Here is a 63,886-nt window from a genome sequence, read left to right as displayed (position 1 = left end):
CATCCTCTTTGGAACCCCCTTTCAGGCAGTTGAAAGCAGCTGTCAAATCCCCCCTCATTCTTCTCTTCCACAGACTAAACAATCCCAGTTCCCCCAGCCTCTCCTCCTAAGTCATGTGTTCCAGTCCCCTAATCATTTTTGTTGCCCTCTGCTGGACGCTTTCCAATTTTTCCACATCCTTCTTGTAGCGTCGGGCCCAAAACTAGACACAGTACTCCAGATGAGGCCCCACTAATGCCGAATAGAGGGGAACGATCACATCCCTCGATCTGCTGGCAATGCCCCTACTTATACATCCCAAAATGCCATTGGCCTTCGTGGCAACAAGGGCACACTGTTGACTCATATCCAGCTTCTCGTCCACTGTCACCCCTAGGTCCTTTTCTGCAGAACTGCTGCCGAGCCATTCGGTCCCTAGTCTGGAGCGGTGCAAGGGATTCTTCCATCCTAAGTGCAGGACTCTGCACTTGTCCTTGTTGAACCTCATCAGATTTCTTTTGGCCCAATCCTCTAATTTGTCTAGGTCCCTCTGTATCCTATCCCTACCCTCCAGCGTATCTACCTTTCCTCCCAGTTTAGTGTCATCTGCAAACTTGCTGAGGGTGCAAGACACACCATCCTCCAGATCATTAATGACGATATTGAACAAAACCAGCCCCGGACCGACCTTTGGGGCACTCCACTTGATACCGGCTGCCAACTAGACATGGAGCCACTGATCGCTACCCGTTGAGCCCGACAATCTAGCCAGCTTTCTATCCACCTTATAGTCCATTCATCCAGCCCATACTTCTTTAACTTGCTGGCAAGAATACTGTGGGAGACCATGTCAAAAGCTTTGCTAAAGTCAAGGAACAACACGTCCACCGCTTTCCCCTCATCCACAGAGCCAGTTATCTCGTCATAGAAGGCAATTAGATTAGTCAGGCATGACTTGCCCTTGGTGAATCCATGCTGACTGTTCCTGATCACTTTCCTCTCCTCTAAGTGCTTCAGAATTGATTCCTTGAGGACCTGCTCCATGATTTTTCCAGGGACTGAGGTGAGGCTGACTGGCCTGTAGTTCCCAGGATCCTCCTCCTTCCCTTTTTTAAAGATGAGCACTACATTAGCCTTTTTCCAGTCGTCTGGGACCTCCCCCGATCGCCATGAGTTTTCAAAGATAATGGCCAATGGCTCTGCAATCACATCCGCCAACTTCTTTAGCACTCTTGGATGCAGCGCATCCGGCCCCATGGACTTGTGCTTATCCAGCTTTTCTAAATAGTCCCGAACCACTTCTTTCTTCACAGAGGGCTGGTCACCTCCTCCCCATGCTGTGCTGCCCAATGCAGCAGTCTGGAGCTGACTTTGTTCGTGAAGACAGGCAAAAAAAGCATTGAGTACATTATTAGCTTTTTCCACATCCTCTGTCACTAGGCTGCCTCCCTCATTCAGTAAGGGGCTCACACTTTCCTTGGCTTTCTTCTTGTTGCTAACATACCTGAAGAAACCCTTCTTGTTACTCTTAACATCTCTTGCTAGTTGCACCTCCAGGTGTGATTTGGCCTTCCGGATTTCACACCTGCATGCCCGACCAATATTTTTATACTCTTCCCTGGTCATTTGTCCAATCTTCCACTTCTTGTAAGCTTCTTTTTTGTGTTTAAGATCAGCAAGGATTTCACTGTTAAGCCAAGCTGGTTGCCTGCCATATTTACTATTCTTTCAACACATCGGGATGGTTTGTCCCTGTAACCTCAATAAGGATTCTTTAAAATACAGCCAGCTCTCCTGGACTCCTTTCCCCCCTCATGTTATTCTCCCAGGGGATCCTGCCCATCAGTTCCCTGAGAGAGTCAAAAATCTGCTTTTCTGAAGTCCAGGGTCTGTATTCTGCTGCTCTCCTTTCTTCCCTGTGTCAGGATCCTGAACTCGACCTTCTCATCGTCACTGATCAGTCTTCTTGAAACTAATGGTTAAGCTGAAGCTCTTGCATAACACAGAAAATCTACCGAAGAGATTTTTCAGGGAAGATTCACTGTGGGCAACCAAGGCTGCGTCACCTGCAAACAGGAAATCTCTTAGAACCAGCTCTTTCCCCTTGGCTTTCACACAGAAATGGGCTGCAGTGCTGCTCGCCACCACTACGGGCCACTGGACCTGGCAGAGCCCAGCTCACACATAGAAGACACTGCCAGGAGGAGGGGGAGGAGGTGCTGAGAGTACCCGGCGGCCGCAGTTCCCCTCGTGCTCTGAGAGAAGGAGATGGCAGCGCACAGGAAACTCTACACAAGCCTGGGACCAAGCATCAGGCTATTTCTCCCTCTGGATCCCTGGGCTCTGAGGGGTATGGGGGCAGGTGTCTGGGCTTGGGGTGGCCCTGTGGCTGGGCTCTGCGGGGTGGGGGTGTGGGTACCTGGACAAGGGGGGCCCCACATCTGGCCTCTGGGGGGAGGGAGTTTGGGTGTATTGGCCGGGGGGGGGGGGTTGTGGATGTCCCCACAGCTGGGCTCTGGTGGGAGGGGTTGTGGATGTCTGGCCCCCTGGCAGGGTTCTGTGGGGGAGGGGGGCAGAGAAACAGAGGTATTTTGAAATAAATTACCAAAATAATTGAAACTGGTATGATTATGTGGTGTTATTTTGACAAATAAAATCTGCGCAATTTTAAAATATTCTGTGCAGAATTTTTAATTTTTTTGGTGCTGAATTCCCCCAGGAGTAGTCTATTACCAGCAGATGTGAGGACAATAAGACAGGATTCTTTTTTGTTCCTAATATACTTTTAAATTCTAACAAAGGTACTGGTCCATTACTAGATGGAAATGATAGAATTGTCAATAATAAGGCAGGAAAAGCATAAGTCTTCAATAAATATTTCTGTTCTGTATTTAGGGGGGAAAAACCATAACAGTCTCACCATATGAGGACACTCTTTCCATTCCACTAGTATCATATGAGGATGATAAGTAGCAACTAATAAAGTTAGACATTTTTGAATCAGCAGTTTAAGATAACTTGCATCCAAGAGTTTTTAAAGAGCTGGCTGAGAGGCTCACTGGACCATTAATACTGATTTTCAATAAGTTTTTGAACACAGGAGAAGTTTTAGAAGACTGGAAGTAAGCTAACGCTGTGCCATTATTTAAAAAGGGTTAGCGAAGCGAACCTGGGTAATTATAAGCCTGTCCCTCCAAAATCAGGACCAGGCAAGATACTATAAATAATTTAGGACTATTATTCCTGAGCTTGGTTCTACCTTGGCTCATACTAAAGATGGCTATCAGAATCAGTTTGACACAATTCCCTGAATACAAACATTTTTAGTCATGAACTTTTTTGTTTCCCCCCTAATCAAGAAAATTATTGGGTGGAGTTGAAACTTTTTCTGTCCACAGATAATTCATAGATTCCAAGACCAGAAGGGATCAGTGTAATCATCTATTCTGCCCTCCAGTATAACACCGACCATAGAACTTCCTCAAAATAATTCCTAGAGCATCTTTTAGAAAAACATCCCACCTTAATTTTAAAAATGGCCAGTGATGAAGAATGCACCACAACCCTTAGTAAGTGTTTCCAATGGTTAACTATTCTCACTGTTAAAAATGTACACCTTATTTCCATTCGGAATTTCCAGTCTAGCTTCAACCTTCAGCCACAGGATTGTGTCGTATCTTTCTCTGCAGATTGTTTTTCTTCCTTTCCTTCCCTGGAAATTACCTCTGCTCATCACCTTCCTCTTCCAGAATCCATAGGTTGTGGCTAGCATCATGCAGTACAGTAACCATCATCTGTGGATTTAAAAAAAAAAAAAAAAAAAAAAAAAAGCACAATGATCACTGCAGAAAGTGCCGTTAAAACCAGTAATTGTAACATTTAGAACTGAATGTACAGCATCTTGGGCACCAAAATTTAGGCACCTAGAATCACTAGATACTTGTGAAAATCCAGGCCTTATGACTCCATATTCAGGCACCAATATTAACTGCCAGATTTTCAGAGGTACTGAACACCCACAGAGCCCATTGACTTCAATTTGACTACATTAGTGCCTCTGAAAATCAGGCCACTAATTTGTGTGTTTAATTTTCAAAGTGCATAAGTAAGGCTAAGATTTTGTCACGGATATTTTTAGTAAAAGTCATGGACAGGTCAAGGGCAATAATGAAAAATTCACAGAAGCCCATGACCCGTCCCTGACTTTTACTAAAAATATCCGTGGGGGGTCGGAGCTCCAGGATCCCCCTTCGCTGGTGGCTCTGAGCAGCAGGGGTTCCCTCTGCAGCCTGGGTGGCCAGTGGCTGCAGGGGTCCCCGCTGCTGCCCAGGAGCTATAGGGGTCCACCTGCTGCCCGCAGCTCCCTGCCTCCACAGGCGGCAGGGGACCCTGCAGCTCCCAGCCAGCATTGGATTCCGGGACTAATCGCAGCCTTATGCATAAGTGACTTAGAAGCCTAAGCCACTGAGGAACCTAACTAAACCAAACTTTTAACCACATTTGAAAATTTTGTCCAATAGTCTCACTCTGCTATTGAAAATTTACTGAGAAGTAAATATAGCACTTTACAGGCCCAGTCACACACGCACTGAAATCAAAGGGAAGAGTCACACGGCCTTCAGTAGGGAGTCAGAGTAGATCTTTAATAAGGGCTCATCTTAAAAGACTTCTGCTTTTACAAATTACAGCAAAGTACATATTCATTTGTGCTAAAAATTCTTATAAATAATTAAAATCAAAACACTCAATCGCTACCTCTACAGAGGGAACATGGATTGCCTTTAAGAACATCTACCTTTAGAATTGACTGACTACTTTATATTGCAAGGAACAGCACCTTTGAAGATAAATGGCTACAAGTACTATATTTCTTCAAGAACCAAAAAATATATATATATACACAATATAATAGACCATGAGGTACTACAATTTATTTGTAACTAAATTCATGATATACAGACAACTTTTTTTAAAAACCTCAAACCCATACTTGTCAAAACAAATGAAGGAAAAATATAAATTCTGTGAATATAGAATGTTTGATTTTCTTTTTATATAAAATTCACTTATTAGCTAATTCACAAAATTCAATGATCCACAACGAGCCTCACAATTAGTGAGTTTCTACTGTACATTACACACAATTTGCATTACTTTCAGATAATTATCACGTCTTTCAATTAATACTCCTTTTTTGGTTTATTAAATTGTCCCCAGAGATTTGACTTGAAAAACCCTTTCACGGTTTTTCTTATTCCAAATAGTAGCAGTTTGGTTCTGACATGTAAAAATCTCAGCAATTAAACCAAGGTATTGCTTTAAATTCGTCTGATATTTTTGAAAACAAAAACAAAAGAAATTTGTTGCAATACCAGCATAGTAACTTCCTATTTAATCTAATCACAGTCTTTAATTCTTGCAGAGGTTTCTTGATAAAAGGACTTGAATGCTATTGAAATGAAAAGCCAAAGTTTGATAGACAAACAAAACGTTTTCTGAAATTGTATTCTTTACAGTATTCCCTACTGCTATATTGAAAACTACCTAAAAAGCTGAGTCTCTGACATTTACTTTGCTTTAAAAACAGAAAACAAAACATTACCTCTCTGCTGAATCTTAAACAAAAATAAAATACAGTTTTTTTACTGTTTGTGAAAAACTCCAGAACAACAGAAGGACACACTGATGTTTCTCACTCTCCTTTTTTGTAACACACTGAAACCAATGGGGTTTTTACCCATGTTTTCTTCAAGTTAAAGGTTCAGTTATTAAAGCAAAGATCAGCAGAGTTTACCCAGAGTTCCTCTCCATTTGGCAGATATGCATTCTCTCCTCTCTCCCACTTCCACAAGTTTTACAACAGTATTGCTTGTTGTGGAACGAATTAAATTCTTAAACACAAGTCAGATTCAGTGTATTGCTTTGCAAACAAACCTTCACCTTTCTTTTTTTTTTAAAAGGAGAGCAAAATATAGCAGAAATGTTGACTACTGTCACCTTTTCTAAGTCTGATCAGGCTAGAGAATACGGTAGGTAAGACATTCATTGCTTTGTAATTTTTATTTTATTTTATTTTTTGATCTTTAAAGTTTAAAATTTAGTTGAAAAGTGTACTGTACATTGTTGGTGCTCGTAATATATAGCATGCAGTTGATGGGAATATTACCCAGTATGTAACAGGATAGTTGGCTGCAGATCAAAAACAATAGATTAGCCCCAGATTTACATGTAAAATGATGGGGGTTCCTTTTATTTTCTTCAAATTAGAGAATATGCTATTTAAAAGTGCATAAATCCATCTGCACACTTTGTGATAAAATAAAAAGCAATACATATATATTACGTATCAGACAGACTGTAAGACGAATGATCTGTCACAGAGTTAATCATGGATTGAAATTGACTCTCCTTACACACCCAAAGCTCCCACTGACTTCAATGGAATCGGAACTCTAACAGATAAGGAAGTTGACTCAAAGCAGTTGTTTGTTCCTGTGTATACCAGCCACCTACCACACAGAAATACGCACTTGTGGGAAAACTGCCCTGAAAAGGCAGTTCTGTCCAGCAAGCTCTTGAATACAGATGTGTCACAACAAGCCATTTGGATTGCCCAAATGAGAAACCAAACCTGCAGGCTGATTTTAAGAGAGACACAAAAAGGCTGATGTTTTGGGCAGCTGGAGCTCTTGGATTTGAGAGAACCCAGCCAGTTACATGTCCAACTCTGTAAGGGGCTGGAAACATGCCCCCCCGAATCTTGGTTTCTAGGAGAGAGTGTGGTATTTTGCAGCAGAGTAGATGCAGAAGTGAGCTGTTAGAACTGGGTCATGGGTGGTCAGATCTAGTGGTCAGAGCAGGAGTTGGGCTGAGTTGGGTCCCAGAGGGTCAGAGTCTGGGACAGGCCAGAGGGCAAACCATGAGTCAGGCGTCAGGGTCACCCACAAAGGAAAGCATATATAATCTCCTTTCCTGTGGTAAAAGGTGTCCCATAGCTACAACGGATCACTCATTCTTGTCAGGTATTTACCCCATGTCTATGCCTGCCTTCTGCACCTGCTTTCATTCTTACTTAATCCTTTTCTAACTGATTATCTGTATTGTTTCAATGGAAGTCAGTAATAACATGTGCAGGCCTGGTCCTTCATGCAAAGAAAATAAATTCCTAACCTAATTTTCATAGCAAGCTGAAAGACAGATCTGGAAAAGACAGATTTTAATTCTGGCACTGATTTTTATCTGACTGTATTGCCTTTGATTCTTTTGTCTCCGTTTTATTTCTGTCAATCACCCAGAATGGGATTTTCAAAAACTCTTAAGGGCATTGGCATGCGACTCCCATAGAAAGTTAATGTAACTGGGTGCCCAATGGGAATTAGGTGATGGGATGCTGAAATTAAGAACAAATATACAAAAATACATTATACAGAGGAATGACAGACTAGGTCAGACTAGTGAAGGAGTGGCACAAAATGTGAAAGAAAGCATAGTGTCAAATAAAGTAAAAATCTTAAATGAATCAAACCAGACACACTCTATGGACAGAAATGTACACCTGAACGATACAAGTATAGCAGTTGAAATATACTGCTGACCACCTGACCAGGACGGTGACAGTAACTGTGAAAAGCTCAGAGAGATCAAAGAGGCTACAAAGGCAGAAAACGCAATAAAAATGGGTGATTTTAACTATCCCCATATTGACTGGGTACATATCACTTCAGGACGGGATGCAGAGATAAAATTTCTAGACATATTAAATGATGGTTTCTTCGAGCAGCTTGTCCTGGAACCCAGAAGGGGAGCGGCCACTCCTGATTTAATCCTACTGGGAATGCAAGATCTGGTCCAAGAGGTGAATATAGCAACCATAATGTAAATCAATTTAATATCCCTGTAGGGGAAAAAATGCCAAAGAAACCCATCACAGGAGCATTTAACTTCAAAAAGGGGAACTATACAAAAATGTGAAAGCCAGTTAAAAGGAAAGTAAAAGGAACAGTCACCTGGGTGAAATGCCTGCAAACTGCAGGGAGAGTATTTAAAAACATCACAAGAGAGGCTCAAACTAAATGTATACCCCAAATTAAAAAAAAAACAGTAAGAGACCAAAAAATGCCACCACGGCTAATCAGCACAGCAAAAGATGCAGGTAGAAGCAAAGAGGCATTTTAAAAACATTGGAAGTCGAATCCTAGTGAGGAAAACAGAAAGAAGCATAAAACTCTGACAAGTTAAGTGTAAAAAGTATAATAAGGCAGGCCAAGAAAGAATGTGAAGAGAAACTAGATATGGACACAAAAACTAACAGAAAACAAATTAAGTACATCAGAAGCAGGGAGCCTGGCAAACAGTCAATGGGGCCATGGGATGATCAAGGTACAAAAGCAGCACTCAAGGAATACAAAGCGGTTGTGGAGAAGCTAAATGATTTCTTTGCAGTGGTCTTCATAGCAGAGGATGTAGGGGTGATCCCCCAACCCAAACCATTCTTTTTAGGTTACAAATCTGAGAAACTATCCCAGATTGAGGTGTCAACAGAAATGGTTTGCAACACATCGATAAATTTAACACTAATGAGTCACCAGGACCAGATGGTATTCACCTAAGAGTTCTGAAAGAACTCACATATGAAATTGTAGAACTACTAACTGTGGCATATAACCTCTCTCTTAAATCAGCCTCTGTACCCGGAGGATAGCTAATATGGTACCTGTTTTAAATACAGGCTCCAGAGGTGATCCTTACAAACTAGTAAGCCTAACTTCAGTACCAAGCAAATTGATTGAAACTATAGTAAAAAAACAAAATTACCAGACATAAAAGAAACATAGTATGTTGGGAAAGAGTCAATACAGCTTTTGTAAAGGGAAATCATGCCTCACCAATCTACTAGAATTCTTTGAGGAAGTCAACAAGCATGTGAACAAGGGTGATCCATTTGATATAGTGTACTTGGATTTTCAGAAAGCCTTTGACAAGGTCCCTCATCAAAGGTTCTTAAGCAAACTAAGCAGCCATGGGATATGAAGGAAGGTCATTTCATGGATCAGTAACCAGTTAAAAGATAGGAAACAAAGGGTAGGAATAAATGGTCAGTTTTCACAATGGAGAGCAGTAAATAGCTGGGTCCCCCAAGGATCTCTATTGGGACCAGTGCTGTTCAACATATTCATAAATGATCTGGAAAAAGAGGTAAACAGTGAAGTGGTAAAATCTGCTAACAATACTAAATTACTCAGGATAGTGAAGTCCAAAGCTGACTGCGAAGAGTTACAAAGGGACAACGCTAAACTGAGTGACTGGATGACAAAATGGCAGATGAAATTCAGTGTTGATAAGTGCAAAGTAATATACACTGGAAAAATCATCCCAACTGTAAATACAAAATATGGGGTCTAAATTAGCTGTTACCTCTCAAGAGAGAGATATGGAGGTTACAAACCTGTAATCGGGGTTCTTCAAGATGTGTTGTCCCTATATGTATTCCACATGTGAGATACACATGAGCACCATGTGCCTGCATCTGGAATTTCTTGCAAGCAGTGTCCATTGTCTGGGACACATGCCTTAGCCCTCCTCACCCAGGGCACTAAGGGCAGTGTGGGCCAAGGCCTCTCCAGTTTCCCATTCCCAACTGCAGCAGAGGAGACGGAAAGCGGGTAGCGGAATACAGATAGGGACCACACATCTTGAAGAACCTCCAGTTACAGGTAAGTAACCTCCATTTCTTCTTTGAGTGATGGTCCCTACGTTAATTCCACATGTGGGAGATTAACAAACAGTAGTCAGATAGGAGATGGGTGCAGGGACACAGAAGTGACAGCTGACAGCAGTACTGCTGTCCCCATAGCCGTATCCACAGCTGATGACTGTACCAGGGCGTCATGTCTTGTGAAAGTCCGCAAAGAGCTCCAAGTAGCTGCTCTATATATCTCTAGAATAGGGTATGTCCCTCAAAAACACAATGGGTCTATGATGGCCTCGTTGATAGGGAGTGCCACTGGACTGGGATCAGAGGGCTGAAGAACGTCTAGTAAGCTGTGCTAAGGATCCTGAATTTCCTCCAGCTAGATTTGTATTTCTGCCACTATCATGTGCATGAGTTTTTGGTGTTGTTCTGGCAGAGGAGGAGTAGGAGTGACCACCTCATTTGATGACAAGATTGTTCCCAGAGCCATTGGAACCGGCTCTCCTTCCTCCTCCGAATATGCTGATGGAGCTGGTTGTGTATAGCCGGGTGATGGCAAGCAGGAATCATGCACTGATCCTGGTTGTCTGGATTAGGACTCCCACAGTCCCCAATATTGCCAGTAAGATGGATCCACTGGTGGTGGTGGGGGGGGGAACCCATGGCACAGAAGACCATCAAGCCCTTGGCCAGTTGTGTCTGGTTGGAGGTTAGAACCCTGACCTTCTTGGCCTTCTGTCTGGGGCCACCTCTCCTCAGTGCCCCAGAGACTTCTGTGGAGCCTCTGACTCATCAGAAGAACAGGCCAAATCCTGGATTACTGATGGGACTGATGGCTGTGCTTCAAGGGTAGCGGCAAAATGGCATGAACAAAGTGAAAAAGGAAGTGTTATTCACCCCTTCGCATAGCACAAGAACTAGAAGTCACCTGATGAAATTAATAGGCAGCAGATTTAGAATTAACACGAGGAAGTATTTCGTCACACAAAACAGTGTCAACCTGTGGAACTCATTGCCAGCAGATGTTGTGAAGGCCAAAAGTATAACTGGGTTCAAAAAAGAATTAGGTAAATTCACGGAGGATAGGTCCATCAATGGTCACGATGATCAAGGACACAAACCCATGCTCTGGGTGTCCCTAAACTTTCAACTGCCAGAAGCTGGGACTAGACAACAGACGGTGGATCACACAAAACTGCCCAGTTCTGTTTATTCTCTATGAATCATCTGGCACTGGCAATTGTTAGAGAAAGGATACTGGGTTAGATGAACCATTGATCTGACCCAGCATGGCCCTTCTTATGTTCTTCTTATCCCATCACACTCTACTCTTCTCCAACACACTGTTCTATAATTCATCATAAGTACAAATTTATAATAATATATTAAAAAGCCACCCTCATTGTAAGACCCCAAAAAGGCTGAGGAGATTGAGTATGGGGGTTCGGGGAAGTGTTCATTTAAAAAAATACTCTGAGAAAAATTAAGGCATTTAAAACTGAGGATGGAAAATTTGAGATGTTGGTCAAGTTTTGTAAAAATGGGTTCTGCCTCCCATGGTTCTGATCTTACAAAGCAACGATCATGTAATGAAAATGAAAGCATTCAAACCTCACAGAACCCAGAGCAGTGGAGTAACAGTGATGTGGCAATACTCTGTATAGTTAACTGAATTTTCAGATGCTTGGCAAATTTGGAGTCAGTGTTGGCAAATTCTAAAATTTTATCATTATGAATGGAAAGAACACTCGGAAAATAAAGGTTTTTTCTCTGCATCTGTATTGAAAGTTTGTAATTTTTCCTGTTAATTTTCTCCTTTTTCCAACATTAAAGAACAATTCTGTGATTCCTCAAATCAAAGGGAGAAACTACTGGTTTTTAAATATGTAGCTTATGCTTCTGTTCTACAGCACAAAATGATGATCCATCAAGTTTAAGTCCTACAGGTGAAAAAATGATGGCGGGAAGGAATTAGAAACTCAGGTCTCAATCCAGCAGAACATTTATTAATGTGCTTAACTTTAAGCCTAACCCTGTGTTTGTAGTTAAGCACATGCAACAGGATGCCCAGCCAAGTCTTCCAGTGAAGGATCCAAATTAATGAAACATTTTAGGTTAACAGCTAATCATATTTAACTGCCTCCGACTTCTATAAACTCCTCTTTGCAGATTGTCTGTCAGGTCAGAAAAGAGGTTTGATCCAAAGAAAGAATACACTGCTTTTACATTCACCAAAAGCTCGTTCAACCATCCTCTTTTCCCTCAACCAAAAAAGAAAAAAGAAAGGAAAAAACCCCTGTTGATTCACTCTTGCAGAGATTAATGCTAGTGGGAAATATCAAGCTCATCAGACACACAGCAATTTTATAACCTGAACAGGGAGAGAAAAAGAGTCCTCAAAAGTGTTTATATTTGTTTTGGCTTCTTCCTCTTTGTAAGTCTCCAGCCTTGAGCTTCAACACAAGCCAAACCACGGCAAGTGAGCCAAAGGTAATGATAAGCATGCACTGTTGAGGTCATTCTTAACCCAACTAGAGACATTTGCATATGAAAATTACAAACTGAAGACAAAACAAAAATTATAAATCTTCCTGTGTGTAAAAATAAATTAATAAAAATAGAATTGTGCATAATATATTTACATTAATGGATAGTGGTTCCTAAATTGGAGGATATGCTGTAGGAGGCCAAGCATTAAGATTTAAACATCTCATTTCCTTGGAATCACAGGTTCAAATCCTACCAAGGTCAACTTAGTCCATGTTCCTTCTTAGGTAAATACATTGAGATCCATGCAATTAGCTGTCTTTCATATGAAAGTTTGGCTTGGTCTAGACTAGCAACTTACATTGGTATAACGACATCGCTTCGGAGTGTGGATTTTCTACACCCCCGAGCAACGCAATTATATCCGCCTTACTCCCAGTGTAGACAGCAGGAGGGTTTCCTCCACTGACACAGTTACAGCCTCTGGGGGAGATGGAGTACCAACACCAATGGGAGAAGTCTTCCCATCGGGGTAGGTAGCATCTTCACTAAAGTGTTACAGCAGCACCACTGAAGTATTTTAAGTGTAGACAAGCCCTTTAAGAAGAGAAGCTGTCTGTTCCTCATGGACACTAGAAGATGCCATGGCAATTTTCATAAGAGTGGTATTTTGCCTTGATGCCGTGGCCAGAACTGGTCATCCTACCAATGTTGTGCAGCATTCAGAATGCCATTTTCTAAGGTAGCGGCAGTTCAGTGGTGCTGTACTACACACACTGTGTCTACGTACAAAAAAAAGGTATGTTCTTACCTCAGGTTAAAACAGCAGTGAAGACATGGCAACTTAGCTTTTAACTCACATTAGCAAGGTAAATTCAATCCCAGGCTGCCATATAAGGCTTTAACTATCAGAATTAAACCCATATATTTACTGCCCAGATTAATTTACAGTCCAAGTATGACATGGCAAACACATGCAAACAAGACATTGGGCATTATTAGGGATGAGGGAATACTTGATGAGCTGGTCTTAAGGCAACACCTGGAGGAGGAAGTGGGGGGTGGGGGGGGGGAGAGAGAGAGGGAGAGAGAGAGAGAGAGAAGTATAAGGTACTAAGCTCTTGGATCTCTTAGGCAGCTCAAGTGCAATACCTTTCCTGCAATATATCCAGCAAGATAGATTATCTGGCTTTAAACATGTAAGTATGAAAAGAAAGAAATGTCCCCATTTTCACCAAGATATTGTATCAAGCTCTTTATCAGCAGTGATGATGTTAAAGAAGCAGCTTGCAGGCTACATTTAAAATAAGCGTTTCTCAAACAGGTGGTATTTAAAGAAACAATCTAAAAATGGTTATTTGATTTTGCAAGTTGTGTTTATTTGTAAAGGGGCTCCACTTTTTACTTTAAAAGACAAAACAACCACTCACCGTCTCTCTTTCTCCACTCCCTATTCCTTCTCTCCACTCAAGGTCTTGTAAGGTCATGAAAAGTGTCAACACAGACCGGGCAATGCTGACTTCCTGGACTCCTATCATTTATGTAAATTACATTACCATGTAAAATGTTTTGCAACAACTAAGCTGTACTACATAATTTTTCACTTCAATTGAGACAGACCCAGAACAGGTTATGAAACACAACAATTATATGCACTGTTCATAAGTCATGGCAACGTATTAAACCACTAGAAAGGTGAAGTGAAAGCTACTACTTTGTTTAGGAATTCACACTTTTACCTTGCAACCACTTTCTCTAGAAAGAAATAACTTTTAAACTGAAGAGCCAGGTAGCAAGGTTAACATCAAACTAGGAAAACACTTGTGAGTGATTCTATTTTTTCTTTTTTTACCCCCTAAAGTTATTTTATGCTGATGAGAACTACTTAAGATTGAGTACTTTACTCACAAACCAGGTGCAGCCTGGGCAACCCCCATCCTGCTCCACCTCGTACTTTAACCTGGGAACAAATGGCTAATTCAGTCTCCACAATTCATGCAGTCCTTGGCCTGTGCTGAGACTGTCCATTACGTTGGTGTTTTTTGTAACAGGGATACCTACCTAACAACAGATGGAGGACACCAAATAATTTAATACGGGCTGCAAGCATCCACCTGATGGAAAGAGCTTTCAATAACCATCAAGCTGAAATGATGAAACCATCGGGCTGGAGACAGGTTCATCTGGAAGACAACGCGTTAGGAGCCCTATAACAAACTCTAAGGCCTGGTCCATATTTAAATATTGTATTGACCGAGCTACAACACTCAGGGCTGTGAAAAATTTTGCCCCACATGCAGTAGTTCGGGCACTCTAACCACCAGTGTAGATGCAGCTATATTTAGCTATCCCCTCTCAGAGAGGTGGATTAACTACACGGACCAAAAAAACCACCACCACCCTTCTGTTGATGTAGGTAGTGCATCTGCTGTGCTGCAACTGCGCTGCTCTCGCACTTGTAGCATAGAGACAGGCTGAGGTACCCGTCCTCCCCACGGCGCTAACTGTGTGGACTTCTGAAGAATTACGGCGCTGAGAAAGTGAAATATCCAATATGCAATAGATAAAGGGAGTCTTTTGGGGCACCTAGCTAAGAGAGAAAAGACTAACAACATAGAATAGTCTCAAGGATGCTTGGCTAACAGTCCCATTGACTTGGGGGAAGAGATAGCTCAGTAGTTTGATCATTGGCCTGCTAAACCCAAGGTTGTGAGTTCAATCCTTGAGGGGGCCATTTAGGGATCTGGCGTAAAAATTGGGGACTGGCCCTGCTTTGAGCAGGGGGTTGGACTAGATGACCTCCTGAGGTCCCTTCCAACCCTGATATTCTACGATTCTATGACTTAAGGGTGACCTAATTAGTTTTATAGCTTTAAAAACACTGGACATCTCAGTTGAATATTTCAACCAGCTCTCTACCTCCATGGAACCAATGCTTTAGATTCCCAAACTGTGGTACATATACTCCAGGAGGTACGATGGAGAAATTGTGTAATGGTGGGTTTATTAATTATTTTATTTATTGTATTTTTCTAATAGACTACTCAGACAAAGCTTTAAAACTCGGTGGGAATTTGCTATATAAAATATGGTAGTTAATTGACTTTAAGATGTATCAATGAGAACACAGATACATGGAGACGCTGACGTACAGAGCCCTCACTTCCAATCACCGTACAGTGCGGGTTCAGTTGCCCAGCAACTATCCAGTTTAACTGACCTCAGAACTTAGTCAGGGTTGTTTTTTTTCAATTGTATACATCACACTATAACTCTATTCGTACATAACAGTGAAATATGGGCAGATGGCTCAAGACAGGCAGTGTTAAGAAGAACACAAAGTATCAGTAGTCAGACAGGTAAGGGAACACAGGCAACTAGAAGATCTGGAAGGAGGTATGTGGGCAGCTGGTCGATCTGGAAGGGGGTATGCAATAAGAAAAGTTTGGGAACCTCTGCTTTAGATTAATACTAAAAGGAGGGTATTGGGTTTGTGTTTGTTTTCATGTACTAAACATGTCTAGGTATGCAATGCACAGGCTATTTCATGCACTTCAGCTGTAATTCTTCCTCTTCACATCAGGTTAATTAGTACAGTCATTTAGCATGGCCTCCAGCTAAACAAATAGTTTCAAATGCAACAAGTACATATTTTACAAATGACGTGACAATAAACTTTGCTGAATGCCTCTCAGCTAGGGAACTACAGGGATAAAAGCAAACACCAGCACACACACACACATTTGTATTAACTGGGCTTCAGTTAAAAGCTGCTCAGGCAGCACTGAACAGCCCCCATCCATTGCTCAGAGTAAGACAATAAGATTAGCCAAACTAATTTGCCTACCTGCCACCAATGATCTACAATATTAACTACATAATACTAAGAGGCAGTATCTAGTAATGAAAGCAGTTAAATGCGTATCAAAAGACCTGGGTTCTGTTACTAACTCAAAACGGTGATGCATCCAAGGTCATACAAGACATCTTGGTGCCTCAGTTGCCCCCCATCTTTAAATAGGGATAATACTTACTTACCTTAATAAAGTACTTTTTGATTCTTGGACAAGAAAGATGTTAAGTGCAAACTACTGTCATTATAAGGTAATTTCCTGATGCGTTCAAATCCATCCTTGCTACAATATGTCCACCCGATAGGCAACAAAAATGTTCATGGTTCAGTTGGAATGAAGAGGGTCAGAAAACAGACAAAGGATGCAGCAGAAATACTGCAAGCCATAATAACTAGGAGGCTACACACTTTTTTGCTTCAGTCAGTGAAGCTGACTAAAGCTCACTGCACACACCAGGGGGTCCTTGCGTCCATCCCCCCCGACCCATGCCGCCCTCCAATCGCCCTCTATTACAGGGACTTGTTGCAACCCCTCCGCCCCATGCTACAGACTCTGTGTCCCCTATTCTCTACTCCATGCAAGGGACTGTGTGCACTCCCAGTCCTCCCCATGCTCTGTGTGCACCCAGCTTCTCCCCGTACCAGGGTCTCACATTCTCCCTCTGCCAGGGGTTATGTGTGCCCTCCCCACCCATTCTTCTTCTTTTCTTTCTCTGCCAACATTTTTAAACTGAATTGGGAGGACAGGCAGAGCTAAAACGAGGGGTAGACATTGTTATGCTTGAATGTGTTAGTTAATGGCTGCCATCCACCAGTTATCTGATCTGTCGACAATTACAGAGGTGGCTGAAGCTGCTAGCTCTGCTAACCAGATGCTAGGGGTTCCATGTATCTCCAACTTCCCTCTGCTGACTTTGCCAAAATCAATACGGTTCTGCCCGTCAATGCCTAGAACATTCCCTGAAATTTTGCAATTGATCCGACGTGGCGTTCCACAGTTATCACATTATATCCGATGAAGTGAGCTGTAGCTGACGAAAGCTTATGCTCAAATAAATTGGTTAGTCTCTAAGGTGCCACAAGTACTCCTTTTCTTTTTGCGAATACAGACTAACATGGCTGTTACTCTGAAACCTGACATTATATCCAAACATCCAAGCATAGAAATGCTATCAAGTTGGGTTTTTATAGCCCCTTTCACACATAACAGCACTTTGCAAATGTTAATTAAATGTAGCGACCCCTTTGAGAGGTGGGTATGTATTACTCATCTTATAGATGTATGAATTGAGACACAGTGATTTTCTCGAGGTTACACAGTAAGTAAATGACAGAGTCCTGACTCTGCATGCCCTTCTCTAACCATTGAACCACATTGAAATTCTTCTACGAGATGCAGCCAGTTAAAGTAGAGGTTTTTGTTTTTTGTTTTGTTTTATAGCAGCACTTATAAGTGCAACAAGGAATATATGAAAACTAATGCTATTTCATAGTGTTTCAGCATGCACTGCATTTCATTTGTTCTGCTGAAAGGAATTAATGGCCAAAGTCCATTTGAAGACAAGCATGGACAGAAAACAGCTCAGAGTGGTTTGGAACAGAAAAGAAAAGGAATTCCAGTTTCATTCTCTAAAAAATGATTGTGTTAATAGGAAGCGAGTGTGATTCATTCACTACAGATGACAAGATGTATTATTCAAAAGGCATTCAGATGAACTAGCAGCCATTTTGTTTTGTCAAGCTGAAATTCGAGCAAGGTGAGAGCCAAATTCAGTCAGTGGTGTGGGGGAATCATTCCACTGCTTCAGTGACAGCACCTCCAGCTCTGAGATAGAGGCTCTCTCCTGCTAGAGTAGGCAGGTAGGGAGATGCGTGCGTACACACATACAGGCCAAATCTTCAGCTGGTGTAAACCAATACAGCTTCTGTGCCATCAATACTGAGGGTCTAGCCTAGATACCCACCCACCATCAGTGATGTCGGCCCTATGAACTAGAAATCAGCATACTTCAGTTAAAGCCGTTTCACTTAAACACAGACATTAAAAAGCAGAGAATCTGGCTATGGCTACACCACCACTTACATCAGTAAAAACTTTTGTCAGTCAGGGGTGTAAAAAACACACCACCCCCCACCAATTGACAAAAGTTTTACTGACAAAAAGTGCCAGTGTGGACAGCGCTTGGACGATGGGTGACGCTCTTCCGCCCCTCATTAGGGGGGTGGTTTTATTTTGTCAGCAGGAGAGCTCTCTCCTTCCCACAAAGAGTGTACCGCTCGCTGTAAGGTACACAGCGTAGACATAGCCTCAGAGGGGTTTCCCCATCTCTGCTTTCATGGCCTTAGATTGCAGCGACTTTCAAATGAACAGAGCTCCTGTTCTTGGAGTACCTGGAACAATGTTGATGGTGCCCACAGAGACCTGACATCCGATGACAGCCCTACAGATAACACAGGAAATCAGGCTGGAAATATATATGCATAGATTGAGGCAACAGCAGGCAGATCAATGAGACAGCAGAACCTACCCACAATCATTAAGGTCCTCTCTTTACTCTTCTCCTACTGCTTTACATGTCCTATTGATTGGAGACTGCTCCAGACCCTTCAGTAACGTACACAATCTTATGTGTTGCAGACTTATAGTGGGTCACCATCTATACTGTACATGCGTAGCATCAGGGTTGGAACGCAAGAATTTTTTGCTACAATGGATGTAACTCCACTATTTGAGCCCAGTAAGATCGCCTCTAACTAACAGCAGAAGTAGGTGCCTTCTACTCTCTTCAGTCCCAGCCACTAGAATGGTCGAAACGGTGAAATGGAATTCAGCCCCAGCCACTGGTGAAATGGAATTTTTACCTTCTTCCCATTACTCCTAATCTAAATCCATCACTGCAAACTGATAATCTCTATGGAGCAAAGACGCACTCTTCGGCAACAGCTTGACTAATGTTTCCCTTTGATAAGAAGCTCAGGTAACAGAACCACAAAGATGTACTACGGTTTAATAATCTCAGCCATAATTAGCCAGACCTTTTGCAGAATGCTGTCGTGGAGCATTTTCTGGTTAGCTTAGTCTGCAGAACCTTCAGGAAATAACCACATTCCGTATTCAGGGTGATCTGTAAAGGAGTAAGAAAAGCCTAAGACAAACGTCAGCACCACCAAATTTTTCTTTTGCTTTCCAGCAATTATTTTGACTCAGACACTGGATTTAGAAACAGAAACAGGTGTGGGAGACGACTTGACTTTCTGTAGTTTGCTTACCTAAGAAAATATGTCTTGGAGCAAACAGACTCCAGGGCTTCTGTTCCGCCTTGTGGGCACTCTTCATCCCCACCAGCAATGGTCTTCTCTTGGACGTCTTCCAGGGATGACGCTGGGTCTGCTGATTAGACTAGACACTGACTGGATGGACCAGTGAGGATGTGCACTTTCAGCAGTGCAAACTGGAGAGCACCCTTTCTATCTCTGGAATCCTAATTTCAGTGCATGAAATAATTGTACCATATATCACATCACATCACAGGCATTTTTCCAAAAACTGCAAAACATTCTGCAACCCAAAACATGGTTTAAATATCTCCCATTATACTCATTCACTTTTCACAGAGTGGATGCACGTATTTTGAAGGTGCAACTTAGGCAATAGTGTTTGAAAATGTAGCTCTGCATACACACACACACAGCAAGCAAACTTCAGAAAACGGATTACTTCCCAACATCTGGAATACTTAAGTATCTTGTCCAGCTTTGGCTACTTGACCAGAATGTGTGTTACATTTTTGGCATCACAAACCACCTGCCACACTACAGAATTGTTTTCTAGTGGTGGTACTTAGAAATGTCATGTAATCTTAAATATGGTGGAGAAATGCAGCAATTGCATAGAAATTTTCAGTGGTTGTGTCCCCTTGTAGGCTGCCCAATAGACACTTCACGGTTCAGCAGCATGGCCTCCAGGTGTTAGTAAGACACTTGGATAAGGAAGGACAGTTAATATGAATCATTTTCCCTGTTACCCTGAAAGAGCCATCTGTATGGCAGGAAGGAAATACACTCTGTGGGACTTTGCATTTGAGAGTACTTGCTGGAGAGTGGTTTAAGGCACAGATCCAAGTTGGCACTCTCCTGTGGAACTGCTGGTGATATCGCTCACCTTTAATTCCCAATTCCCACCACCTCCGCTGAATGGAAAAGGGGAAAGATGGAGTGTGGAACAACTCACCTGTGAGTTCTACCCCAATTAGGTAATTATAGCATAAACCTCCACACACCCTGAAATGACCCTGCTGGAAAACATCGTGTTGCCTCTGTAATATATCAGGGAGACGCTACTTCCCTAGTTCCTCACACTGTCCCTGGGGAAGGGGCAGCACTAGACAGCCTGCAAGAGCTTTTTGGCTGACACTTGGGCTGGTGAGGAACAGCCAACAGAGGCATGGAGGCATCAGTGTTGTGAACTCCACAAGGCAGACACAGGTAGAGATAAGATTTGTCTTTAAAACCTTACTGCCAGGAGCTTTGAATTCAGTTTTCCTACGTTCTATGTTTGCAACGCACCAATACATACCTACAGTCACTAGAGCAGTAAATCATTTTTATGCCCTGATTTTCCAAGGAAAGTAGCAAGCTTCAAAACAACCAAAGAGAAGAACCGTGCATTAAATATTTGAGTTCTTGCAATATTCAACACTTACAGCCCCAAGAGACAAACAGGAAGTGGGCAAGGAGACCAACAGTGGATCTGACTCTGAACCAGTGAACCTATGTTGACAGTGAAGAGAAATGGAAAGCCCCAAATTGTTGCAATGCGTCACGACATGCAAATCATATTCCTAGTTCCAGCCAACCCCTGCTGAAAGGGAAGTTATTTTATTAAACAAAATAGCACTACAAGTGGTTTCCACTGCACTGACTCAATTATTATTTGCTTTATTAAACTGTTCAGATTATCTCTCTGATAATCCTCACTGACCAATCCTGGAACCTGAATTCTTATAACTTTTATCTCTATTATAACTATTCTTGTCTATTTTATCTCCACACACACTGTAGCTTGCAGAACTTCTACATTTTAAAGGCTTCATCCTCATTTGTTGACCCGTTCAGCCAACTTCTATTTGATGTTATGCCAGCTATTCAAAGCCGCTGCAACCAAAAGAAGGAAGAAAAAACAAAAAATCAGCTTCCCTGGATAGGCAGCAGCTAGTTTCAGCTAAGGGGAGTGAGGCTCCTCCTCCACTTTCAGTCTTTCCTTCTCTTATTGTACCAGTGCTCAGATTTGATGTTAACTTGGTCAGAGCCAGAGCCAGATCTCACATTGGTGTAAAATCAGGATCAAGTAAGAGAAGCAGCCCCTCACCATTCCCACTGCCGGGGGAGGGGGGTGGGTGTTGTTATCCACTTCACCTCAGGCTTCATAGCATGAAGAGCCACCTGACTAAACAACATAACCAAACTGTATGGGCAGCACATGGACTGCTGGCTATGGGAAGCTAGCCCCCAGCTCTGACCCTCCTACCCGAGGCCCTGCCCCTCCCCCCCACTGGAGTCCAGAGCCCCCCGGACCATGGCCACCAGCCAGCGGCCCCAGCCCTCCCCGCCCCACAGTGCCGGGAGGGCGGGTGGCACAGGCAGCCCCAGCCTGAGCCAGGGCCAGGCACTGGGGAACTGGAGCCAGAGCGGGAAGCAGGAGGGGGGCCTGGGACCGGAGCGTGGGCAGGGCCATCCCTGGCTGTTTGGGAAGGTGCAGCCTTCCCGAGCCTATGATACCCCCTGCCCAAGCCGAAGTGGCCTGAACACAAGCAGAATAATGGCAACACAAAATAACTCTGAAGGGAATTTTCAGGAGGGCTGAACATCAGAACAAAAGAGGAAGCAACAGGTGTGGGTCTGAACAAGAGACATTTGAAACATAATTTTAAAAGCTACACATCCTCTTTTTTCAAAAAACAAAAGCTTCTTGTGTTGGGAAGGATCACTAACAACAGTGAAACCAACTCTCTCCCTCAACCCCTTACACCTGGTATCAGTTACATTAAAGCATTTTTTTAGGGTTAAAAAGCGACCATGTACAAATGGCTCCTGCTGCTCCCTGCGTCTCTGAGTCACATCTGCTGATCTTTAATCCTGTTAACCCCATAGGAGCTCATGCAGCTATGGGAGAGACATCTCACACTTTTATCCCCCCCTTTATGTAACTATAAACATCAAGGGTGTGCATCTGTCCACCCCAGTAAGTTTTTGTGTTTCACTTTGCCTGCATCTATGTTGGCCAAAAAATGGTCACATGGCTAAAAGTTTAAAACCCACCATTTTTCACCGATGTACAGTGTTTTGCTTCTTATATGGCAACAGGAGTGGGGACAAATTTGCGTCAATAATGTCATCAATGATTCAGACACAGGTTGATTAGCTGTATGACTTACGGCCATCAGTTCTTGAGGTGGTAAGAATAATTTGCATCTCGCCTGATAGAAAATGATTGCCCACTAACCCAGAAACCTGTCAGGGAAAATGCTGGGTCAATATCAAATGCTGCCTACGAGTCCAAGCAATACAGTTCCAAAGTGAGCTGAGGTTTCACACTGTGGGCCTCAGTTATACTTGGCCTGGGCTGCCGATTCTAATGCCAGGTTTTGTAAAAGATATTCAAAAGGCTGCTCAAGTTATGTTCAAATGAAGAGAGGGCAGGCGCACTCTTTATTTATTTAAAAAAATCCCACAATGACTTGCCCCAAAAGACAAATTCATTTTTCAAACAAATCTCAAATTCTCCGCATCCACAAAGGAATTGTGAGGGCAGATGCACTTAGGGTTGTCTCATCAGATCACCACTGATTGTTTTAAGTTAACATCTAAGCAAGCAGAAGATGCTGAGGAAAATGCATATTTGAACCTACCCAGCTGGCTTTGACCGAGAGCAGTCGCCATCTGAAGAAACCCATGCAAAATGAATTCAATAGCCTAGGTCCGTTTCCCAGAGAAGAAGGGACAGACTATCTTCTTCTGATAATCTCTGCTTGGTATAGGAGAGTGTAGGGGAAGGAAGGGTCAGGAGAGTCTGTTATGGCTCCCTGATTCTGTGGACTGGTCTGTGCCAGCCCCAGCGCGTGGTACAGACTTATGCCCCTGGAGAATTAGCAGAGCTCCATCTTGCCCGACACATCCCCTATGCCACGGCAGCTACGGGCAGCTGGCCCTGGGGCCTAGTCTGCTGGCTTTATGCAAGCAGATATTTCCTCACCACCACAGGAATTCTCAGCTGGACAGCTAGAACCAGAATCCATCTTACAATCTTACTGTTCTACTAACCACTGTGTGCAGTGTTTACGACTACAAATAGTCTCATCAAAACCAATGGGGATCCACATAGTAAGATCTAAGGACAAGAAACCTGCATTTTCAAAAAAATGTGACTTGAATTTTTGGGTGCCCAACTGAAGACATCTTAAAGGGGCCTAGTTTTCACAGGGCAAGCACTCAGCACTTTCTGAAATTCAGGCCCCTTTCAAGCCATCTCAGGTTGGGCACCCAAAAAACAGGGACACCCAAAATCACTAGCCACTTTTAAAAAGCTAGGCCAATAGTCTCTGTTTTCCTGATCTGATCTGAAACCACAAAAACAACCCTACATCCTGCTCTCACTGACACCCAGTCTCAGCAGAGAGGCCCAGCATAGGAATGGACCATGAAGACTGAACTCCCCCCTGACTGATGGAGGGAGCTGCCATCCATCCTGGGGGCCAGAGGATGGGGAACTTGTGCCTGTATCTGCTCCTTTTCAATAGGCTGCCAGTTCTGTACCTTTCATTAACACTAAATTATATACTCTATACATAAATGCAGGGGACAAAAAAAACTACTGTTACAAGAAGCAAAACAACTTAAAGAAAGGGAAATTATGATGTACTATAGCAGAGCTCTGACTGTTTTCTGAGTAAGAAAGAGTTAATTAAAACAGTCACATTAAACTTTGGAAACTTGGCATTACTCTTTTTTTTCCTACTCATTTATTCCAAAGAGCCCTCCTTCTCTTCCTCCTCCTCCTCCTCCTCCACAGTGCTACTCATGTCTCATTAAGTTCATAGCTACTAACTGTCACACCTAGCAACCATTCCCTCGGCATGAACTAGTATTTGTTTCAGATTGTTCATCTCTTTCAAGATGGCCAGTTGCTGCTGCAAGCTTTCCCCATCACTTAATTTAAGGAAAAAAGATGATGCCTTATAACAGCTATGTCCCCCTGATATTTTTAAGTTATCGTTTCAGAAAACGATTTCTTGGTAAAATATGATGTACCACTTTCTAAAGCAGGAACCACGTAGTACATTCTAGTAGTTAAGATGGGAACTCGTCTAGAGAACTACTAATGACGGGAAAGCGTAATTACTGAAGATTAACATCATGACACATGGAATTTCAGATTTCCACAGCATGCAATAAAATGACCTCTAACCCCTTCTAAATGCCATCCGATTTATTTTGCCCTCAAACTTCCTGTTCTTGATGCTTTAACTAGCTGTGTTTTCTCACCAATCACAACCAAGGAGACTGATTCTTATTGCCATGAACCTTGGACAGTCATTTGTAGGTACAAAGAGCATGTAATCAGAATAATAGTGTCTCACTATGCACAGGAATCCATAATAATGACACAATGGGAAGACAGGGGAGAATCAATCTAAAGGCTTTTCAGAAAGCAGACAAAAATGCAACCTTCTTATTTTCAGCCCTTCTTGCGTTTCTTAACTCTGAGCATCCTTGTTAGTTTTACATATTGTGTCCCTTTGTCAAACTGCACCTAAAAGGGTGAGGGGAACAGAAACATTAGAAGACAAAAAAGGAGGAGCAGGAGCAGGAAGAGATCATATCAGGACAATCCTTGTGAACAAACAGATGAGGACAGAAAAATGAAAAGAGGAACTATAAGTAAGATTTGCATGTTGGCTTGAGCCCATGTTCTAATTTAGATGTCTAAGTAATTCAGTGTCTGCAAATCTTTTCCTTCACTCCAAGGCTTCCATCTAAAGAAATCTCTCTCCCACAAAACGTGTTAAGGTCAAGAATTATTTCTTGCATTCATAAGTGCTAGAGCATTGTCGGAGCCCTTTTGTTACCTCATTAAATCTTGCATCTGAAATATGAGAGGGGAAACCACGCTGAATGAAATATGGGCTCAAGCTTTTTAAGAACACAGAAGCTGCACACTCACACACTAAAGATTAGAGGGCACTTTAATCAGTCTTGTACTGTTCGTGCTCCAAGGTCTCTAACCGCAACCAATGATAGAGCCACAGAAAAGGAGCAGAGCCAACATGACTTCACAAAACAGCAACTTCAGTTAGTTAATGTATTAATCAAAACCATACCCAGCGCAGTAGTTAGAGAAGGGACAGGACAGGGGGAAGAGGAACATCAACAAAGTGGACTAACATTTACAAAAATACAATGAAGACACAGAAAAGTGTAATGGTTCATTTGTTTTCAGTCTCAGTTGAATTACCATAATCCTTTACTTTACCCCATGTCAGTAGGAATTTGCAGTCAACTGTTTTAAAGCAGAATTCAATTCAATACAGCTGCTGTTCAGTGTCAGAGCCTACATGTTTTCCTGTATCTTACCAAGTTTCCTTTCATAAAAGAGGAATCTCTGATAGCTGATGCTGTTCTTTCCAAAGTCTGTGGCTTGCTTGGGCATCTCATACAGGATGTCCATGAGGTCAGGCAGCACTGGGGAAGGGGAAATATAAAAAAGAAAAAAATCAGAACAGTTCATGATTCTGCACTAGGTTAGCAGTTGCCCGGGAAACAGAAACTACATGTAGGCATAATTCATCCTGACAAAGTGAGTGTGTGCACGCACAGTATCTACACACCCCTCCCTGAGAAATAAATAACCAATTAGATCCATCTGGAACATTTCTGCTGAAAAGTTTTCAGCAAAAAACAGAGGGTGGGTGTGGAACTTCCACAAATGTATTTTTTCACACTTTTCAGCCAGCTCCAATAATACTCTGCATGTACACAGCCTCTTTCAGGACTTAAGGGCTTCATGGACATTAAGGCCCCTTTGCAACACTCTGGTAGCACGAAGGGGGCTTAAATTGGGCAGAACCCACCCAGAGAATCACCCCTACAAAGGGGCCTTCCTAGCTGGCATAAAGGTTCTGTACTGGCTCAGTGGAGATGGCAGACTGGAGGCAGGACCAGAGTCCACCATGTTACAGCTATTTTCTTCTCCCCAGGGCCCACAGGGGGCCATGGAAAGCAGAGCGTAGGTCGAAGTAGCCCTGAGGCTGCTGTAATTTACACTGCGATACACACAGGCTCCTAAATGATCCCAAAGTACAGGGACAAAGGTGGCTTTAAGGGCTTCACCGTCCATCCATTCCCAGAAATAGTGTTAACTGAGGATCAGACCCTAATTTTCTCAAACCTCTGAGAGGAAATACCCCCATTTTACAGGGGGGAGACTAAGACACAGAGGAAATGTGAATTACACACAAGGTAATATAATGAGTTAACAGTAGAGCCAGGCACAGGACCCGGGAATCTGGTGTAACAAGCGGTAGCACAGAGAGAACTGAACTGGGTGAACTTCTGAAGCTTGGGTTGAGATGTCCATGAGAAGAGATGTGTAACTCATGCCCACTCAGTGTGACACTCTGTCCCTGTCTGCCTCACTCAACCACTATGTGACCTCCCCCTCTGCTACAATCATTAGATCACCATGCCTCTCTTAGTGAGCATCCTCATCAACCTAGGCTGAACGTGAAAAGTCAGAGATAGGATAGCCATTACTATTTTTGTTTCAGTGAACTTAATGCTGGTGAAAGGTGATAGGCAGCCTTCCATACGCCAGCATTATCTATTCACAGGACAGGAACAGGCCGTGACAATCTTCCCACTTGCTTCAAAAGTTTCCAGTGGGAGTTTTGCTTGAGCAGGGACTGAATAAAAACAAGAGAGCGTGCCCTTAATTATTACAGCCCTGACAGCACCCTACACTTATATTCATTGCCCTACTACTGTGATATAGTTAATGAACTAAAACAACACAGGGCTCTGATCCTGCAAACCTTACTCAGAGTAGTAATCCTGGAAGCCCATGAGACCTCCCACTAGCAAAGTTGTACGGCTTTTTGTCGCATTCTATCGTAACATAACAACAGGAGAGCCAGCATTTCTGTTCCAAATAGACCATCGGTTTGAACTCCTGTTCAAGTGAAAGTTAGTCTCCAAGATGCCAGCGTACCCACACACATTTACCTTGGAAATATCTTACTGGGCAGAAAGATCGAGATGCAGATTTTTTTTTTTTTTTAACTGAGTAGCAGACAAGGGTTTGGTTTGGCCAGTCACTAGTTTTTTTTTTAAGAAATATTTAAAAATATGTTTTTAAAAAGAAAACATGGAGAGAATTTAATAAAGTTTGGTATTTTCGGGAAGATTTTTTTGAAATGGTAGAGATATTTGAACACTGGCTGCTACGCAAGTGTTGCAGTCACATTTCAAAGCAATTTCTCTTATGCGCAACTGCTGCACTGAACCCATGTTACTGCATGATTAACTCTTGCTCTGCCAAGTGGTTTAATATGGCTAGTGGTTTCAATTCATGTCAATTTTTGTTAGGGACGGTCAATTTTAAACAGCTTTTGAATGATCAGAGCCATATTAAAACCTTGTTAAATGGAGTAGTTAGCTTGTATAGCATTATCCCCCCACCAAATAAAAGTCCTATTCCCTCCACCAAACCAAGAACGTATGGCTTAATGCAGAGGAGCCTTCCACGGGTCAGAATCCGACTGCACAGGCTGTGGATCGGCAGTAGATTTGCCAAGGCTAGCACGGTGGAAAATCTGGGGAAGCCATGCTGCTGCAGTTCCACTTGTGCGTGCTCCTCCCCTTCTCTGCAGCAACCTGGAAGGAGCGCCCACAGAGCACAGCTCTGCGTCACATCCATCTGCAGCCTCCTAATGCCCTGCCAGCCCTCCTGTGCAAGAGTCAAATGAGGCATTAATATAGACCAATATACTTTTTATTGGACAAGACAACCAAGTGGAAAACTATGCTCCACTGGTCATAGATCAGAACAGTATCATTCTGATCTGTCTCATGCCAGGCCTAGAAAGAATAAATGACATAATATGCAACTGCAAGCCAATGCTAACTCGCTTCACTGCATTAAGACACACCAACTCATACGGCAAGTTCACCCCACATTTTATGGCCTTGACATAGGGGGCCACATTACCTTCTATGTCTAGATGAAATGGAGTGGGTTAAAGAAAGCTTGAATAACTTTGCCTTAGTAGGTTAAAATCTAAGGGGTCAAATTCAGAGCTGGCTTGTGAGGATGAAATTCCACTGAAGTCAACGACTTACCCCAAGCTTTAAAAGGAGCGATGGGGTGAAATTAAGTGAAGGGAAATTTCAGCTGTTAAGGAGAAATGCCTAGCAGTTAGCTCTACTAGACTGTGGAAGTGCATCCCAAGAAAAGCACTAGCAGACTCATCGCTTCAGCCATTTAAAGCTAGCCTGAACAACATACTGTATTGACCAATCCTCCACTGGACTAGATGGAACCCAACGGGGCTTTTTCAGTTGCTAACTTCTATGAAATGTCTGTTTCTAAGCATTAGCAAGGGAATTCAAGCCTTTCCCTGTGCCCTTGAAGGGAAGGTGGGCTACATGCATGTCACCAATCAGTGGCTTGGCACAGAAGGGTTCTAGGAGGTAGGTACTGTAATGCCCCTAAAATGATCACTGCCATACAAGGCCTTGATGCAAGGCCATATAGCAACATGCTATCTGTAGTTTAACACATATTAGAACCACGCCTTCTGCTTTATTTTGCAGATCCCTCAGTTGAACCATTGACTAAAGAGACTCAGAACTTTCATCTTCTGGCCATGTCTCAAGCTTCGGGCCGTGTGATCCTTAGATGGTCCTCGAACCATTACATTTTCCTTTCCTCCACAGAAACTATCCTTGCACCTTGAGGGTTGAAGCCAGTGCTTCATATATGGATGGGCTGCAAGAATGCAGACAGTTGTGACACCATGTACGTGGATCCCACTTATCGGTCTGAGGATGGGGGAACCAACCTGCCAGTGTCCAAATGTTTTCAGTCTAACACATGTGTCAGTGGTTCAATGGCGGCTCTGAAGTGAATGAATTTCATAATCAAATATGAAGCCAGTGGCTGCATAAGGACAAATCTTCTAACCCATTTGCCCTATACAGAAAGTGTTGTGCTTGGAGATGAAGGGATGTATTTAAATAGGAAATATCTGCTTCTTGGAAAGCTTAAGGTCTGAATCATGCCGTGTTGGTTTGGTTTTTCAGCAGACAAACTACCACATAGGTTTTCTTGTGGGTGGAGAGGCAGCACTGCCATCAGAATTAGCAGCTGGGTTCCTTTCCCATGAAAACGAAGTAACAACGCCAATACACATTAGGGGCCCAGAGTTACTTGAAAATATCACTGGCTTGTGCAAATGGAAACACCTGCACAAAATCAGGAATCAGCTGCTCAAGCAACAAGGGACAGAAAAGCCAGTGAGCAGTGACTAGCTCTAAGAACACACAAGGGACTGTGCTAACTAGATGGTCACTGGCAGAAGCACAATCAGCAACCCAAGGAATCTGAGTGATAACAAATATGTGAGCAGATATGCAAATATGGATGGCTTTTTATTTAATTAGTTTTTGCACAGGTGCAACTTAGGTGTCTATGTTTGAAAATTCGCTCCCTCTCGCTTACCAGTCCAGGAAAAAGGGTTTTTACCAGCTCTGAAGATCAGCTCAGAGCACAAAACTCATAAGTGGATTTCAAAATACGGCCAATTTTGATGGTTATTTAGATTTAGGGGTTTGGTTTGGCCCATTATAAAAGTAGAGATTATTTGCAAAAGTCGGAGACAGGTGCAGAGCTTCATCATCATCAAAATTCAAGGACATTTGGTTCTGGTACCTGTTAGCGGCTGATGGTGAGACAGCAGAATGACCTTGCAGGAGCTGGTCTGATGGTCCACCCTGCTGTGGAAGGTACCTCTCTCTGGGCATGAGCACAGTTATTCCAAGATCTATCTCTGCATAAATTATATAAACACCATCAGTATTTCTTAATACTAGTAAAACCATTCCATGAGCCAACATAAGTATCCACTGCTCTTTTCGTTTTCCAGCAAAAACTGTAGGGGGGCGGGAGGGCAGGAGAAACAATGGAATAAATTTCCCCTCTATAAACCAGGGCATCAATGCAACTCGGAATTGGCATTTTCTATGGAAATCCTGTAATCAGGCACATTGCCACCCATAGGTATCAGCTATAACTAACCACTGCGGCATACGTCCCAACCCCAGGCATCAAAGACTGGTAATCCCTGGCCACACCCATACCAACTACAAGAGAACACCATGCACAGGGTTAAAAAAATCCTAAAGCAAGATTTGGTTTTCTCAATGGTTTCAGGGGGTGATTTCTGGTGGGTTGGGAAGGGGACAAAAATCTAGTATTTGGATGTTTTTAATAGATTTCTCCAAACAACAACAACAAAAACATTTGCTGAAAGAACATAACCTCCTCACAGCATCAGCAAAGCTCTGTCACAGAGCCCAACGCCGTATTTATACGGCATGGAAATTAACAGCAGCGGCACTGCAGGCTTAGAATCTACTCTGCAAGCAACAAAATGGCTAGTGGTGCTGTTGCCTCCATTTGGATTCCTTTGCTGCTTATGAGGGGTGAAAATGGTGGATGCCGATACCACTGCTGCTTTGGTTATGGTTACACACTTTACTACGAACGTTAAAGTTATATCTCTATGAATCTCCATTCTAACCCTCACCACTCCACTCCACAAAGCGGAGACGCCCATCACCAACAAAACAGAATGCGTCACATATGTAACACGACCATCAGCAAAACAAGTGCAGGAAGCAATCATGGCCGCCTGTTCAGTCAGAGCCCTGCTCAGATGCAAAAAAGAAAAAAAAAACACTGGAATTTCCATGGCCTGTGCTATAGGGGAGACCACACTGGTTCCTTCTGGCCTTGGAATCTAAGAAAAACATTAAAGGTAATGCTTTCAAATGCATAATGCCGTCCATTGGAAGGTCTGAACCTGATTTACAACAGTAAATACTGCTATGGAAATCAGTAAGAGTTTTGCTTGAGTAAAGACTAAATGATTCAGCTCATTAATGAGCAAAGCCTCACAACACCTCTCTGAGGCAGGTATAATAAACCCCATTTTACAGAAGAGGAAGCCAACGCACAAAGAGGTAAACTGACAAGACCAAGGTCACACAAAAGCAAGTAAGTGGTAAAGCCAGGAACAGAAACCAAAACTCCGGACTCCTGTTCAGTGCTTAACCACTAGGCCACTTTTGACCAATTGATTGTTCATACTTCTAACACACTTACATTAGTAACTCCAGCCACATGACCTGAATGAGTCAGTTTCCCCATCACCCTCTAGAAAAATGCCATGCTTCTGTCACTGCCTTATTTCAGATGATCCTTTGAGTCCCATAGATTTAGCTGCAGCAGGTAACCTCAATTCCCATATGAACACGTGTTTAGCAGTGCAACTAAACTTAAAGGTTAAAATAAGACAAAAAAAAGGAGTCACAAGTGCAAACATCTCTGTAAGCAGCTGAGAAATGAGAAAAGGAATAAAAATGAACCACTCTCTATGCCTGAATATGCATGCTCAGAAAGAATGCTTGCTCTCTGTTGAGTGGATGGGGTGCCAACTGTACCTCCTTCTCTAAATCCAGTGGGAACCCCAAAACATTATTGGGCACTGTGCGTTGCAAGTTAACAGAGCCCCCAGCAACGATAGGTGGGAAATACAAGGGGCACCCGTATACATGACATTCAGCAAAATGGACTTAACCCACCATTCGTCCAAGCAACAGCTCTTAACCCAGCTGCTGCCTTGTACAAATGCAACTGCAGTATTGTGCCTATGTACGTATATGTATTGTGTGCTCTGCAGTAAGACTAACAGACACATATTGTTACTGCCGTTCTGCTGCTCTGCGGACCTGGCACTGCAGGAAGCAAGGAGACTCCAACAGAGCCAAATCCACAGGGCGAGGGATCAGCAAGTCAGCAGGGACAGTGGCAACCGCGGTAAGAGAATTTAAAATTCACCATGAACCTTGGCAGAGGGGGGGAGACGTGAAAAACGTAGAGATGGGAATGAGACGGGGAAGAGGGGGACAGATCAGTTATCCCCTCTGGCTTGTTATTTTCCCTCCTTCTGTCTCCTACCACTTCTCACTCTTTAGAAATGGTCTCCTCCCTCCTTTTTACTGCCCCAAGATATTGAGCTGGAGGTAAGAGAGCAATGCAGGTGCCCTTTAAGACCTGATAAAATCAGTGCTGGAAGGGTGCGTGCGCATATATCTACGTTACATAAAAAAATCAGAATACACGTTAGGAGAGAAACTACTATAAAAGAAATCAAGAAAGAACGCAATACATCTGATCTGGCTCTAAACCCAACAATTGTTGCTAAATCACTGTACTTGGCTCTTTAGATGTCAGTGAGTTATACATTAAATGCTTATACCCTCATATTCTTGAAGTCACTTCACATGAAAAAAGGATAAGGAATAACTCTCCCTGCTGAATGATCAAGCAAGTTACTACTCCTCTGCAGAAGCTGGATGGCTTCCTGAGCAAGGAGACCCAAGCTCAAGTGGTTTGTCCACAGAACGTCAGAGCAGAACTGAAATCTTCATTGTCGATCACTTCGAGGAGGCAGGGGAGGATGAGAAGATAGCAAAAAATAGTTATGAAAAAAACATCTTCCTGTTTGTCTTGGCCTCCTTACCCTCTTTTCCAGGTCCCTTCCAGACCTGTGCTGTTGGTCAACAACAAGAACTTAATATCCTTAGAAGGAAGAGAAAGATACATAAAAATCTATCACTTTCCTCTGGCCTAACTGACACGTCACTGTGGGTTATTTTGCAACAACAGGAAACTTACCTGTCACTGAAGTAATTCAAGCTATGACACACTTGGTTCTGGCTTTGTTATTTGCATAAACAACATAACAAACCACCTCCAAGAGCTTGTCACATCCTTCCCTTGCTTTTTGTTACTTTGCATAACTGACACTGCGAGAGAGAGAGAGAGAGAGAGAGAGATTTCAAATGCCTGCCTTAAAAAAATTTTAAAAAAGGAAAAGAAGAGAAAACCCAGGTGATTTAGTCACAAAGTGTTTGGAACTGATTTGAGGCAAGTGAAATCAACATTTAGATTTGACACCCTACCCTCGGCCAATCCATGAGAGCTTTTCACCTGCCATCACCCTTTCTACCAATAGGATCAAGTGTTTAGGCTCAGAACCCTCCCCAGCCAATCGTGTGCAAGCTCAGCCACTTAGTTAATGATGCAGCAGTACAGGGAAGACTATCACATGTGAGCTGGAAGGCTGCCAACATAGAGACACGGAGAGAGCAAGGTAAACAACTTTCCAACGCCAAAATGATGACATTTAATCCCTAAACCCTAGCTTCCCTTCTCGACTCATCCTTAACCCCTTTCAGCTAGTCTGGAAGCCTCTGAAAGGCACGGTGTACCTGTCCCCCTGATGCTTTTAAAAACTGGACAACATGCCCTGCAATGATCACTGCGTCACCATTTACCACTTTCTGAACTACGCAGTGACAAACCTCCAAGCTTTAAAATGCAGAGTGTCTGTTAATCCCTGCACCAACCCCTGGCCGACATGCCAGCCTTTAAATAGGTGGGAGGAAGGAATTAAAAAAAAATTATTAAACGACAGCCTCTGCAAAGTTCTCATCTCCCCCCACGACCACCACCACCCCCAGCTGCATAACAGCACCACAGGCAAGAGCGACATTCGTACCACCTGTGCCATCGTTCCATTCAGAAAACGGCTCTGACGCAGAACAGTGCAGTAACATCCAGCCAAAAACATAATAAAACCACTCCAGGGTTTGAACTTAGGAGTAGGGAGGTGGGGGGGGAGGGGGGAGAAGAACCTGTAAATAAATAAAAGAAGATGCAGTTCTAACCCAATCCCAATCAAAGAGTACGTACGTGGGAAAGACGGACCCCGAGCCGAAGACCTCTGCCCGCTAAACATCTGCGCAGTCCTTAGCCCTTCGCTCACTCGCTGTGCAGCGCCGCAGAATAGAATGTTCCAGAATTTTCCTCCCGTTAACCCTTCCGACGTCTGCCCACCCTCCCTCCCCGCGGGATTAAATGCATCGTGTCTCCAGCATCGTCAATGGGCGAACCCTCCAATACCAATTAAGCCAAAATACATTTTTTAAAAATTAAGCTGGCCAGTTGCAGGAGCCCAGTCCATGATGTTATTACTTCTGTCTCTCTCTCTTGCTGCCTCTCTCTCTCTTCCCCCTTGCTGCAGCAGGGCTGTTGCTAGTAGACCTATCGAGGGAGCTTGCTCTCTCTCTCTCACACTCACTCTCTCTCTCTCAGAGCTCTGTGACGCAGCTCAAAATTCTCCAGGCTGCTCCCTGTGTTATAACAGCGGAACTGCAGCTTTCCCAGGAGAGCTGATGCCAACAATGCCAGGGCCAGTCAAATCAAGAAAGTCAGTCACTGCTGGACTCTGCACCTCTGCCCTTTTCTTTTTTTTATTAATGCTCCTCACCTCCAGTTTTTTGCTTTGGTTCCAAACCTCTCACACTTGCATCTCTTTCTCTGGTGCTTAGTCACACCTACTCGGTTAACTCTTTTGGGGTCGGTAGTCAGCAATGCAAATCTCGAACAAGTGCCACTGACAGCCTGGACAACTTTGTGGTGATTTTTCTTTTTAAACCAACGTAAATCCTCTCCCGTTCCTAAAAAAAAACAACAACAACAACAACATTCCAATGGCATAGTAATGCTGTTTGATTAACTCTTTCAGGGATAGGAGACGTGGTTTGACTTTGGGAAGTAACGCATTTAGGCCCAGAGCCCGCAAATATTCACGCATGTGTTTAACTTTATGCACAATGGGACTTCAAAGGGACTACTCACCTGAGTAAAGCTAAGGGTGTGTGTAAGCATTTCTAAAATGGGGATGTAACCAGATGTCCCTGGATGGGTTTTTGGCAGCAGGGATGAAAACTTGGACTTCTGGATCTGAAAGCATGAGCCTCAACTGCCTGACCTAAAAGACCCAGCTGCATTAGCCCAAAGGCTGTAGCAGATTCTTCAACCTCTATGTGTTATAACAGCAGAACTCCTAGCCACCTGAGGGAGACAAAGAGACAAAGTACATAAGTGCAGGTTACCATAAGTATTGGAAAATTGTAAGTTCTTCCCTTTCCATCCACAGACTTCAAAAATGTGTTAACTGGATAAAATGAATACTTGTGCCCAGAGTGAAGATTTTTAGGCTCATGATGACATTGCCTGGGTCACCAGCACTACTAAGTCACAGGCCAAGAATCTTCATAATAGCTAAAAATATCAGCACAGCCCTGTACGGGTTAGGCAAGCAAAACATTCCAGAGGGCTTGGACACAGCTCCTCCAGCAGCAGGCTGAAGGTTAACCCTAGTGAGTCATAGCTAGCTCCAATGTTCGGCAAAGAAAGCTGGACTCTCAGATTACTTATCTTCAACAACTAGGACGGTGGTTCTCAAACATTTTTTTCGTGGACCACTTGAAAATTGCTGAGGGTCTCGGTGGACCACTTAATGATCTTTCCAAATGTTGTTTGTACCGTTAGCTAATATTGAAAACCGCTTTGGATAAAAGCACTATATAAAAAAAACCTTAATAATAAACAACTTTTTTGTTCTACAGATAAAAGCACACAACTCATATTTTAATAACAGTAGTCTTATCTTTCTAATGCGATAGATGTGCCCTCTCTCCCCCGCCACAGCAGCCCCCAAGCTGGGGCTGGGAAGGAGGAGGGTCTCTCCCTCTCTCCCCAGCTGCGGCAGCCCCCGAGCTGGGCCTGTGAAGGAGGGGGGTCTCTCCCCTGCCACAGCAGCCACAGAGCTGAGACTGGGAAGGAGGGCCATCTCTCCCCAGCAGCCACAGCCCTGGAGCTGGGGAAAAGTCGCCTCTTTCTCTGGCTGCCGCAGCCCTGCATGTCCCAAATTTCCCCCACCCTCTCGTCTCACCCCACTGCCCTCTCCCACCTACCCACTATTCCCCCCCAAGGCCACCACCTCACCTTACATGTGCGTCTTCTCCAGGGTACAGACACCTAATTAGTGGAAGCACGCCTGCGCGGCGCCACTAATTAGGTAGGTGGCCCTTCATTCTCTCGTGTGCGACTGCCCAGGAGTACACCTTAGAGGGAACTATCCGCAGACCACCTGAACGGAGCTCGCAGACCAGTTTGAGAACATCTGAACTAGGGAAACCCAGAGGAAGAGCAAAGGCAGGTATAGCATTTGAGCAACCAGCTAGTGAAAAACCAACAGCATATGAAAGAATCTATGCACAAGAAAGAGCATCTGTATGGAAAAAAATAAATACAGGAGAACACCACAAAATCGATACACCTGCCATATTAATACCAGATTTCAGAACGGGCTGTGAGTTTTGGGTTTTCAGTACAGCTAAGGCTGAAATAACCAGTATTTTTTCCTTCAGAGTCTGAGCTATTTTGGGATTCCTCTGTACTACACTGAAAGTGACACCTGTTGCACACAGAAATGAACAAGAATAATTGCAAGGTCCCAATTTATAAAATAAAACTTTGCCAAAAGATGCAAGTCACAGGAACCATCTTATACTGGGGGAAAGACATTGACTTGGAGTGAGGAGCATAGCCCCTCCAGATCACCAAACAGCCAGAAGCCAATACAAGAAATACAGGTGGTGTGTTGTAACTGCTATAAAGAAAAACTGAGCACCCCGATCTTTGTAGTGACCCAGCAAGGTCACTTTCCATCAATTGGATGCAATGAAACGTGGCTGCATGCGTACAGACAGACACATGGTCACCTGTGGAGATTGAGCCTAAGACGTTCATCACCAAAGCCACAAGTTTCTGCCACTTGAGCTAAAAGAGATGAAGCAAGCAGCTGGTATTACAGCTGTGTGAACCAGCCACTTGAAGGAGACATTGTCACATGGACATTATTGCCAGCAGTATATGTATTACACAGAAAACACCTAACAGCTTGTTAGGCTGATTCCACCTACCCTTACATGTCTCATGAACCCCACTAACGTCCAAGGTCAGACCCTGATTTCTTCACTAACTCTGCATCCTGCTGATTTATAATAGCACCAATAGTGCTCTATGTACTATGCAGATACGTAAGAAGAAAAAGTCCCTGTCCCAAAGCCCTTAAATGACGATTTATTCTATGGTAATGCCTAGAGGCCGCATCAAAATACAGATCCCATTGGGCTAAGTACTGTATTGAATAGATCAAGGAAAAGGGCAGGGTAGCAGCAGAAAGCAGGGCACTACTGTACCGCTCTTAGCACACATTTGGTCAGTGCCACAGTGTTTAAAACGTGGGGACTGGGGAGAAGTGAAGTTTTGGCATATTTTTTAGGGTTTATTTGGGGCGGGGAGAGAGGTTGGCTCGCTTTTATTTGTATCTCCACAGAGAGAAACCATTCATTTTCAAATAACCAAACATGGAACATTTCTGGCACATTGCCAGAACGTAATTATTTATATTCTGGTAGTACCTGGAGGCCCCAAGCAGGGATCAGGACCCCAAGGTCTGGGTGCTGTACAGACACCGGCAAAGAAACCCCGAAGAGCTTGCAATTCAACTGAAAACAAGAAGTAACATGGGCTGGAGCAATCAGAAGGAATGAGGAGGGATGATGACGGTACAGTCATCAGATCACGCACTTAGGTATGTTAGCTATCACACTATTGGATGCTTACAAGTTTTGTGGGTTTTTTTGTAAATATAGGCAAGCAAACAGATATCAGGACTCCCTACTCGCTAGCTGTTATTAGCTGGCAATTTTCCACTGGCATCATGGTAGAAGTAAAGTGGTGCCTTTTATCAGTAAAGGTGGCAAGTGCAGGATTAAACATTATGTGTTAATTCATCAAAAACGTTTCTGGCATTTTAAATTCTTCCCCGCCTCTCCCATGTCATTTCCCTCCCTACCACAGGGCACATGTTCTCAGCAGCAGTGGGCTTCCATAACTCCAGATTTCACACATGAACACTTAAGGATCTCATGTAATACACTGGCCACATGACAGTGGTATTGTGGGTGATATAAGAACCTAAATAAACCTGCTGTGCATTCACTAAGAGAGGTCCTTGAGTCAGAGTTTTGCTAAAATCAGACTGAGTGGTACAGTAGATGACTGCACAGGACTTTCATCTGCTCACTAGCAAAGCCTTAGCTCGTATTACCTCTCAAGGACAGGAAACTAAAATTATTAAAATCAGGGCAAGTCCTGTTTAAAAGCCCAAGATCAAATAATCCAAAGGCCTAAGCAGTGCCAGACAAATTCCTGCCCACGAATAAATGGAGAGTTGCAGCTGTTGTGTATGTACAACCTCATGACCTCAATCTCCTTGTCAGTGACGTTGCAGCATGGTGCCTTGGGGAACAGTCTGCTGTAAACTGAAGAAGCCAGAGATCAAAAGAGAATGGGAAAAAATGTGCAAGTTAATAACACTGCTTAGTACTGGTATGGTTCTTCCACTCTGCCGAGTGCTTTGCAAACATGAGCACCATTAAAATGTGGCAGTTCAGGGCTACACAGTCATGGCCAACTTATATCAAACCAGGGATCCCTCTAGTCCAGTATCCTATCTTCGACAATGGCTAGTACCAGCTGCTTCAGAGGAAGATGCAAGGAGAATGCAATGTTGGAAACAGTTTCCTTTCCCACAAAATATTTTGATAGTTCAAAAAAATGTTCCTGTCCTGAATCAGGACGAAACGTCAAAAGCTCAAAAATTTTCATGAACTGGGGGAAAAAAAAATGCAGTTCACGTCAGATCAATTGAAATGTTTCATTATGATTTCGACCTGCCTTCCTTTTTTTAAAAAAAAAATTATAAACGAATAACCTAACCAGGTAAAGTGACCTTTCTTCACTTGAAACAGAAGCTGCCAGAACACTGTGGCTTTTAAAGGAAACGGATGGGAAATTCATACACACAACGTCTTAAGACGCTATAGTAATGACCACAGAAGCATGGAGCTGACCATGGAAATGTGCTATTCCAAAACATGGGTGGATATTTACTTGACCACATACGGTCATCTACAAGGAAACATTTATACTGGACTACATTGTATTATATTTCATTCCAAGGGGATGGTAGCCTCATCTCCAAATGGAAAGTTACCTGCACCTTTTTTAGAGAAGAAGTAGTGACTCGTAATGGGCCAACATCCAAGAGTTAGGTTCAGACAGACTGAGAAGTTCATCATATCAAAACTAGTTTGGTCTGGGAATGTCAGAGAAACTGGTTCCTGTAAGATTTCCAGTTCCTCCCAGATTAAGATAGGTCAGAAGCAATAAGGATACCACCTCTTTATCATCCCCACCCCAAGCCACATACAGTTATCTGTTATGCTCACAGTATTTTATTTCTGTTCATGATCCTGACTAACACCAGAAAGAACTGTCATGAACACAAATGTTAAAAAAAAAAAAATACGCAGACATACTTGCAAATACCCTTAAAGGTCTTGATTGCATGCACCTGCTTGTAAATGCACAACTAACTGCAACCACAAAATTGACCCACACAGTTTTGCATGCGCCAATATTACATATGCACGGTTCAGTGTGTTTTATGCATTCCCCTCTGTACCTGACTCACAAAGATCTGCTCCAGTTCCCAGATAGAAGACTAGATCCCAGACGTTAAAATTTGGCCCTAGCTTAGAGAAAACATAGTCCTACAATTTACTCTATTAAATTTGAGCAACACAAACTGAAGACAACATTCTCTCTCTCCCTCCCTTTCAAAGAGATGATGATGCATTAAGATGCAGGTCACTTCAGGGAAGAGTCCATCTCCCATGTTGGTGTTGTGTCCAATGACACTTAGCATCTCAGGATAATAGCCCTGTTCATCATTCCACTTCACACCTGGCAGTGTTTTGTATTCTGCAGCAGTCAGTAAAGGAAGCCCTGCCCAGACATTGGCATGTGTGGCCCTAGAGTACCCAGGACCACTTCACACTCCACAGGACAATGAAAGGAAGCAGAAAGCCTTTCTGAGCAGGAGGGTACACTAACTTCCAAATCTAAGGAGCCAATGATGCTGAGACAAACATAATTATTTCAGCTATTAGCTGCTAAGAATAGAGACCACAGAGGTGCTCTGTGCAACTGAGGTGCACTGGCGGCACAGTCGCAGGTAGCAGGAGTTGCAGTGGAAGCACAGAAATAGTCATTCTCTGCACTCAGCACTTTGAAAACTCACGAGTCACTGACATACCAAAGGGACACACATACCAGACAGCACGTGCCACTGGGCTGGACTCTGTGGCAAGGCTTGAGGGTCAGTGAGGCAGCAGGGTTGTGCTGGGGAGCCTGCTTTCCACTGGGTAAACACCTTTCCTATAACAAAAAGTACGGAAGCACTGATATACCTCCTCTCGCCATGAGATTCCCACCTCCCTGCACTGTCCCTGCCCCACAGGGCATAATGGTTCTCCCAAGGGAGATGTCTACTCCAGATATACCCAGCCCATTCATACTACTCAGAGATGGGACCTCCTCTCCCAGCCATGCACGTTCCTCACCTCTGGAGGCATGGTGGATCTGTCCTTCCTCCCACTGATAGAGACAAGTGGGTAGAAAAGAAGCTGCCCCGCATATCCCCTGCTACACAGAAGAGAAGTGGAGGCTGTTCAAGAACTGACCCTCTCCAAGCCCTGAAAAGAAGCTTAAGGGGGCTGGAAAAATGGGTTTTTGACAGACCGAAATTTTTCATGAGACATGATTGTTTTCTGTGGAAAATTCTGATCTTTTTTTGACAAGCCAAAGGCCCGAAAACCAAAATATTTTGATTTGAAAATATTGCTGCGGTGCCTCAAAGGGAGCTGTAGTTTGATTGCCTGTCGCTGCTGGACTACATATCCCATGATGCCCCATGGCCAGGGAATTCTATTAAGTACTGCCTCCCCCACTCCAAGAGGGGAACCTATGGTGTATCATGAGAGATGTAGTCCCACCAGCGAGTCTGGCCCATAAAGGAGAATAGGAACTTGAGGTACTCAAACTTCAACTCCCATGAAGCACAGTGGTAGTATTACCAAACCAAAAGATTATTTTTTGGATTTCTGCCCCAAATCAAAATTTTCCGTTAATAATTTAGACAAAAATTGATTTGTTTTAGTCAACATTTTCCATGGAAGGAAACACCATTTCTTCCACCAGCTCTATCTTCTCTCACTGTTTCAGCGTTGAGGATGGGAGGGGCATGAATCTGACTGGGCTTACTCCTCCCACACCGAGGAAGGTAGCCCTGCTCAAGCCTCCCCTGCGGAGAGAAACAGATCTTTTCACCCACAAGCAGAGCTCTGGCAGACTTGTTTGGAATGGATCCCAAAAAACATTCAACGTAAATAAGAACTCAGCCCCACAGCCCTTCCTAATCTAGTCCAGCGCTCTCTCCCTAAACCCTCTGCCTTTCACAAGCACTGGAAAGGACTTAGTCCTCTAAGAAGTATTGCAAACAACAAAATATTACCAGGAAATAAAACAAACCAAACCACCACCTCAGGACTAACAAGTCCTTATCCATGTTCAATCCACTTGAGTTTCCATTGCCTCCTGTCTGCTAACCCTCTACTGGTCAAACTTAATATTAAGATTCCATTTATAAATACTTTATAAAGGGCTAATACATGGGTAATAAATGTTTTAATACATGGTTAATCAATTGTTTGCATGACCAAGAGGTCAATAGGTTGCTTATTGCCATAGCTTATAACCATCTATGAACACCTTATGTGCTTACAATTAGAGCTGGGAAAGTATTTTTCACCAAAACATTTTTTAATGAAAAAAATGCAAATTTGGCAACACCAAAATATTTCACAAGCTCCTGTTCATTTGTTTATAAAAATCCCCCCCCAACAAAGTATTTCCATTTTTCAGTTCAAAGCATTTCAAAATTTCCTTTTTTTTTTTTTTTTAAGTTAAAAACCATTTAAGAATGCTCAAAATCAAAGTTTTTCGATTTGCTGAACATTTTTAAAAAATTTCATTATTGGTCCAACCTGAAATCAATTTCCTGTCCCCAACTTTTCGCAATTGCCAAACAAACAAACATCCATTATTAGCCAAAGTCTACTTCCTACTCATGTCTGTAACATGTTTCTGACGACATCTATTAACCATGGACATTTAATATAAAGTGTGCCCCTTCAACCACAATAAACCCTTCAGGCCTCAATTTTCAGATCCAAAGAGCAATCCAACACACACAATTAAAGTCAATAGGAATCTGGGAACGGGGGTAGGGGAATCAGACCCCATGTTTCCTTATCTAAAGAATCTAACCGACTTTGGTGCTATACTGTGTTAATGAATGTATTGTTCCTGCAGGTTACATATGTAACCCATAGCCTGATCTACACTGGAAAAGTCCCACTGATGTCACTAGACTGGTTTTAAACTGATTTAGTAACAGCCAGGCAGCTTTTCTAATACAGACAAGCTCTATGTTACTCTATTGCTGTATATTCTTGCATGAAGTAGGATTCCTGTTTTACACGTACAAAGCCAATTCTTACCTAAAAACAAAATTTAAAAGGACAAAGCGATCGTCATGCTCATTGATGCATCTGCAGAGACAGAGTCGAGCTAGACAGACTTAAAGCAACACCTCAGCTGGGACATGACAAGGCACCAGACAGCTTGCTGATATGCTAAAAATAGATTAATCCCAATTACAGCCACACTTCTACTTTTTCAAGGTTTCCTGTTTCACTTCCTTAGATGAAAGCCTGTGTGAATGGATAGGGTGGGATTATCAACGCGCTGTGGCAGAAGGAAGGCGGGGCCTCAACAGACTCATTTGTGTTGCATAACTCTGGGAACACACAGTCCTTTAGCTGAACTAAACAGAATGACCGCACACTTCCCTTGACCCAGCTGCCTTTACGTACCATAAGAATTCTGATCTGAATGGACAGAATTCTCTTAATTCAATAACCAGGCTTTCAAATCCATCTTTCCCAGTACTGAAAAACAAAAAGGTACAAAATAAACCCAACTGAAAAGTAAGTTTCAGAGGAGTGGTTTTTTGTTTGGCTAGCCCTCCGAAAAATCATCAGCTTCCTGTCGAACTTTTTGAACCATCCTAATAGACATTTAATAGACTTGTGACCCTAATTAATAGACAATTCTAACTCTGCTATAGAAGTCTATAGGTTGGCTCAAAAAGCCTCTAGAAAAATCTCATTCTCTATTACATTTTATAGGGCCTTAGAGTAAGTGCTATAAATCCCTATTCATTCTTATTAATTTCTAGAGGACTTTCACATAATGGAAAGAGACAATGTTCCACAATACTCAGGATTTCTTAATGGATTAAATTATACATGTTATAAAATACACACACACTTAAATCCATCCCGTATACCTTAACAGTTCCTTTGTCTGGTCAAATCCTTTAAACTTATGAAAACATCTTTTTTCACCCTAGAAGATGTGTAATAAGGATGGCAGAGCTGGGAAGGAAGGACAGAGAGTCTAGCTGAGAAAATTCTTTTTAGTTTTAAGTACAGTCTTGTTTTAGCTATGTTATTTTATTAAATATTTGTATTTAGGATAGTTTAGAAAACAAGAATTCAGTTCTGTGAAAAACTTTGAGGTCTCAATATTTATTTTCAATTCTCCATGGGATCAATTAGACCTTTTGAAAATTTTCATGAAAAAAAAAAAAACAGAGACCTGCATCACCACCCCAGAATAGCCAGGTGATTAGGGCACTCGCCAGGCATATGGGAGACCCAGGTATACCAAGTCCCTGGTCTGAATCATAATCCCAAATCCCAGGCAAGTGCCACCGGGCCATTGGCTAATTTGGGGGGTCTCTCTCTCTCTCTGGACCTGAAAACTGTTACCCTGGCCACTTGACCAGTGTTTCTCAACAACCGATCCATGGAGCGGTGCCAGATCTCCCTGACACAGTTCAGGAAGGCAGCAAGCTGGTCCTTGGTTGAGAAACACTGCACTAGACCATACAGGCTCAATAAAACAATCCCCAGGAAGATGCCATTTGTATGATTCCCCAGAGTCTGTGTGAGAGAGGGCAGAGACCATGAACAAACAAGACAGGGACTTTTTTCCTCTATCCGACTTAACAGATGGCACTGTAATAACCTAGGATATATGTATCCTTTGCCTTCTGGATCAGGAGGACTCTGTTCACTGAGACGGATATGCACATTCAAGTACCTATTTGGAACTGTTGGGTTTTTTTAAAAATCTGCAGCAACTGATTTGGAGACATGGTAGGATTTGCAAAATGACTTCAGAGTTCATTGATTATTGCTACCTTAGAACTAGCACTACGGCCCTGATCCTGTAAAGACTTATGAATGAGCTTGATTTTAGGGAAATGAACAGACCCAGAGTTAAGCATGTGTGTTAGTCTGCCTTAAACTATTAAAACCTTGATATCTCAGGCAACTAGTCACCCTCTCAATATGAAACCGCAACAAATGATACACTTTAGAAAATGGTGAGGGAACTCTTATACAATCAGATGCACATCAACTAGTCCTCATTTAAAAAAAAAAAAAGGAATTTTTTTGGGGGGGTATACAAAAATTTCACAGAACTATTCTCTCTTCTTGTTGGAAAGTTTCAAATCTGGAAAGGTTTCATCCTAGTTGTAGTATCAACGAAGCGAACCCCTTCTTTGTCACTGACTTCCCCCGTCTGTCTATCCTATTCACCTGTTGTCTCTCACCTTTAGCTTTGATTTTTTTTTTAAACAGTCTCTGCCAGAAATAATTATTATATGTTTGTACAGCACTTAGCACAAGGGGCCCATATGGGTTTTCAAAATAAAAGTACTTATAACAAGTGATCATTTTTAAAAGGATGCTCTTATAAAATTGGGATGTGAGAAGTCTTCCCCTTAATCCACCTCAAAACATTATTTCTGAGTTGAGTCTTTCTAGGCTAGTTCCCTCCTCAGCTTTTTTTTTTTTTTAAAATATGCGTAGATAATGTACAACTATAGGGATACAGCAAATACTAAAAGATAGGATAAAAGAATATTTGATACTTCCACAGCATCATTCATCTGAGGACCTCAAAGTAGTCAGTGAACTAGACATCATGGCTATGAGGGATGCTGAATACAAAGCTGCAGCTGGTAAACAAAAATTCTATCAAAAGTTTTTTTCCCTTGGGCAAAATTTGGTCATTTATCAAGACCAGAATCTGTTGCAAACACACTTCAGTTTGTTTTGAAACTTTTCCCCTCTCAAAAATTGGATGGAAAGTTTTACAAAACAAAACAAAAAGAAAAAAAATAGCCTGTTTGTCATGCTTCAAAATATTTTTTTGTTTCTCTGTTTCACCACTTTTGATTGGTCAATTTAGTTACATGGATTTTTTTTCCCCCAAAATGGAAAACTTATTTTAAACAATTTCCTTGAAAATTTCAGAAAATGAAAAAAACCTACGTATTTCAAAACAAAACAGACTGAAAAATGCTTTTAGATTTGCCAGCATTTCTGCCAACTATGTTTCTGATTTGTTTTTAAACTAGCTGTGTCTTACAGTGAGCATGACTCAGCATCCCGTTGTCCCACTTACAGCTGAGAGAGCTGCAGATCCCATTTTAGCCCAATGGAAGGCTGACATCCAGGTCCTTCGCAAAGATCTGGCTGGAATCACCCCAAATCAGAACCCAATATTTCTGCCAATGTCAGAAAGGAGAGGGGGGAAAAAATGTTTTGGGGCAGGGGAGCACACTCATGAGACCATCTTCGCATAGCATAAAAGAACAAGCAAATGGCACCGATATTTCTTTGCAGTTCACCTTTAAGAATATACACCACAGAGAACACATTTTTTCCACACAATAAACAATGGCGTGAGCATGATTTGATTTGTCCAGTGGAATCCACTGAGCACAAACTATTGCAGCTTAAAGTTAAGTTCTCATTACTCTGCTTTCCTACTGCCCCACTGGCAAAGCAGGGAAACAAAATCATCCTCAACAGATCGAGAGCCTGATTATCAGCGGGGGCTTCAACCAGGACTTCATTTGTATCTGCGTATGTAATATCGCTACACTAATGTGCACATGTGCAGGAGACAGATTCTCATATGTGGACACAGAATTTACGTACAGTGGGATTTGTAACACCTGCACGTATAAATCTCAGTGCACAGACCTCAACGCGTACACATGGCAGACCTCAATACACAGATACCTTTCTAACATAGTGTTTATACTGTCATCCATTTGTACTAGCTGTGTGCCTTCCATGTAAATTCAATAGCAAAGTCCCTAGTGGACTTCATGGAGTCTCTGGAATCTTTTGGGGGTAAAAACTGCTTGGAGCTCATTTTTTTTAGATTTTTTTTTTAGATTTTACTAATTTTTTAAAAATTTTTACTAATTTCCCTCTCCCTTTATTGTGGTGTTATGTGTGTTTCTTGATTAGAGGGGGCGTTAGTGTTATGCTTATGGCGGAGGTTTTTTTCAAAAAGGTTTTGTTTTAATGCCTCCAGAGCCATCTTTGTAGTGTGCCCTGATCCCTTACTGTGAGGCATCCAGGACTGTCGCTGATGTCACGTGTTGGTTATGATCGCAATTATTTTGCCCAAGAATGGGAGGATGGAGATAGGACAGTAGGTAAAGAGATCTTCAGGGCAAGTGATGGCTTCTTGAGAACTGGGAAAAGTATTGTGTTTTTTCAAAGGATTTGGTAGTTGTGCTTCTCTGAAGGAGGCACAAATTATTTCCATTAGTAATGAGCATATTTGTTCTTCACAGACTTTTACCAATCAGGAGGATCATGGATTCGTTTCGCAGACTGTGGCTCTACTATTTTTCAAGGGCTTTCTGAGCTTCGGTGCTGAATGCACAGATTTCAGGGCATGCATACAGAGGCCTCAGAGAACAGACACTGCACACACGTGCAAACAAGAGGCAACCAGACACTGAAAAAGCAAGCTTATGCTTTACAGTCTCACTCTTCAATATTCAGAACATAACTACTCCCAAAAAATGGAGACTGCATAAGGAATTAAGATTTCAGGCACATCAATAAGGGCTAATAGGTCAGACAGCAGTGGCAGGATCTTTGTTTTGTATTCTTTTGGTAGGTTAATTTATACTGACCCCAATTCCATTCCCAATTCCATTCTTCAGACTGTTACATATAATTATTTCTATTTAGTAAGTTTCAGGAAGTAAACCTACAAGTGACGTGCTGGGTGAAGACTCAGGGATTTATGGTGGCCCCCGCTCTGGTTATTGTCTCAGGTGTGCGTAAAATGACGTGAGATGCTGTGATTCATGTGACAATGACTTGGTTACATATAGAAACTAGGGCTACGGGTCAACCCAAGATAAACTGAATGATCAACAGAACTGCACAATAAATCAGTTGTGACTACACCCCATTTGTCACTGCTGTACTCGGAATCCCACCACCTGGCAGTACTTGCACCTTTTCAAAGATGCCCACCAGAGTTACATTCGCTTATGAAAGGAGTGTCTTGTTTGGGGCATTATTTTTAATTTAAATAAAAAAAAAAGACGGTGTTGGGGTGAGAGGGAAGAGGAAGAAATCAGAATGCCATTATAGTTCATACACAATACTAGCTCTCAGGAATATGATTAGTTACTTGGCAACCAGAGAAAGGTGTGCCAGAGTAAACGGGACACAAATACATGCATGCTAGCTTCAACAACAGTTAGAAAATGGATGAGAGGAAGGTCATAGTTTGTCTGCCTCATCCAATTTTGTTGTGGAACAGTTTTTAGAACAACGCACCTGGAAACAGCCTCTCATGATTTTAATACAAAGCAGGATCCTTCCACACCATTTCTGTGCTTTCCAAACAAACACTCACTTCATCTAACACTGTCTCTTATCAAGCAGCTAATACAAAAATTGCATGCCACAAATCAGCAAGTTACGTGTATAGTGACCCTCCACCTAGAGACAGAAACTTTCCTGACTGAGGAAGAAAGATGATCTGATACCATGCTGATGACTGCAGTACAAATTGCTAGACAGATTAGACTAGCTTGTTAGAGTTTACTTTAGGCAGAAATTCAAGGGACACTGTCAACTCAATTTGAGCCCAACAATTTAGGTTTTGTAAATAAACAAAGCACTTAGCTTTTGCTAAACCTAAATCCTTAGAAATGTTTTACAGGATTCAGTTGTATTGTCTAATTCCAAAGAAGGTTATAAAGCTAACAAATTTTCCTCTGCTATACTTCCATCCCCAAAATCTCAGCACTCAGGATCTGAAAGCAAACTATAAATCAAAAGTGAAAGCAATTTAATTCATCCTCATAATCCAAACCTAAAGAAAATGCAAAAAAGAAAACAAATACAAACAATGGAAAAGGAATTGGATTTTTAAAATTCTTTTAGTTTTACTAATCTATTATTAGTAACATAGGTGAAGTCGTTTCATTTGTTTGTGGTAAATGATTTTTTAAATCTGACAATCTTCCTTTCCACTGTAACCAGCATTATAATTAGTGTGATGCACTAAGACAGTGGTTCTCCACCTGGTGTCCATGGCCTCCTAGGGGGCCTCGAGCAGGTTCGGGGGGGGGGCACCTCCAAGCAGGGCCAGCATTAGACTCGCTGGGGCCCAGGGCAGAAAGCCGAAGCCCCACCACATGGGGCTGAAGCCCAGGTCCCTGAGCCCCACCACCCGGGGCTGAAGCCTGAGCAATGTAGCTTTGTAGGGGCCGCTGTGGCAAGGAGCCCCAGGCAATTTCCCTGCTTGCTACCCCTAATGCCGGCCCTGGCTTTTATATGCAGAAAACCAGTTACTGTAGCACAGGTGGGCCATGGAGTTTTTATAGCATGTTGTGGGGGCCTCAGAAAGAAAAAGGTTAAGAACCACTGCACTAAGACAAGACTTTCATTCCACTTCAGTATTAACAGAATCCTGCTACACACTCACTCCACTGTGAGTATAACATCAGAGACAAACTTCCTACATGATGTAGCTGCCATTACTGGAATGCTGTTACTTCTAACTTTTGCATTAATGAAAAAGTTCATGTAGGCAAATATCACTATTGGTTCAAACAGGACATTGTTACAATAAAAAAATACCAGTTTAAGAACCCTACTGCTCAACTCAAAGGAAAGCATAGTGTTTCGGAAAACTGACCTCCAATACAACTTTTCTATATCATAATGATAACCTTCACTTCAGTGGCCAATTTCATTCAAGGTTCACAAAAAACAAATATCTATACAATCATAAATAAATCTCACAAAATCTCTATCAAATAAAGGCTATTCTAACCACTTTACTGGAACATTGAGGCAAAGACAGGGAAAATGACTTCCCCAACATCACATGGTGAGCCAGCAGAAGAGCTGGAAACCAAAGCCAGTAGTTCTGACTGAGTCCTCAGCTCTTACCATAGGGAACACTCCCCCTCTAACTAGATTTCACCATTTCCCCTTCATGGGGGAAGTAGCTAATCTCTTCTGGGTCCCTCCCCTCCATCTTCTTTTTCAAGAAGTTACTATGGAATCAGAGAAGCAATTAATAGCCTAAAAGCAGTTGGCTGTACCGGAGCAGAGACATCAGTCAGCAACCAGCCAAAGCTCTGATGCATGGCGATATATAGTGTTTGCTGGACCTTTCAGAGATGCAGCATAGTCATTTGCCTACTGAGGTTTGTCCTGCTGCCCTTCCAATTGTCCTAGTTTTTTGCCCTTAGGATCTGCTTCCTTCATCGCATACCCCAGGGATTCCCGTCTTGTCAAGGAACAAAGAAAATGTTTAGAGGAAAGCTATAGAAACCTGCTAATCAGAGCTTAAATCTTTGGTGTTTTTACATAGCAACATTAATTCTTCATATAATATTGTACTAGGTTCCCTGTAAGACAAGGAATGTGTGTGAGGTAGCTCAGCATATGTTATGAACTACGGGATTTTAGGCTGTGATTTGAGATTCCACAGTAGATGGGCACCTAACTCCCTTAGGCTCCTTTGAAAATCCCACCCAAATGTCCTATTACATTATGAACTAAAAGCTCCAGGGCGCCACAGCCTTGCATTGGATCCTGATAAGATGGTTCACTGAGCTTGGACAGATAACAGGCCACGGGCCCAATTCTCATGGTCACTAAGGCCCCTTTACACCTTGCCATTATAAAGGGGGCTTAAACAGTATGCAAATATGACTTACACCCAACTTTTAGCCCCTTCACAATGCCAGAGCAGTACAAAAATGCCTTAGTTTTGTGGAAACACAAATGTTAAAAAAAAAATACGCAGACACACTTGCAAATACCCTTAAAGGTCTTGATTGCATGCACCTGCTTGCAAATGCACAACTAACTGCAACCACAAAAAGGGGGGAGAGGAGTCTAGAAAAGCCAATGGGATGTAGCAGGTGAAAATAAGTCTGTCAGATGCTCATGTCCCCAACACAAAAATTATTGAGAGACTAAAGTCTTGGACTTTCCATCTGGCACATGTTCTTGGGGTTGGGGTTACCCAATGAGAGTTCCATTTTCCAGGATGGTTTTCCTTTTCCACTGTTAAAACTAAGAACCACCAGTGTCATCATTACTCGCCCCCCTCCCCTTCCACTTTTCCCAACAAATGCTTCTATGACCGGCTGCCTGGGATGCACCATACTGAGAACGCCACACGCAGGGCAGACTGCAAGAAACAGGGCAGAGAATCCCCCCAAACTGGTGGTTATTCTATAATTAGATTAGCCAAACCAGTAACAAAAGAGTTTCTATAGCACAACACTGGTTAACAAGAAGCCAAACACAGTCCCCTTTAGGCATTCCAGCCCTTAGTCCAATATAGCAAGGCATTCCAAACAAACTGGTCTAATATAGGGAGAGGTCACTGAAAACCCAATTCACCATATCTGAGTTTTTACCAATCCCAAAAGATCAGACACTTACCCCCAGGTCAATATATATCTCAGATCTTACCAACATATCACGCTGTCAGCCAATCCTTAGTAAACTAACTAAAGATTTATTAATAAAGGAAAAGGAGCGAGTTATTGAATCGTAAAAGAATCATACACTACAAGTGATTTTCAGTGTTCATAGATCAGGATCACAGCAGTGATAGAACACACTGTTGGCTTGCAAAAGTGTCTCTGGTAACTTCCAAAAGATTGAAAAGTCCTCAGTCCATTGTTCAAAATACTTCTTTTAATTGTAAAGCCACAGTCCAGAGAATTGGAGTGGGAATGAGGCAAAATGGAGATTTCTCGGGTCTCTTTTACATCCTCTATCACATGCATGGAAATTTACTGTCCCAAACCAAGCCCACAGCCCCTGTGTGTGTGGAACGTTACTGGCCCAAGGTGGAGTCCAGGGTCACATGCCCTTAACCACATGTCCTTACATGCTTTCCTGACTCACAGGGGCAGCCATTGCCCATATTCTTTCTGAGGCATGCACAGGCAAGGCTTAATGGCAGGATGAATTTCTTCAATTGCCCATTGTGAGAGTGGAGTGTCCTGAATGGGCCATCAACACATAGCTGTCTAGTCTGTCACCCTCCCTCCATTCTCAGATCATCAAATCAGACCCCTGGCAGTTTGTTGTTATCTCGTATTGGGGTTGTTTAATGGCGGTGACTATTAGTATTATGGTGTATCTAGAGTGGAGCTGTTGTTGCAAGAAGGAAGTTGACCCCATGGGATGAAGTGTCTGTTAAAAGACATTACCGTCCCAACCATGGAAATTACAGATAGTTTATAACCTGCTGTATTTGTCCAAGGTCCTAGGAAAATGATTGTGCTGAAGCTGCAGGAAAACTATAGGTTTCAGAGTAACAGCCGTGTTAGTCTGTATTCGCAAAAAGAAAAGGAGTACTTGTGGCACCTTAGAGACTAACCAATTTATTTATAATAAATTGGTTAGTCTCTAAGGTGCCACAAGTACTCCTTTTCTTTTTAGGAGAACTATAGATAGTAAGAATGGGATTTTCAAAACCACTGGTCTAATTCTTGAAAATACCACCCTAAAATGACCGATATGATTCACCATAGTCTGAATTTAGACATTGGTTCATACACATTTGTCTTGTTTTATTTATGCTGTAAACTCGACAGAGCATGGAACATGACTTAATCCATGTTTACAAAGCGCCATGTGACTTTATGATGCTGTATAAACACATTAGAAAGAAGCTTTGTGCCCTGCTAAGCCAGAGTTCATATTCATTTCATAGTCTGATATAGCCAGCACTGGAAACTGGCTATCCAGGCACACTAATATGTTTTTAAAGAGCACAAAACTCACATTATGTAGTAGGTTTATCCCTAACGGCCAATGCATCGTGAAAGCATCATGCTGGTTTGGGGAAAGGCTGGTTTGGTATGGAGGGGAAAGACTCCTGTAGCTCACGAAAGCTTATGCTCAAATAAATGTGTTAGTCTCTAAGGTGCCACAAGGACTCCTGTTCTTTTTGCGGATACAGACTAACAGGGCTGCTACTCTGAAACCTAGATAAGAAAGGGCAGTGTTGCGAAAAGAAACAATGAGTCATGCTTTAAAAAGACACACATCTTCAGAACACTAACATAATAATCCTTAGAACACAAGGAACAGAGCTATCTTCTGGAAGTTGCTCTATGAAATAAAGCATTTAAACAGAAATCTGCAGAATCAGTTAGTTCCGTTTACCACGGTGCAGGAGATGGAGAAATCTGTCACATTTAGGAAACCAATACATAAACTTTGGGCGAACAGCATACACAGTGGCTTCCATTAAAATGACCACGATGCACATATCGGCGTTTAAGTCATTCCCAAATGACTGCAAGAATGGAACAAATTGTGAAAGAAAGAATAATTAAATTAATTGAGGTAAATTAAAGGGGTGCAATGCAACGTGGGTTTGCCAAAGTTCAATCATGACAGACTAACCAGATTTCCTTCTTTTATCTAAAAAAATCAGGTATTTTCTCAAAGAAGGACAGTAGATCTAATATACTGGGACTTCAGTAAAGCATTTGACATAGAACCATATGGAAAATTATTACTTAAAATAGGGAAGATAGGGATCCGTACAAGAATTAAAGTGGATAAGTAACTGGCTAAAGGGGAGAAGGCAGCTGGCTGCGCTAAAAGGTGAATTATCAGAATGAAGAGAAGTTACTAGCGGAGTTCCTCAACGATCAGTCTTGGGATCAGTCTTATTCAACATCTTCATTAATGACCTTGGCACAAAAAAGTAGGCATGCACTAATGAAATTTGCTGATGATACACAGTTGGGAGATACTGTTAATACAGAGGAGGATTGGAATATTATACAGGAAGATCCGGGTGAATTTGAAGACCAAAGTGACAGAAACAGGATGAGATTCAATAGTACGAAGTGCAAGGTGATGCCCTTACAGTCTAATAATAAAAATTTATCCTGGGAGCACATAAGCCTGAAGAAACGGAAGAGGAGAGAGACCTAGGTATGTGGGTTGATCACAGGGTGACTATGAGCCACCAATGTGGTGTGTGTGTGAAAAGGCAAATGTGATCCCAAGATGTATCAGACGAGGCATTTTCAAGTATTAATACCATTGTACAAGGCACCGGTAAGACCTCGTTTGGAATACTGTGTACAATTCTGGTCACCCATGTTCAAAAAAGATTAATTTAAACTGGACCAGGTGCAGAGAAGAGCTACTAGGATGATCATGAGAGGAGCCTGGAAGAGCCTGACTTGTTTAGTTGAGCAGAAAGAAGGCCAAGAGAAGACAGAATTGCTCTCTAGAAATATGTAAGGGGGTAAATACCAGGGAGGGTGAAGAGCTATTTAAGCTAAAGAATAATGCTGAAGCAACAACAAATGATATAAACTGGACATGAATAAATTCAGACTGGATATTAGAAGGTTTCTAACCATCAGAGGGGTGATGTTCTGGAATAGCCTCCCGACAGTAGGCGTGGGGCAAATAGCACAATTAAATTTTGAGAGAGCTAGACAAATTTAGGAGTACAATTGTATGACATCACAAGCAATGCTAAGGGGATGGGGCTCAACAGCCTTGGTGCTGCTTATTTCCAGGTCACATCTTATCTTCCTAAAAGCACATGCTTCAGGGTTTCAGACAGCCACCTGCAGAGGTCAGGAAGGGTCTCAGGACTGGGACTGACAGACTCGGGCTTGTACTATCAAGCTAGAAACAGCTGTGTAGACATTGCAGCTTGAGCTGGACCATGGGCTCTGAAGCTTCGGGAGGCGAATGGGCATCAGAACCCACACTCCAGCTCGACCTGCAACTTCTACATAGGTATTTTTAGCACAGCAGTGTGAGCCCAAGCCTGCGAAGCCTGCTGCGGGCTGCAACTCAGTGTGTAGATGTACCCTATGATTCTATGACATTACTTATTAGGTGACAAGAAGTGAGTTCAAACAAACTGTCAACAAACAGATGCTGTATAGTTTTGGAAACATTGCAAAGAAGAGACCTGAGTGAAGCCCTCAAGAACACAAGAAAAACCCTGAGGCTTGTTTGAGAACTGAAAACCACTACCTTTTAATAGCGCATGAAAAAATACAGTACTTGACTTTCCATCTCCATGGTAACCTCCTCCCTCAAATTGCTTTGATTTGTTTTTGACTCCTCTGGCTTCTTGCTGGCCTTGGAACCCAGCAGCCAAGGCTGAAGCGCTGGTAGCCAAAGGAGAGAAGAAGATGGGCTGAGCAACCGTTCTTTGTCTTCAGCAGCAAGTGACCAGTGGGGTAAGGGGGGGGGGGGGGGGAAGGAAAATGAAGGAAATGCCTGTGCGATCATCGCCAAGAAGAATACATGTGTTTTCTGCACTCGGAAGTTTGCATGAAGCAAGCCAAAGGCAAATCACCTTAGTAGGATGACAACAGGTGACATGCAAGCTGAGTAAAGGGGCTGTAAACAGTGACTGAAGCTGTTACTGGTAGGGGCCAGGCCTTGATAGCATCTTCCAGCAGGAGACCTCATGCTTCTGGAAGATTTGTGTTGGCCTCAAACTACAGACACACTTACCCACTCCAATCTCTTGCAGTTTTAAAGAGTGAGCCTCCCAAGGGACTAGCAAAAGCCTGGAGGAAGATGCAGAAGATAACAGATTCTTGGAATATGGAGATTAGATACCATGGTGATAAATGCTATGTACAAAATTAAGATGGGGTGGGAGCTCCACATACAGCTACTATGGAGTTTAAGGAGAAAAATCTCTCTAGTGAAATTTCAGATAATTTCTCCATAATCTGTTCAAGAGACACACGTGTATGAGTGCGTGCGCGAGGGTGGGAGGGAGATGCACATGCACACACACATCCTGACACACAGGACTTTTTCCATGAAGGGCCCTCAACTCTAGAACACTCCAGACTTTGTGTTTTTGTTATTATTTATATAGCACTGTAATGGGGTGCACTCTCCTCTCGTGAGCACCCCGGTCAAGTGTGTACGTGCCTGCAATTTTTCTCAATTTCCTTCGCTCATAGTGCCCCTTGTTGGCTGCTGTGCTCATCAGGCGGGTCTTGGGTGACTCAGCCCTCCGGCCAAGACACACACTGTCCATTTGTGAAACAAACAAACCCCTTCCAGGGTACACAGTCCAAAATGTCCTCCATGTCCTGCAGCCCTCCCTAGGCTCAGTCTTCTAAATAGCTGAAGAGGGCCCATCACGGTACTCTCACTTGGTCCGGCTAGATTGCAAGGCTCCTTCTCTGGAACTGAGCAGTGCCTCGAGGGTTTCTTCCCTGGGGAATCCTCGCCGCTACTTGAGTCTTCAATGACTCCAGCCTTCCTGCTCAGCCACCCCTCTTGGGCTCAGTTTGCTCACCACAGCTCCCCGCTGAGTCAGTCCCAGTAACTACCTGCTTAGTCCCTTGCAGAGGTCCTGCATCCAGCCCTGCTAGCAGCTGCTCTGTCCAGCCTTACAGCTCCTGCAGCCAGCCAGGAGCAACTTTTTCCCCACCCCCTCCCCGATCCCTGCAAGCAGACTGAACTCACTCTGGCCTGGCAGGTCCTTTTATATGAGCCTGCTGGGCCCTGACTGGCTGCTCCTTGTGTCCCCTCTCATTGGCTGTGTCCCACACAGCTGCTCTAAGCAGCCTGGAGGACCTCTCTATTGCTCTTTTCTGGGGCAGGGTGAGGCAGGGCTGGAGGCCTCCAGCAGGGGGCCTCCGGACCTAGTCCACCCCATCACAAGCATCCAAAATTGTACAAGGGGCCTTACAACCATAAGAAACAGCTCTGTCCCAGATAGTTACATATAAGCCCCTTTGTTGTTCCCTTTTCAATTTGTGATTTTTCACATAGGGCTGTTTATATATTGTATCTTCCTGGTGTGGTTGGGCATTACTCTCTCAGGGTTTCAGATCTAAAGCATTTAGGCACATTGCCCTATTTATGATCTTACATCCAGATATTACTTTCCACCCAGCTGGATCCCAAAATCTCCAAAAATTTTACAAACTGTACACTTAACCGGAGTCAGTCCACCCACTAGCCAATTGCAGCCACGTCTGGGATAGAATGCAGCAACAGCACTACACAGCAGTTTCGGACACGATAATGCATCCAAAAGAAACTACACAGGGAAAAGCTTGGGTGCTACATAAATAACAAAAAAAAAAAAAACCTGAGGAGGTCTTGAGTGTTTCAGAGTTGAGAGCCCTCAACAGAGAAAGTCCTAAGCATGTTAGGATGTGCATCTCTCTCACGCATGAGTAAGGATAGGTCAGGTGGCTCTGAGTCTGCGTACAAGTGGCCAATATACCGCTGCTGCTTTTTGTTTTTGAAAACTTAGCATCCTTTTCATCTACAACTGCTCTAGGGAGCATGCAAGCCTCAGGATCATTGTGAGGACAGGTGAAGAGGAGAGTTGTACAATGTGAACAAGGCACACCTGACACCTTTCAAAGAGTGAGGCTGGAGGTGAAAATAGCAAAGGGGGGGGTCTAAAGTAGATGACATCACAGGACTGAGAGGCCATTAGAATACCTGCAGGGGATATAGCCAGGGCAACAGCAAGGAGCATTTATCTTATTGCAGTCAAAAGGAAGGCCTTTCAGTTTCAGTTTCACGCTTAAGCATGAGCACAGAGGAATCTAGGAGAAGGGGAGTATAAATCACTGATTAGAAGGAAGCACGTCCAGTGGCTAGAGAAGGAGAGACTGGCAATTAAAAGAACTCTGCTCTAGTCCTTGCCTTCTCCTTGGCCAAGTCCCTGAACCTTCATGACTCAGCTTCCCTACCTGGAAAATTGGAATCAAAAGACTTACTTTCAAAAGTGACCTGAGACTCTTGGGTGAAAAGGTGCCATCTAAATATTGTTATTTATTACAACAGAGTAAACTCCAGCACTCAAGGCCCTCCACTGAGACTATCCTATGCCTGCCATCAGGGCTTTAAGATCTTTATCAGTTTTCAGCCAACTACAGATGGTAGGCCTCTTCCATTTTTTGTTACGTCTCTCTTTTCATCCAGTGCAGCATTGGCCCCTGTCATAAACATACAGCTAAGGGTATCATAAAATCCCTCCTTTACATGTAAGGGGTTAAGAAGCTCAAATAACCTGGTTGGCACCTGACCAAAAGGACCAATAAGGGAAGAAGATCCTTTCAAATCTGCGGGGGGAGGTTTTGTTTGTGTGTTCTCTTTGTTGTTCTCTCTGGGACAGAGAGGGACCAGGGCAGGAAAAACCATCTCCTAAAACCCTACCTGAAATAAGCATCCAAGATTACAAAAATTGTAAGTAAAGCAAGGAAATGCACTAGATTATCTTTTGTTTTAGCTTGTGAATTTTCCCTATGCTAAGAGGGAGGTTTATTCCTGTTTTTTGTAACTTTAAAGCTTTGCCTAGAGGGGAATCCTCTGTGTTTTAAACCTTATTACCCTGTAAAATTACCTTCCATCCTGATTTTACAGAGATGCTTCTTTTACTTTTTTCTTTATAATAAAGTTCTGTTTTTAAGAATCCGATGGGTTTTTAGGACACTAAAAACCAAAGGGTCTGGTCTGTGCTCACCTTGTTTACCTATTTGGTTGGTATATGATTTTCAAGCCTCCCCAGGAAAGGTTTGAAGGGGTTTGGGGGGATATTTTGGGGAAACAGGAACTCCAAGTGGTCCTTTTCCTGAATTTTTGTCTAACTCACTTGGTGGTGGTAGCAATACCATCCAAGGACAAGGAAGGATTTGTGCCTTGGGGAAGTTTTTAACCTAAGCTGGTAGAAATAAGCTTAGGGGGTCTTTCATGCGGGTCCGCACTTCCGTACCCCAGAGTTCAGAGTGGGGAGGGATCCCTGATAGCCGCTTCAATATATGCCCAAGAGCCTTGATTTGTAACAATAGCGGGATATTTTAGGTAACTGTCATGCACAGACCATACTGCTCATTGCGTCAATGTTGCTATTGTACTGCTACACTTCTCCTCCTCTTGTAAAGCCTGTGGGCAGATACTTAGGGGATGCAACATCCCTAACTCAGGAAGGCTAAAACAATGCTATTCTATAGACCAATGCATCGCGATTTTCCAATTTGAGGGAACAGCAATAAGAAAGTGAAATAAATTTCACCTCCATTACAAAGGCTTGGTAAACTGGAATATTACGCCACTAATGCAGCAGTCTGATACCTGGAAGAGATATTTTGTTAAATGTGCATCACGTGAACAAATCTGTCAATGCAAGAGAACCTTGAGCTTCTTAAAGATTAAAGTTCCTAAATTAAAAATCTTCTGCGACAATATAATTGGGTCACGGCTACAATATATGGGAGCATGCAGTACTGTACCAAAAGATGCACTGAGAAATTCAGATGCCTTCTTTTAGATGCAACAGCAGCAATGGACAAGACAATCTGTTGCTGCAAGGTCTTTCTCACCACTTATTTCTCTTTCCCCCGCCCTATTAACATGCATACCTGCCATACCAGCTTGCCCTGCAGCCAAATCACCATGTGCAGTGATCCAGTCAGCTCTCAGCAGGGTCAGGCTGCATCAGTACATGAATGGGAAAACTGTAACAAAACACTTCTATGCAGCAGAAAACAGTTCTGGTGGTTTAACAGATAGCATTTTACCTTCTGTAAATGCACTGAACCACTGCCCTAATGGTGACACTAGGAAATCGAAAGTGCTGTCTTTTGGATGAGCCCTAAAACTGAGCTCTGACCCCTTCTGGTTATGAAAAGATCCAATGGGGTTTTTGTTTATTTGCTTGCTTTGCAAGAACAGGGAGATTAACACTAGTCTCCTAATAATGTAGCCCAACTGAAGTTCTCCTTGCAATCTAAGTTGGGTAAAGACCTTCTGTCTTCCATTGTTATGTAATGTTAGTGTGGGGATTTTTTTCAAAGGCAAAGGCATCACCAGCGCTCACTGAGAGTCAACAGGGGTTGGATGCAATACTCCAGTTTGCATCTTTGAAAGTCTCCTCTTCAAAAGCAGGCCGTCTAAATATGCTTGGGGTGAGTTAGCATCCTCTTCTGTCTTATCATGCAAGTTGTTGATGTTTAACCAGGAATGATTTTTCAGCCTAACGTGATTCTATCTTTTATATATAACTCAAATCCTTCTTCATGAAAAACAAAACTAATAATGAAGACAGGAAGCCCTCAATCACTCTAGATAAAACTGGAGTCATGTGCAAGATTAAACAGGTTATGGTACAACACTGCAGAAAAATAAAAAGTTAGCAAACTGAAAGCAGCAGTTGTATTTGACTAATAACATAATAAAAAAGATGCAAAGAAATAATAGGAAATAATTTCACTAGGTTTTTCCTTCTAGTTCCTCTTGATGCCGAACCTGGTTTATTATATTAATTCCTTCCAAAAAGCCTGTTATCACAAAAGAAGTTAATCCAGATTAAATATTTAACTAAAAAGAATTTAGCTAATAACTATGAATGGTAAACCGTACTGGCCCCAGCCTAATAAGGCTGTTTATCTGGGCTATGGCAACTACAAGGGGAAAAGCCAGTTTATTAACTTTTGTCCCAACAACCTTTTTACAGAAATGGTCTAAAAACAAACTGCATCATGAACACGGGGACAGAAACAATGCATACCAGGTAGAACACAATTCATTGCTGTAACGTTATTATTAAGTTCAATGAAGTGATTGTTCCTGAATATTTAAAGCTCTAACACACATTGCTGTAAAGTGCTAATTCTCAACCTTCTCCATATCATAACCTGATGTTAAAATAGAAACAAGTTTTGAGACATCCCCCACACCTTATTATCATCTTGCCATAAAGAAAAGAAAAAAGAAAAGAAAAGGACAGGTTTTGCAAAGTCACGCCAACATTTTTCATCAGGACTAATTCATCATAAGCTAATTCTGATTATTTTTAAACCTTGCTTTTTCACTCAGGGGCACAGCTAGCTTACATGGAAACATGCTCAAACTGGGACAAATCCACAAAGCACTTACACATGTGCTTAAGTCCACTGCTGAATGTGGACAGATTTAGGCATGTGCTTAAGTGCTTTATTGGATGGGGATTGTTTGCTAAACTTACCTGCAGCATTTTGTGATTATCCAAGACTGCAAGAATTTGGGGGCAGGGATTTCTTTTTTATTATCCCATGTTTGTATAACACCCAGCACCAAGCGGTCTTGCTGACATAGGCAACGACTCCATGGGTGCTCAGGAGCTGGAGCACCCATGGGGGAAAAAATGGTGGGTGCTGAGTACCCAACGGGAGCCCCACATCAGATTCCCTCACCCCGCCACCAGCGCCTCCCGCCTGTGCCTGCTGAGGCCTTTAGAGTCTTTCACAATGCGGATAATAAACACGGAAATAATTATTAACTCATCCATCTTTAGTGCCTTCGATTCTATTTCATGCAGTACCGTAGGTGCTCCATGCTCCAAGGAGCTTACATTCTAAGCTTAGAGATGGCATAAGAAGGGAGAGCAAACACGGTATAAGGGGGGAGGGCAGGAAATAGAGTTGGAGGGCAGAGGATAAAGGTAATAAAGATCACAGGGTTATTAACTTTGCCTCATGCATGTCATTTATTTGTATCTTTTGCTCTAATTGCCATTTACCTCTGCCCTTGTTATTTGTTGTCCTGATGAAAGCAATGGATCTTTCACATGGATGCGGGTGTGGAGTGGAAAGGGTGTTGGATGCTCTGGGATTATGAGATTGTTCTGCCCACAGGAGGTGGCCTGGCAGTAGGGATCAGAATGGAAATGCTGGGGCTGGCATTGAGGCTGGCATCACAAGAGCAGGCCCACGTTTCCAAGTCAAGGCAGGCAGGATCAGAGAACGAAACATGAACAGCTTTTCACCAGGCCCCCACAAGCTGTTCTTAGCATCTTGGTAAACATCCAGCATCCTGTGACCCTGAGAGGATTGGGGGAGGGAGTTGAAGTAGAAGAATCATTTTCTTCTAACCTCTCACTGAAGTTATTAAGAGAACCTTAGGCAGCCAGAATTACCAGTCAGCTCAGACGGAAGCAAACAGCAGCCTCTGCTAATGCGGAGGAGCTAGGCTGGAGAGCCAGACCTCCTGACACAGCTCCACTCTGCAGCTAAGCTTCACAGGGAGGTGGCGCTTACTCCTCTGAACTGGAGGCATGATTTGCATCATCATTTCATGGCTGCTGTTGCCTCAGTAACCGTGACAGTGCGCGCACACAGACAACAGCGTCGAGCACAGAACAGAACGTTTCCCTCTCACTATCTGATGTGGGGTTTTTTAAAAACAGGATGGCTCAGGCTGTTCCTGTTCTTTTAAGCGGCTCCACTCATTCTTCCATTTTAACTGGGTCACTGTTTGCATAAGTTTAATGACCTCTAATTAGAAACAAAACACATTCCCAGTTGTCACTGCACCCCAGCCTTCCGTTAATTTATATTTCCTTCCAATTGCTTGGGTTATATTAATCATCCCAGCTCTTACGTATTTGCATATGGACACAGCTGTCTCGGACACACCCAGGCGTTTGACCTGTTATTCCTACATTCCCCCCGCCCCACACCACCACCAACCTGCCACACACAGAGTGCGCCGTTTCCGTAGAATTGTTTGCTGTCTGAAAAATGCTCTCAGCTCCCAGATTTATGCCACAATAATAACCCTTTACACTCCCCTCGCACCTCTCATCCAAGGATCTCAGAGTACTTTACAAACATTAAGCCTCCAGGCGCCCCAGGGAAGCAAGGATAACAAATTGGCACTAACAACATGTGGCATATTAGATGCTGAGGGTGAAAGAGTTTCTCTTACTAAATGCGGCACTGGAATTTTTTTTTTTTTTTTTTTACTTGCCTTATTTTCGACCCCATTTTAGCCGTGCTGGTGATGGGATGTCTCCGTCAGTACTGCAGTGTCAAATTCTGCTACATCAGCTAATCTCACATCTTTAGCACAAACACCTTCCTTTATCTGGTCTTCAGCCTGGAAGATTTTCTAGGGTAACAGCTAGTCTGTCTACAGGTGTCACAAGGGGTTTGCTCCTGCCTTTTTAACATGTCGACATGTGAAGGTGAGGGGCAGATAATGATGAAATCTGCAGCAAGCATCTTCCGACCTAAGCACAGAGCTTCCTTCCTCCCACCACTCCCTGAGCGTGTTTGTTTCAGGAATGAAAAAGTCCTGCAGAGGCTCCCAGCCTTGCTATTGGCTCTGCCAGATACACCTCTGCATTCTTATTTGCTGAGCAAAGAAAAGGAAAAGGGGGGGGGGGGGGGAAAAGATACCATCTCTAAATGGTCTTAGATTTAAAACAAACCCAGGTTCCAAGGAGCAGACATTCTCAAAGGCATCAATAGAGAATCTGGAACTAAAAATAAAGATATCCAAAAGATCTCTCTCTCATACACACACAAGAAAATAATCTGATCATAGGTCTGTGCTCTCAAAAGGATGTTGTGTTTGTGGATTATGAAACTACTATTCCCCATTGCACCAAATTGGGAGGGCATGCCGCAAACTCTGCATGGGCAGGCATTTTTTAAAAAAAGTATTTTAAGCTTAAACTAAAAGAACAATAGTGGAAAGACATGAGCTGTCTCTCAGGGAATGTAGTCTAAATCAGTGGCTCAACCTTTCCAGACTACCATACCCGTTCCAGGGGTCTGATTTTTCTTGAGTACCCAGAGTTTCACCCCACTTAGAAACGACTTGCTTACAAAAATCAGACATAAAAATACAGACGTGTCACAGCACACTACTGCTGAAAATTGCTTACTTTCTCCTTTTTACCTTATAACTATAAAATAAATCAACTGGAATATAAGTATTATATTTACATTTCAGTGTATAGTATACAGAGCAGTATAAACAAGTCATTGTATGAAATTTTAGTTTGTATTGACTTTGCTAGTGCTTTTTATGTAGCCTGTTGTAAAACTAGGCAAACATCTAGATGAGTTGATGTACCCCTGGCAGACATACCCCGGGTTGAAAACTACTGGTCTAGACCAGTGCTTCTCAAGCTATCTGATGTGGGGGACTGGCAATTTTTTTTTCCAATGTGCGTGCAGACCGGCAGCCAATGGCTCGCAGACCGGCACCAGTCCGCGGACCACCACTTTGAGTAGCACTGGCCTAGATCACTGGCATCTGACAACAACACTTAGCTCTTTTCATTCGTAGAGCTCAAAGTGCTTTAAAAGGAAGCTAATAGTCATCATCCCCATTTACAGGTGGGGAAGACAAGGCCCAATGAAATGAACTGACTTGCCCAAAGTCATCCAATAGGTCAG

At 42.8% G+C, this 63,886-nt stretch overlaps 1 long non-coding RNA gene across 1 annotated transcript; it reads right to left on the bottom strand.

Moving 5' to 3' along the window:
* Positions 1-3,639: 3,639 nt before the first annotated feature.
* On the bottom strand, positions 3,640-34,243 carry LOC141975541 (uncharacterized). The gene is made up of 5 exons (XR_012635948.1): positions 34,105-34,243; positions 33,025-33,155; positions 29,995-30,112; positions 25,641-25,748; positions 3,640-3,773 (listed from the first exon to the last, which is right to left on the bottom strand). It is a non-coding gene; the product is annotated as an uncharacterized LOC141975541 (long non-coding RNA).
* Positions 34,244-63,886: the final 29,643 nt, after the last annotated feature.

Source organism: Natator depressus, chromosome 21 (assembly GCF_965152275.1).
Source record: "Natator depressus isolate rNatDep1 chromosome 21, rNatDep2.hap1, whole genome shotgun sequence".
In the NCBI taxonomy this organism is placed as follows: Eukaryota; Metazoa; Chordata; order Testudines; family Cheloniidae; genus Natator; species Natator depressus.
This window is presented reverse-complemented; position numbering and strand designations above follow the sequence as displayed.